General features: G+C 44.0%; 1 pseudogene; it reads right to left on the bottom strand.

The window, feature by feature from the left end:
- Window positions 1-32866: 32866 nt before the first annotated feature.
- Window positions 32867-61379, bottom strand: LOC141107737 (olfactomedin-4-like; annotated as a pseudogene).
- Between the last annotated feature and the right edge of the window lie 10710 nt (window positions 61380-72089).

The following is a 72089-nucleotide window of genomic DNA, read 5'->3' as shown; positions in this document are numbered from 1 at the left end:
CCTTGAACCCGTTCAAACATGCGGGGAAGCCCCAGGAATATTTAACTTCGTGCGCTTGAAGCTGGGCCAACAGCGGTTTCAACACTCTTCTCCTGGTCAGCGTCTCCACGGCCAGGTCCGCAAAGATTTGTAAGTTCGTCTTGCCGTATCGCGCAGCTTGGTTCTTCTTTATGCACGTCCTCACCTGTTCTTTATCCTGAAAGTTGTGAAATCTCGCGATCACGTCTCTTGGGATGTCCCCTTTGATCTGGGGGTTTGCGAATCCTGTGCACTCTGTCAAATTTTATTTTACCATTCATGTTAGGTGGAGTGATCATTCCCCCGAAGATTGCATCCATTTTTCCTTCAAGGTCCTCTTTTTCTCCCTGGGCCTCTGGGAGACCTCTTATTCGCAAGTTCCTTCTTCTACTCCTATTCTCCTGATCTTCCAATCTTTACAGGATACTTCTCTGTACTTTTATGACCTCCTCTATCTGTTTTTTAACATCTTCCAGCGCTTCTCCATGTTGATCTAACCTTGTTTCTGCCTCTTCCACCCTTTTTAGTGTTTGATTCTTGTCTTCTCGTAAGGAGTCAATTTTTCCATTTATAGAGGTTTCCAGCTTTGCGAACATCTCCGCCATTTCGCTTTTGGTTGGTAGTTGTTTTTCTCGGGAATCTTCTCTTTCTATCTCCTGAATCTCGTCACTTACTGCATGGATCTCTATCTCTGCTATTTGTTTTCTTGTACCCATCTTTGGCAGGCTCTCCGGGACTTTGCTTTTAGCTCCTGTTTGTTTACCTGGGCTTTCTCTATTACTCTCCTGTACCATGTACTTCCTGATGGTTCCCGGGCTTGCACTTGTTCTGGGTGGGTTAGCTGTCATCCCTTTTGTTGATTTTCCTCTCATTCCTCACTTTTGGTCACTAATATTGGTGAAGGGATGGTACTACCGGGTGTATTTATGAATATTGGTTTACGCGTATACGTTTTTCTATGTAGTTGCGATTTTGTACCGGGTGCCGTCGGTTACTCCAAACCCCCCTCGTTCCTTATGCCCTTTGAGTGTTTTGGCTATTCGGGTATACTAGTTCAATTCAGAGCACAGTTTAGAGCAAAACCGTACAAGATTTCTACAAGCAGCAGCATAAACCATTTACATGAAACTTAATGGTAGACGAATGGTAGATGATTATGACTGGTAGACGAAAACGGAATGAGTCCCAGTCACTCCACCGCTGCCAACACCGGCCAGATACCTTTAGATTATACTAGATACGCAATCACTTGCTTATAGTTGCTTGTAGTTGCTATTGCATGTTTGCAGGTTTGTACAGCCGTAGGCTAAAATATATGTATATTGCTATGTGGAGGTGCTGCTCCTCTATAGATAGTAGGAATAGTATAATATATGATTGTATAATATATAACAATATATATACGTGTATTGTTAAGGGTGGTGCTGGGTGAATACTTGCTAAGATTTGCCAGGGGAGAGGCAAAAAAAAAAAAAAATGACAGAAAAAAAAAAAAAAAGGCAAAAACCCCAGGACTTTGTGTCTATACCTCGGACGTTTCAATTGCAAAAGTCCAGGTCACTCATTCCATATTGCAGGTTTTCACAGCCATGGGGTAAAATGCACTGCTTCAAACAACACTTCGGGCAACGTTTTTTTGAGATTTGTGTATATATATATTTTTTTTCCTTCACTTACCCCACTGGCTGCTCTTGACGGCTCTTGACGGCTCCCGTCTCTTCCTTGTGTGTATATATCTCTCTTTTTTTTTTTTTTACCTCTGGTACTTCAGAATCCTTCCGTGTCTCTGTAACTGCATGTCCTTCTGCTCACTGGATCTCTTCTCACCGTAGTGACAGGCTGTCCCACTGCTTCCTCTAGGGGACCGAAAACCTCCCTGCTCGCTGCGTGTAATATTGACTGGAGGCTGGTGACAGTCTCCTTGGCTCCAAGGCTCCTCCACATCCCCTTGTCACGCTCCTGCACTCGATCTGGCTTCCCACCCACAGCCCTCTTGAACGGGAGAAGCAGAGACCCAGGCGGTGCGGGGGGGTGCGGGGGGGGAGGTTGTCGCCAGTCGGAGTAAGCAGGAGTGAGATTCAATCAGTGAGTGAGGTACAATTTACACGCCGCTATGGGGCTTGCGGAGGCACTCACACTGACACAGAAGCTCGCCGCTGCTATCCGTGTTTGACAGCAACGGGTTGCGAGATGCCACAGAGCGCCGGGAGCCGGAAACACCGCTAAGCTAGACTCGTGCTAGGCTCGTGCTGTCCGTGGGGGGGGGACACCGGCAGGCGAGGGGGCAAAGGGGCTGACGCCTAGTCTCGCATCACTGGGGAGATACGGCCGACCTCACGGGCTTAGCCTCGGTATCCGCCTAACGCCCACATCCGGCTCCTCCCTCTCATGGTTTTGTTCTGATTTATGTACCCTTTCCAAAAGTTTGAATACGAGTTGTCAGTTTAGTAATGTAGGACTGTCTTTCTCTTTTACGTTTTATGGAGATAGTGATTAAGTATCCTCTAATTGTGCATTTGTGCGCTTCCCAACACGTCATTGGTGATATGTCTGGTGAAGCATTTTCAATGAAGTATTGGCTTAATCGCTTGTTAATTTCGGGTACTATATTGTTATCCGTAAGAAGGGAAGGATCTAAGCGCCATATTGAGGAGCATGGTGTGACGTCAGGAAATGTAAGGGAAATAGAGATAGGATGATGATCCAACAAAAACATGAGATCTGTGGTAGCGGAATTGAGAAAAATCAGGTGTCTTTGTGAAATAAAAAGGTAATCAAGTCCGGAGTAACGTTTATGTGGGGCAGAATAGAATGTATAATCTTTCATTGTGGGGTAAAGTGTACGCCAGGTATCATGTAGTGATAAGTTCTGAAGTTGAATTTTAATAGAGTGTAATGCTTTGTATTGTATAGAAGAGGTACCCGTAGAAGTATCTTAAAGTGGATTAAGGGGAACGTTGAAATCACCACCTAAAATCAGGATACCTTCTTGAAAATTGGAGAGTATTTGTAATGTCGATCTAAAAAACTGATCTTGTTTAGAGATAGATTCATATATAGTATGCAAGAAATGTGTGGACAATATACACCGCCTCTACCTCACTGTCAGGGTACCATTGGCACCGAACCAGGGCGTCGGCGTATGCCTATGCGCCGGCGCGCTCCGTTGCGTGCTGTTCAGCAAAGCCCTGTTGTTCTCGGGCGTCGGCGTGGCGCTAGGGCGCGCGCGGGTTCGCGGCGCTTGGGCGCGCGCGCGTGTGCACGTGGGCGCGTACGGGCGTGCGCGCGTTCGCGATAGCGCCAGTTTGGCGCCAAAGTACACATAAAAGTCCCCCTGTGCCTCTGACACATTGCTGCTTCGTCTCAGCTTCGTGATTCTTGTATTTGAAACCTGATTGCTTGCTACCTATCTGACCCGGCTTGTTTGACCATCCGTCCTGCTCCAATCCGACCCGGCCTGTCCGACTATTCTTATACTACCTGCCTGATACCGTTGCCGATCTCTGCCTGCCCACCGACTCTGCCTCTGCCTGCTGTTTTTGCCTGTCTCATATCCTTGCTGACCCGGACCGTCTGACCCTGCTTGTTCCTTTTTGTCCTTGCTGCTGCACCTTCAGCTTCAGCTCCAGAGACCTCTGCATATCCAAGTGTTCCAGTTTGCTGCTTCCAGTCTCACCTGATCTGCAGTCCAGCCATCCCTGCGGAATCTCTCATCTCTTCAGCATCAGAGACTCAGCTCAACAGGCACTCCTACCCCACTGCGCTCAGGAGACCACTGTCCCCACTCCAGTGGCTCCTGAACCAGCGTTGTATGAGAGGTCTTCTCCTACAAGTCAGGCTCTCCTACCAGGTACCTAACAGTACGAAGCAGCCATGTCTGAGCCTGCAGGAGATACCTCTCCATTGAAGGAGATATGCACACACCTGGCAGCTCTCACCCAAGCAGTGCAAGCCCTTCAGGACAATTATAACAGACTGGAGGGACAAGTTCAGAACCTTGCAGGGGCTAACCCTTCAACCTCCTCTTCACCGGCCGCCCCAACACAGACTGTTCCAGGGCCTTCAGTGGTAATGCTTCCGCCTGAACCACGGGTCCCCATTCCTGAAAGGTTCTCCGGAGACCGGGCTAAGTTTCGGGGTTTCCGCAATGCCTGCCAGCTCTTTTTTGCCTTACAGCCCAGAACCTTTTCACTGGAAGCCACTAAAGTTGGATTTGTCATTTCCCTCCTTCAAGGGGAACCACAGACCTGGGCACACCGTTTACTTGAAGGGGACTCGGCTCCAACCCAATCCTTATCCGCCTTCTTCGAAGCCATGGCACAATTATATGAGGATCCTCAACAGACTGCCACAGCTGAATCTGCTCTGCTCGCGCTCCAACAAGGCCGCAAACCTGCGGAGGACTATGTTGCTGAATTCAGACGTTGGAGCGCGGACACCCAGTGGAATGACGCGGCTCTGCGTCATCAGTTCCGCATTGGACTGTCTGAAAATCTAAAAGATGAACTTGCTCGAGTTGGTATTCCAAACACCTTGGAGGCCTTGATCACCCTAACCATTCAGATCGATCGTCGCCTCCGAGAACGCCGATCTGAACGAGCAGTTCAACCTAACCGCCCGACCTGGATGACACCACTTGCCACGATTCCTGCATCCCGCTACTTACCTGTGCCCAGTCCAAATTCAGTCAATACCACACCAGATACCTCCGAACCAATGCAGCTAGGTCTGATGCGACCTGCCCTGTCCTCCGAAGAACGTGCCCGACGTCGACAATTGAATCTGTGCCTCTACTGTGGAGGAACCGGGCATTATGTCCATAATTGCCCAATCAGAATGAGTAAGTGTTCATCTCCTATACTTACCAGTCTCTCTGCTTTATCTACAAATTCTACCCATCTTGCCATTCCTCTCTCGTTACAGCTTCAAGAAAGGACACTACAAGTCAACGCAATTATTGACTCCGGGGCATGCAGCTGCTTTATAGACTTAAACTTTGCCAACCTGCACAACATCCCTTTACAGACTAAAGCCCATGGACTCTCTGTCTTCCTTGCTGATGGCTCCCGTATCAGATCCGGACAAGTGACACAAGAAACCCTGCCATTACCCGCTACAACTTCTTCTCAACACAAGGAATTGCTGATCCTTGACGCCATCACCTCCCCTATGTTTCCCATTATCCTGGGCATTCCCTGGCTACAGGCCCACAATCCACACATCCATTGGGCATCTGGAGAAGTAAAATTTCTGTCATCCTACTGCCAGGAACACTGTCTGGCGAAAGATTCGGATCCCCAAGCTACCCTGCTTTGCTTGGACTCCGACCAGACAAATCGTCAGGTCATTCCCAAACACTATCATGACTACATGGATGTCTTCAGCAAAAAGGGGGCAGATTCTCTTCCACCTCATCGTCCCTACGATTGCCCCATCGAATTGCTGCCAGGATCCGAAATTCCCTTTGGACGCATCTTTCCCCTATCTGAAAAGGAACAAGAAGTATTGAAAACATATATAGATGAAAACTTAGCCAAAGGATTTATTCGTCATTCTACTTCTCCAGCAGGTGCGGGAATATTCTTTGTTACTAAGAAGGACAAATCTCTCCGCCCGTGTATTGACTACCGAGAATTGAATAAAATCACGGTCAAAAATCGGTATCCCCTACCCTTGATACCCGAACTGTTCCAGAAATTAAGGACTGCCGTCATTTTTTCTAAGCTTGATCTAAGAGGGGCCTATAATCTGATCCGCATTCGGGCTGGGCATGAGTGGAAAACAGCTTTTCGGACCCGATTCGGGCATTATGAATATTTAGTCATGCCTTTTGGACTCTGCAATGCCCCTGCAACCTTTCAACACCTAATTAATGATGTGCTTAGAGACTTTTTAGACCTGTTTGTGATCGCATATCTAGACGATATTTTGATCTTTTCAGAATCCCTAGATCTCCATCGGAAACATGTTTGTCAAGTGTTGGGTCGTCTCCGCTTACACAGACTTTATGCAAAGGCGGAAAAATGCGAGTTTGAGCAACAGAGCATCCAATTCCTGGGCTTGATTATCTCCTTGACTGGCATCAAGATGGACCCACAGAAGGTTTCTGCCGTTCTGGACTGGCCGGTACCCCTGGACAAAAAAGGGGTTCAGCGATTCATCGGGTTCGCAAACTTTTACAGAAAGTTTATCAAGGGTTTCTCTGCAATAATCGCACCAATCACACAACTGACCAAACAGAATACCCGTTTCTCCTGGAACCACCTAGCCCAAGAGGCTTTTGTGAACCTTAAGAGACTTTTTACTTCAGCACCTATTCTCAGTCACCCTGAACCATCCTTGCCATTCATTTTAGAAGTGGACGCTTCAGAGATAGCGGTCGGTGCGATACTCTCGCAACGGAAGGGCACTAAGGATGTTATGCACCCCGTAGGATTCTTCTCCCGAAAACTCTCCTCTGCGGAGAGAAACTATGATGTCGGTGATCGGGAGCTTCTCGCCATCAAGACTGCATTAGAGGAGTGGAGGTACCTGTTGGAGGGGGCTGTGCATCCAGTGCTAATTTATACTGATCACAAAAATTTAGAATATTTACGATCTGCTAAAAGACTAAAACCCCATCAAGCCCGTTGGGCGCTGTTTTTCTCACGCTTTTCCTTCCACATTACGTATCGGCCGGGTTCAAGAAATGTCAAACCAGACGCATTATCACGAATGCATGACAACCCAAAGGATTTATCTGTTCCAGATACCATTTTACCTGCAAACAATTTTTTGCTCATTCAAACTGATCTTCTTTCTCAGATTAAGGAAGCATCTTCTGAAGCAGCCAGACCCTCAGGGTTTACCCTAAGTAGCGAGGACGGTCTGTTCTGGAAAGGTAGCCAAATTTTTGTTCCTGAGGAGGTTCGGGTCAAGGTCTTGGCACTCCTTCACGATCACCCACTGGCAGGTCACTTTGGGGTTCGTAAAACTCTGGAATTGGTACAGCGTACCTTCTGGTGGCCCAATTTAAAGGACTTTTGTGAGAAATATGTCAAATCTTGCCCTATCTGTACCCAGAATAAGACGTCCAGGAGTAGAGCTTGGGGTCTGTTAAAACCTTTGCCAGTACCCGATAGGCCCTGGAAGATGATATCCATGGACTTTATTGTGGAGCTTCCATGTTCAGAGGGGTGTTCTGCTATTTTCGTGGTAGTAGACCGTTTTACCAAGATGGCCCACTTTCTTCCATTAAAAGGAACTCCGTCAGCTATTGAAACGGCTCACATTTTCATTAAGGAAATCATTAGACTCCACGGAATCCCTGTAAACATAACCTCTGACAGAGGGGTACAATTTACCTCACGTTTTTGGAGAGCCCTGTGTGAGTCTTTAAAAATTAAACTGGCCTTGTCTTCGGCCTATCACCCTCAGACCAACGGTCAGACGGAGAGGACCAATCAGACTCTTGAGCAGTACATCAGATGTTTTACTTCTTTTTCACAAGATGATTGGGTATCCTTGCTGCCGTTGGCAGAATTTGCCTACAACAATGCCAAACATTCAGCCACCGGTCAATCCCCCTTTTTCGCTAATTATGGTTTCCATCTAACCTTTTTACCCGATTTCCTTCCAGAGTCCTCAGTCCCGGCAGTACAGAGTACGGTAGACTTCATCAACCATAACAACCAGATGTTGCAGGAAGCAGTATCCAAGGCTCAGGCGGACAGCAAGAGGATCTTTGACCGGAAGAGAAGAGGGGAGTTGAAGCTTCAGCTTGGCGATCAGGTATGGCTATCTACAAGTAATATCAAACTAGCATGTCCCTCTAAGAAGTTGGCACCTAGATTTATGGGACCGTTTCCGGTTAAAAGAAAGATCAATGAAGTTTCGTATGAACTGACTTTACCTGACTTTCTTAAAATACACCCCGTGTTTCATGTGTCATTGCTCAAGCCTGCTGTACCTGATCCCTTCCCCGGTAGAGGAACTAGACCTCCTGAACCTATTGTGATTGATGGCAACGAGGAATTTGAGGTCGAGGCTATCCTTGATTGCAGGAAAAGACAAGGGCAGATCCAGTTCCTAATTAAGTGGAGGGGCTACGGCCCAGAAAGTAATTCTTGGGAACCAGATAGTAATGTGCATGCCAGGCGTTTAGTGCGAGCCTATTTTTCTAACCATCCGGAAAAGAAAAGGCTTTTGGGCACCCGGAGGTTGCCCCTTGGGGGGGGCAATGTCAGGGTACCATTGGCACCGAACCAGGGCGTTGTCGTACGCCTATGCGCCGGCGCGCTCCGTTGTGCGCTGTTCAGTAAAGCCCTGTTGTTCTCAGGCGTCGGCGCGGCGCTAGGGCGCGCGCGGGTTCGCGGCGCTTGGGCGCGCGCGCGTGTGCACGTGGGCGCGTACGGGCGTGCGCGCGTTCGCGATAGCGCCAGTTTGGCGCCAAAGTACACATAAAAGTCCCCCTGTGCCTCTGACACATTGCTGCTTCGTCTCAGCTTCGTGATTCTTGTATTTGAAACCTGATTGCTTGCTACCTATCTGACCCGGCTTGTTTGACCATCCGTCCTGCTCCAATCCGACCCGGCCTGTCCGACTATTCTTATACTACCTGCCTGATACCGTTGCCGATCTCTGCCTGCCTACCGACTCTGCCTCTGCCTGCTGTTTTTGCCTGTCTCATATCCTTGCTGACCCGGACCGTCTGACCCTGCTTGTTCCTGTTTGTCCTTGCTGTTGCACCTTCAGCTTCAGCTCCAGAGACCTCTGCATATCCAAGTGTTCCAGTTTGCTGCTTCCAGTCTCACCTGATCTGCAGTCCAGCCATCCCTGCGGGATCTCTCATCTCTTCAGCATCAGAGACTCAGCTCAACAGGCACTCCTACCCCACTGCGCTCAGGAGACCACTGTCCCCACTCCAGTGGCTCCTGAACCAGCGTTGTATGAGAGGTCTTCTCCTACAAGTCAGGCTCTCCTACCAGGTACCTAACACTCACATTATCATATGTCCGTTTTATTTTACCTCATCAATGCGTAGAAAATGCACATAAACATTATATATGATATAGGTGTATTTATGTGAAAGGTAAAATGTCTATAAGATGTATTCTTGAATAAGACATATGAGTCACATTTTCCTTGTAAAGTCGGCAGTATTGGGTTTAAAACAGATTCAGCACATCATAGGCAATGGTGTCTTAGTCTTCCTTTGCTGACAGCTCTGGGAGCATTCATCATTGAGGGGGAGTGGCTGGCTGATCGTCCTCCCTCATTCGTTGCTCAAACCCATCACTGGTATTTAAGCCGGCCCAATGAATGGTAGATTACGCCCTCAGACGACGTCCGGAAGTGACGAAACGCGTCAGAGACGTAATCTACCGGAAGTGACGTGTGCGCTCCACGCACCGGAAGGTAACTAGGAAGCGAAAGACTAGCTGTACACATCGCGCATTCCGGAACACCTCCCAGGGGACGAAAAATACAGGCACAGTGCACTTTTTTCAAATGCTCAATTATATAGTACATCTGGTACGCATATTTTATGAAGGGGGGAGTGTTTTCTTAAATATTAAATAAACATCCTTAAGCAATATTACGCTATATGGTATTTTATTTTCTCCCTATGTCACACTAACCGAGAGTGTTTTGCGCCACCTGGTGGTTGAACTAAGGAGACAGAGAGTTTTAAAGATAACCATTCAAAGGCTTGTGGTTACTGGAATTGTGGTGAGTGCAATCTCATGGGGGGTGACCCCCTCACGCAGTGATCACTCTTGGTGGAAGGATTTCTACGTATTCCTACATACCCACAGACCACAGCTTCATTATGAACTTTCCTTTTTTCTCCAACATTGGTTCTATATATAGTGTTTTATGACATCGGACACTTAGCGCTGCTGCAATAAGTAAAAGAAATCAGAGACTTGGCACGTTTATTCATGATTTAAGATTTATTGCTTGATTACATAGATTCATATATATTTGCAAAAGTTATTGGTTTTCCATTAAGGGAACCTTTCAAAAAGAGGTAACAACCATTCAGATCCATACACGTGTCTGAAATTTGAAATGGGCATTGTTTCGAAAATAAGATTGATACTCCTTTAGATTTTGAGGTCAGGTTGGTGGCATGTATGGAGGTCGGGTATCGTGTATTAGAAAGTTTTGGGATGGAATCTGTTTTGAAGTGCGTTTCTTGTAAAAAGATTTTATCTGCCCTGTTTTTATGCATTGAGGAAAGTAGTTGTGAACGTTTTTCGGGGATGTTAAGACCTCTGATATTAAAGGAGATGATTTTTATAGTGGGTAAGATTGTCTTAGGACATGATAGGTCCATTTTGTGTAGTAATATTATGTCAAAAACCAGGTAATTTGTGTGTTAGAGTATTCAGGAGTCGATGGAGGGGAAGGATATGGAATAGGAAAAAAGGTAACTATATAAGGTATAAGGAAGGAGGTTTAATGAAAATAAAACAAAAGAATACAGGGTGAGACAAAAGGGACAGGGAGTCAATAAATGCACAGTTTATGGAATGGGAATAAAGGGTTACACAATGAGTGTATAACAATGTAAGTAAAAAACCTGTGATTAACAAGAACCTGATTGCCAATCCGTTAACTGTAGACACTAAGGGGTCATTTACTAAGATGAATGTGCTGTGCACAAACATTTTTTCCTTTCCCGATGAGCGAGCCAGCCCGGCGCTGCTATCCACAGCTGACACAGTGCGCTGTGATTACCTGCAGTTATGTGCGGATAGCTGCGCTAAATCACTCCTGGAGGCAGTCAATTCTATTTTTTCTATCCGCACCAAACCGCATGTAAGCAAAACACAGTGTGTGAATGGGGCCATAGAAAAGCATTGTGTGCATTTAACTGTGGTAGAAAACGCAGTTAAAAGCCCAATTCTATCCGTTCGTGTGAAAAGGGCCTAAGGCCCCTTTCACACTGGGGCATTTTACAGGCGATATAGCGCTAAAAATAGAGCCTGAAAAACGCCCTAAAGAAGTCTCTCCATTCACTCCAGTGTGAATCGGGCTTTCACACTGGAGTGATGCGCTAGCAGGACAGTAAGACCCCTTTCACACTGGGGTGGTGGGGACGTCTGCAGTAAAGCAGCGCTATTTTTAGCGCCACTTTACTGTCCTTTTAGTGGCGTTATTCGGCTGCTAGTGGGGCGGTTTTAACCCCCCTGCTAGCGGCCGAAAAGGGGTTAAATCCGCCCACAAAAAACCGCTGGAGCGGCATTTTGCCGGCAGTATCACAAAGCTGCCCCATTGATTTCAATTGGGAGGAGCAGAGAGTTCACCGCTCCAAAGAAGCTGCTGGCAGGACTTTTTATGATGCCCTGCCAGCACACCGCTCCAGTGTGAAAGCCCTCACTGGAGTGAATGGAGCCGCTTCTTTAGGGCGTTTTTCAGGCACTATTTTTAGCGCTGTAGCACCTAAAAACGCCCCAGTGTGAAAGGGGCCTACAAAAAGTCCTGCTAGCAACACCTTTGGAGTGGTGAAGGAGCGGTGCATAAACCGCTCCTGCCCAATAAAATCAATGGGACAGTGCGGCTATACTGCCGGCAAAACGCCGCTGCGGTGGCGTTTTTCGGGTGGATTTAACTCCTTTTCGCCCGCTAGCGGGGGGTTAAAACCGCTAGCGGCCGAATACCACCGGTAAAGCAGTGCTAAAAATAGCGTTGTTTTGCCGCTTCCACCCGCACCACCCCAGTGTGAAAGGGGCCTAAGGCCCCTTTCACACAGGGGCCGTGCGGGCCGGCCTGCGGGCCTAAGGACCCTTTCACACGGACGGACCGTTCAGGTCCGCCTCGGACCTGCGGACCTGAACATACACTCCATAGACCTCTATGGAGGGTCGGATGTCAGTGGTGACATGTCCGCTGGCATCCGACCCACTCCAATCCGAAAAAGTGTAACGGAGGAAAAACCATCCATTTTTCCATCCGTCTGCAAGTCGGATCGGGTGACGACGGACTCTACGGTCCATCATCATCCGATCCCCCATAGAGGAGAGCGGAACTCTGACAGCTCCGTCCCTGCACAGTGTGCAGAGACAGACCTGACATCTGCCTGCTCAGCGGGGATCCACGGAGCGATCTCCCGCTGAGCAGAGCAGGCTCCATACATGGACTCGTCCATGTGAAAGAACCGTAAAGGCAACGCCCTTTGTACAAAAATCCACGGGAAAGTTTGTACAAAGTCCCATCGTGTGTATGAGACTTAAGCACCAGAAATTCAAGTTTTCATATCTTTAAAGGTCACCATACACTGGCCAATCAATTAGATCTTCCATAAATTAGATTCAGTGCAAGAGCCTGTTTGATTTTCTACAATTAGAAATAATTCTTACAGTATATCTTCCTATTACCGCTTTAGCCTAATGCTCTGTTTCCACTATTTCAACCTCAAAGTTGCATGATTTACAGTGTGCTTTTTCGGCTTGTTTTCCACTATTGCGACTTGTCATGCCACTAGGGGCTGAAAAGTTGCATCACAAGTTCTACCCCGTGATTTACAATGAGTACTGCTCATATCTGTGCGACTTGCTTACACCCATGCGCACATGCCGTATACACAGTGGGCACACATCTTTATTACAGAAATCCATATTTGGCATGGAAATTAACCACTTGCTTACTGGGCACTTAAACCCCCCTGCTGTCCAGACCAATTTTCAGCGCTGATGCATTTTGAATGACAATTGCGCGGACATACTTAGCCAAATGATGTTTTTTTTTTTTTAAAGTTCCCACAAATAGAGCATTCTTTTGGTGGTATTTGATCACCTCTGTGTTTTTTTTCTTTTCTTTCTTTTTCGTTCAAAAAATAGAAAAGACAGATTTTTATAAATAATTTTGTATATTTTTGGATATTTTGATATTAAATTTTGCAAACAGGTAATTTTTCTCCTTCATTAATGTACGCTGATGAGGCGGCACTGATTGGTTACACTGATAGGCAGCACTGCTTGGGACCAATGGTGGGCATTGATAGGTTGCACTGGCAGGTGGTACTGGTGGGCACAGATGAGGCAGAATTGCCTCTTTGGGACCAATGTCCCTTGCACCTAAGCCGGTGATCAGCTTTTATTTTTATCCTCATGCTGTCAGCCTGAGGAGAAAAAATAAACAATTACCGAACTTTAGTTTACATCATGTGATCAGCTGTCATTGGCTGACAGCTAATCGCGTGGTAAGGGGCCGGGATCGGCCCTTACTTCGATCTGTGATCACCCAAATCTCAGTGACTCGGTGCACCCTGCAGGGAGCACACGGGGAGCCCGTCCTATGACAGCCTCCCAGAAATTCAGGTCCACGCTGTGGCCGTCGTTTGGCTATAGCACAGACACCAAGTGGTTAATAGAAAAAGAGATGCAGATTTCTAGGACTGCCCAAAAATAATGTTTAGAGTCAAAGGCAACTGATGACTTTCTATTAAAGGTCTAAATGGGCCATTGACATGCATCATAATTGAACTTAGGAATGTGTCTTTGCAAATTTAAACTAATTAAAATCCTTTCTTATTTTTGCTTGGGGATAGACTGGAGAGGGATTAGAAGTTTTGAGGGATGTCTACACCCCTGATAGGGTGAAGACACCTCCCAAATTTTGCCAATTTTTCATTCAAAATTATTCACTTCCTGTCACATAGCCAAACAGGAAGTGAGGGTAAAACCCCACCAATGTATATCCTTCTTGACACACAGGTCAATCTAAATAGTTTCCCCATTCGGGAAATTGCACTCTAGCATTTTGCCATGTACATCCCAAATTATTATTATGTTTCTTGGGGTTTATTTACTAAAAGGTAGATCCACTTTGCACTACAAGTGCACTTAGAAGTGCAGTTGCTGAAGATCCGAGGGGGACAAGCAAGGAAAAGAAAAAAAAACAGCATCTTTGCCTAAACATGATTGGATGATAAAATCACCAGTGCTTCCCCTCTGATTTTCATCAACTACACTTGTATTGCATACAGGATTTGCCTTTAATAAACCCCAAAATACCTAATAATTTGGGGTGTACACAACAAAGTGCTAGAGTGCAATTTGCATAATGGGGACACTAGTTAGATTGACCTGTGTGTCCCCAAGGAAAAATATTGTTAGGGTTTTACTCTCACTTCCTGTTTGGCTATGTGACAGGATGCAAAGTCAATTTTAAGAAAAGGGACACAAACACCAACCTTAAAATAAATAAATATCTTGATTTCCCTCAAATGTCCACAATTATAATAGGATTGTATTCAGCTTGATTTTAGTTCAGCTCTCTAAGGCCCCATTCACACTAGCGCGTTTTTTGATGCATTTTGCATTTTGCAGAAATGCACGGGAATTTTTTAACATGGGTTCCTATGGAACATGTTCACATCAATGCTTTTTTGTATCTCCGCGTTTTTGGAAAGGGTCGGGGACTTTTTCTCATGCAAAATGCAGCGTTTTGCATGTAATGGTTTTCAATGGACAAGCATCAAAAACGCAAGTGCACCTTTTTTGCAGCGTTTTTGATGCGTTTTTGGTGCGTTTTTGGTGCGTTTTTGCCGTTTTTTTTTTTTTTTTTTTTGTAATTTTTTTGTAAAACTGTAAAAAAAAATGAAAAAAAAAAAAAAAAAACGCAAAACGCGGCAAAAACGCGGCAAAAACGCGGCTCAAAAACGCGGCAAGCATGAAAAAAAACCCTCCAAAAACGCTCAAAAGCAACATGCATAGGTGTGAATCGAGCCTTAATCAGGCCATGTTTGCAGGTTTTCCTTCATCTTGCACAGGTGGTTAAAGTCAATGGCTTTGTATTTTGGATAGCTATTTTAGATAAAATACATTTCCTAAACATGTCCTGTCGGAAATTGAATTGAAAATTGAATTAACACTCTGAAATGTTACTTTCCTGGTCACTATCCATGGCAGCTTACACACAATCCATGCATGTGCTACCATGAAGGCACCAGGAAAGGAACTTAAAACAAAAAAAAAAAATAAATAAAAAAGGGATTTGTCGAAGACATGCCAATCAGTCTAGTTAAGCTGCAGCTGGGAAATCCGTTGCATGAAAAGAACACACATAAAACATAAAAAATTTGAAACAATTTTATTGGTCCAAAAAAAACAGGACTTGGAAAAGAAGCAAGGAAAGCAAAATGCACACATGTATGTTAATTTGAGACACTAACAGAATATGTTTGAGGTTTGACCCTTTTGCAGTGTAAATTAACAGGAGTTAAAAGGAGTACACCCACAAATGGACATCTAATAAAGATTAAAACAACATTAGGAACAACATCTTGAGAAAGAATTTTAAAAATAAGGCAGCACAGACAGTTAAATCAAAGTGAACAACGTAAAAACAAAAAAATTGCCAACATGAAAAAGATTTCATGGTAAAATAACCACCACCCAAAAAACAAAACAAAACAAAAAAAAACAACAAACCAAAGTAACAAATAAATTGCATAAAAACACATCTGTTTTACAACAACATAATAAACAAAATACAAATCGAAAATACATGTGTTAGACACTCGATAAGGACACCCAAATGTACTCTCTTGCCGGCCCCACACACACACAATCTTGGCTCTTTTCAGGGCAAAGTAAAGAATGCTATCTGCAAGCTTTATATAATATAGGTTTGTGTGCTAATGAGGCAATTGCAAACACATGGACAGTCCATGAAACACACAAAATGCAAGTTCACCCAATGTAGAGAGAACCTAAAAGTGGGTACACCTATTAAGGATGTCCTTAAATTACTAACCCAAAAAACACACTCTGAGCATGCCCAGAAACATCCAAGTAATGTTCACACACAAAAAGCACCACCAAAAAAAAAAACAAAGTCCCTGAGCATGCCCAGACCAACCCAAATGTGTTTCACACACCAAAAGGCACAGGAAAAAAAACAAAGTGCCTGAGCATGCCCAGAACAACCCAAATGCAGCTAGCACAAAATAAGCTACCCCCCTGTCCAAAATTAAGCACATCATCCAGCATGCACCAAAATTAGGGAACTGACTTGGCAATTTTACTAGTCCCCACTTCACTGGCTTATCTTCTAGTTATTGGCCTTAAAATGGGTTTGGGGCCCAGGTCCCACCCTAAGGGACATATATTAATGTCACCAATTGGACAACCCCAAAAACGAAACAAGGAGAAATGCCTTTAAATATGCCACATTGCTTAAGGGCCAGTTCACACCAATGCAGTACAGTGCATATTTTATGCATCAAAAATGGGTTATATGGTTTTCAATGGCATAGTTCACACCAGTGCTTGCAGTTACAGTGCATTCAAGAAAAAAAAGTAGAACATGCTGCATTTTTTCTGCACTGGACTGTACTGAAAAGCTGTAAAACGCGTCAAAAACGCACTTGAACGCACTTGTCCTTATTTAAGGTTAAGAAAAAAGAGGGGGGAAAAAAAGCACTGGACTGCATCAAAAATGCACCAAAAACGCACTGGAACGCATCAAAAACGTGCATGCAGAAAAGCATCTGGAACGCGTCCGGACTGCGTTTCTATGATGTGAACTAGCCCTAAGGGTCCTAAGGGCCAGATCACACTATAAAAACGCAGTCCGGATGCGTTCCAGGTGCTTTTCTGCATCCACGCTTTTGATGCGTTCTAGTGCGTTTTTGGTGCGTTTTTGATGCAGTCCAGTGCTTGTTTCCCCCCTCTTTTTTCTTAAGATTAAAAGTGTGTTGCAGTGCCTTTTTGGTGCATTTAGGTGCGTTACCGGGGTTTTTTTGATGCATTTTACAGCGTTCCAGTACAGTCCAGTACATAAAAAATGCAGCATGGAACTGGAAACACAGTGGAACTGCAAGCACTGGTGTGAACTATGCCATTGAAAACCATATAACCTACTTTCCGTGCATTTTGATGCAGGAAAAAAACGCACTGGACTGCATGTGGTGTGCAACTGGCCCTTAAGGAATAAAGGTTATTTAAAACTACTCGCGGCTATAATGAAATGTCGGTCCGACAATACACCTTATAATATTCCTTAAGGGCCAGTTGCACACCACATGCAGTCCAGTGCGTTTTTTTCTGCATCAAAACGCACGGAAAGTAGGTTAATAAAAAAAAATGGCTTGGGGGTCCCCCTCAAAATCAATACCAGGCCCTTCAGGTCTGGCATGGATTTTAAGGGGAATCCCGCACCAAAATGTAAAAAAAATGGCATGGGTCCCCCTAAAAATCCATACCAGACCCTTATCCGAGCACGCAGCATGGCAGGCCGCAGCAAAAGAGGGGGGACGAGAGAGCGCCCCCCCCTCCTGAACCGTACCAGGCCACATGCCCTCAACATTGGGAGGGTGCTTTGGAGTAGCCCCTCAAGGCACCTTGTCCCCATGTTGATGAGTACAAGGGCTTCATCCCCACAACCCTTGCCCGGTGGTTATGGGGGTCTGCGGGCAGGGGCTTATCGGAATCTGGAAGCCCCCTTTAACAAGGGGATACCCAGATCCCGCCCTCCCCCCTGTGTGAAATGGTAAGGGGGTACTTACCATTTCACAAAAAAAGTGTCAACAATGTAAAAATGACAAGAGACAGTTTTTTATAATTCCCTTATTTAAAGTCTTCTTCTTTCCATCTTCGGGTCTTCTTACTTCTTCCTTCTTCCTTCCTTCATCCTTCGGTTTCTTCCTCCATCTTCTTCTTCCTCAAATCCTCGGCTTCTTGCTCCGGTTTTCTCGTCCGGCATCTTCTTCCGCGGCGTCTTCTTCCCCGCTTCGTTCTTGGCATGCTCCGCATCCATGATGGGAGGCTCCCGCTGTGTAACGCTTCTCGTCTTCTGACACTTATATAGCAGAACCCTGCTTCCGAAGGGGCGGGCCAGCCCTCCATTGTTTAAAGTGGAGTTCCACCCACTTTTACAACTCTTCAGCATCCCTCACTAAACTGTGCACTGTAAACTAATTGGATATTTAAAAAAAAAAATTCTCAGCACCTACTGTATATCTGCTGTATTCATTTTTTACTTCCTCCTCCCTGGCCGTGGCCCATCGCATCATTTCCTGTTTGCAATGCCTTATGGGAAGGGGCGGCAACTTCCTCTGACACTGCCGTTGCTATGGAAACCTGACCTGAAACCTATTACACTGCTTGTGCTGCACTGAGCATGTGCGAGATCTGCAAGGATGAGATCCAGGAAGAAATACAGTCTGGCTTCAGATGCCCACACTTAAGATGGCCACGGCCTGCTGTAAGTTTATAAAATAACAAACTACTGCTATAAACTAACAAAACAGATCTTAGTTTACAGACAAACTTTACTAGAATACATTAAGCTTGTGTATTATAGGGGTATTTTTATTTAAAAAGTATAATTTCGGCTGAAACACCACTGGAAGTGTCAGAAGACGAGAAGCGTCACACAGCGGGAGCCTCCCATCATGGATGCGGAGCGGGCCGAGAACGAAGCAGGGAAGAAGATGCAGTGGAGGAAGATGCCGGACGAAAACACCGGAGCAAGAAGCCGAGGATCGAAGGAAAAAGCAGAGGAAGAAGAAGATGGAGGAAGAAACCGAAGAATGAAGGAAGGAAGAAGACCCAAAGACGATGGAAAAAAGAAGGGTTTAAATAAAGGAATTGTCAAAAACTGTCTCTTGTCATTTTTAACATTTTTGACATTTTATTTGTGAAATGGTAGGGGTACTTTTGTACCACCTTACCATTTCACACAGGGGGGTCGGGATCTGGGGGTCCCCTTGTTAAAGGGGGCTTCCAGATTCTGATAAGCCCCCGCCCGCAGACCCCCACAACCACCAGGTCCTTGTCCTCATCAACATGGGGACAAGGTGCTTTGGGGGGCTACCCCAAAGCACCCTTCCAATGTTGAGGGCATGTGGCCTGGTACGGTTCAGGAGGGGGGGCACTCTCTCATCCCCCTCTTTTCCTGTGGCCTGCCAGGTTGCATGCTCGGATAAGGGTCTGGTATGGATTTTTAGGGGGACCCCACGCCATTTATTTTTAAATTTTTGGCGCGGGGTTCCCCCTAAGATCCAGACCTGAAGGGCCTGGTATGGATTTTGAGGGGCACCCCACGCCTTTTTTTTTTGGCGTGGGGTTCACCTTAATATCCATACCAGACCTGAAGGGCTTGGTATTGAGTTTCGGGGGAACCCCACGCATTTTTTTTTCTTAATTTTGTTTTTTTTTCTTAATGCTGTTTTTATCAATGAACTTTTATGTGTATTGCCAGACCCACATTTCATTAAAGCCACGAAGTGAACCAGTGTTAGAAAAAAAAGTTTAGAGGTGCGCCTGTTCAACCTACGCAAATGCATTTACGTTGCTTGACATTTACTAAGATTTTGCACTGAACCAACGCATTTGAACAAGCGCAAGTGCCGTTTGAGCATGCGCAGTGCATAAATTCACCTCCTGCAGTTCTAAATGTATTTGCCGGCGCAGCCGGCTTGTGCAGAAAAAGTTACTTTCTAATTTTATTTTGGTCATATTTGTGACTTGGGCAGTTAGTACTATTCTTCCTCACATCACCCCACATCACCCCCATAATATTGGCACTTCCAGCTTGTTTAAATTTTAAGTTAAAGATGCTGTGCGCCATGTCTATAGTGGCATACTGATCGCCTTTTCCCGTGCTCGGGGAAGAGAATAGTAAATGGGGGATCGTGCTTTGTTACCGGCGCAAATATTTTGTAAATACGAAAATGTAATTTGCGTATCGGCGTGCGCCGCAACTCATGGCGCAAACGCTTCGTAAATCAGCCCAATTGTCTCACTCTCCATTCAGAAGGATAAGACATCCTCAGCATGGCCAGTAACATGGAATAAGTATTCTGTATGGCAAATGGGTCTAGAAGGATCTCAGACATCCAAGTGTCAAGCCATAAACTACCTTGTTGCTGAAATTATCAGGCAAAATGGCTCTAGTCTCTTCCAACACTATACAAAGGTTGGTGTCTTTGCAACCTGAGTTAGAACATCATCCTTCTGGCATATCCAAACTAAAGTGTTTGAAGTACCACAAACATTGAAAATAGATTGAAGGTTAGATAGACATAGAATTGGCCCTTCTTCAAGAAGCAAAATGATAGGCTCATCAGGCCTAACGATATCAGTAGACTAGCACTGTCCAAGGAAGACAATCGCAGGGGTGCAGATCAAGTCAGTCAAAGGGCTTAGATGGCTAGGACAAATCTATCACATAAGGGCAGAGACCGCTCTTCCAAACTAATTGCGCATCCATGGGCGGAACTCCAAAGGAGTCCCTCCAGAGTTAATATGTAAACTAAGACCTGGTCTACATTCAATACGCTGGGGATCCATTCTTGTGGACCAGCAGCCTTAACTATAATACATCTCAGTCGCTAGTGGGGATAGATCTAATCCTCAACTTAACCACTTCAGCCCCGGAAGGATTTACCCCCTTCCTGACCAGAGCACTATTTACAATTTGGCACTGCGTCGCTTTAAATGCTAATTGCGCGGTCATGCAATGCTGTACCCAAACGAAATTTGCGTCCTTTTCTTCCCACAAATAGTGCTTTCTTTTGATGTTATTTGATCACCTCTGCCGTTTTTATTTTTTGCGCTATAAAAGGAAAAAGACCGAATATTTTGAAAAAAAAATGACATTTTCTACTTTTTGTTATAAAAAAAATCCAATAAACTCAATTTTAGTCATACATTTAGGCCAAAATGTATTTGGCCACATGTCTTTGGAAAAAATGTCAATAAGCGTATATTTATTGGTTTGCGCAAAAGTTATAGCGTCTACAAACTAGGGTACATTTTCTGGAATTTACACAGCTTTTAGTTTATGACTGCCTATGTCATTTCTTGAGGTGCTAAAATGGCAGGGCAGTACAAACCCCCCTCAAATGACCCCATTTTGAAAAGTAGACACCCCAAGGAAATTGCTAAGAGGCATGTTGAGCCCATTGAATATTAATTTTTTTTGAATAATGACAAAAAAAAAAGAAATTACAAAAAGTTGTCACTAAATGATATATTGCTCACACAGGCCATGAACATATGTGGAATTGCACCCCAAAATACATTCAGCTGCTTCTCCTGAGTACGGGGATACCACATGTGTGGGACTTTTTGGTAGCCTAGCCGCGTACGGGGCCCCGAAAACCAATCACCGCCTTCAGGATTTCTAAGGGCGTAAATTTTTGATTTCACTCCTCACTACCTATCACAGTTTTGAAGGCCATAAAATGCCCAGATGGCACAAAACCCCCCCAAATGACCCCATTTTGGAAAGTAGACACCCCAAGCTATTTGCTGAGAGGCATGTTGAGTCCATGGAATATTTTATATTTTGACACAAGTTGCGGGAAAGTGACACTTTTTTTTTTTTTGCACAAAGTTGTCACTAAATGATATATTGCTCACACAGGCCATGGGCATATGTGGAATTGCACCCCAAAATACATTTAGCTGCTTCTCCTGAGTATGGGGATACCACATGTGTGGGACTTTTTGGGAGCCTAACTGCGTACGGGACCCCGAAAACCAATCACCGCCTTCAGGATTTCTAAGGGTGTAAATTTTTGATTTCACTCTTCACTGCCTATCACAGTTTCGGAGGCCATGGAATGCCCAGATGGCACAAACCCCCCCCAAATGACCCCATTTTGGAAAGTAGACACCCCAAGCTATTTGCGGAGAGGCATGGTGAGTATTTTGCAGCTCTCATTTGTTTTTGAAAATTAAGAAAGACAAGAAAAAAAAAATTTTTTTTCTTTTTTCAATTTTCAAAACTTTGTGACAAAAAGTGAGGTCTGCAAAATACTCACTATACCTCTCAGCAAAAAGATTGAAAGTACTAATAAATTAATTTCCAAAATAGGGTCATTTGGGGGGGGTTTGTGCCACCTGGGTATTCCATGGCCTCCGAAACTGTGATAGGCAGTGAAGAGTGAAATCAAAAATTTACGCCCTTAGAAAGCCTGAAGGCGGTGCTTGGTTTTCGGGGTCCCTTGCGTGGCCAGACTCCCAAAAAGTCTCACACATGTGGTATCCCCGTACTCAGGAGAAGCAACAGAATGTATTTTGGGGTGTAATTTCACATATTTCCATGGCATGTTTGAGCAATATACCATTTAGTGACAACTTTGTGCAAAAAAAAAATAAATTTGTCTTTTTCCCGCAACTTGTGTCACAATATAAAATATTCCATGCACTCAACATGCCTCTCAGCAAATAGCTTGGGGTGTCTACTTTCCATAATGGGGTCATTTGGGGGGGTTTGAACTGTCCTGGCATTTTATGCACAACATTTAGAAGCTTATGTCACACACCACCCACTCTTCTAACCACTTGAAGACAAAGCCCTTTCTGACACTTTTTGTTTACATGAAAAAATTTTTTTTTTTGCAAGAAAATTAATTTGAACCCCCAAACATTATATATTTTTTTAAAGCAAATGCCCTACAGATTAAAATGGTGGGTGTTTCATTTTTTTTTCACACAGTATTTGCGCAGCGATTTTTCAAACGCATTTTTTGGGGGAAAAAACACACTTTTTTAAATTTGAATGCACTAAAACACACTATATTGCCCAAATGTAATGATAATGAAATAAAAAATATGATCTTAGGCCGAGTACATGGATACCAAACATGACATGCTTTAAAATTACGCACAAACGTGCAGTGGCAACAAAATAGATACATTTTTTAAAGCCTTTAAAAGCCTTTACAGGTTACCACTTTAGATTTACGGAGGAGGTCTACTGCTAAAATTACTACCCTCGATCTGACCTTCGTGGTGATACCTCACATGCATGGTGCAATTGCTGTTTACATTTGACGCCAGACCGACGCTTGCGTTCGCCTTAGCGCGAGAGCAGGGGGGAACAGGGGTGCTTTTTTTTTTTTTCCTTTATTATTTTTTTGATTTTTTATCTTATTTTTAAATTGTTCCTTTCATTTTTTTTAATCATTTTTATTGTTATCTCAGGGAATGTAAATATCCCCTATGATAGCAATAGGTAGTGACAGGTACTCTTTTTTGAAAAAATTGGGGTCTATTAGACCCTAGATCTCTCCTCTGCCCTCAAAGCATCTGGCCACACCAAGATCGGTGTGATAAAATGCTTTCCTAATTTCCCAATGGCGCTGTTTACATCCGGCAAAATCTAAGTCATTAAATGCTCGTAGCTTCCGGTTTCTTAGGCCATAGAGATGTTTGGAGCCACTCTGGTCTCTGATCAGCTCTATGGTCAGCTGGCTGAATCACAGGTTCTTAGGTTCCCTGTTGAGACAGGAGAGCCAGAGAAAAACACGGAAGACGGTGGGGGGGGGCATTCCCTCCCACTGCTTGTAAAAGCAGTCTAGAGGCTAATTAGCCACTAGGATTGCTTTTACATGAAAGCCGAACGCTGGCTGAAAAGAATGATACCAAGATGATACCTAAACCTGCAGGCATCATTCTGGTATAACCACTCAAAGTCGTGAATTGCGTACCTGAAGACAAAAAAATGGTTAACAATAAAACACAGTAAACGGTAAAGTATAAAAAATTGCATACCTGAAAAGCAAACATGATAAAACATAATAACAATAACAATAAAACATTGCAGAATAGAATAGAGTAAAAAAGTGCAGAACAATAGAGAGAGAATAGAGAGAGAGAGAGAACAATGAAACGACAACTATTTTTTTTTATTTTATATATTTTTTTGTTTTGTTTTTTGTTTACACTTTTTTTTGTAGCTAACTTTTATAACTGTAACCGGTTCCAGGTTCGGGTCTCTCAAAATGCGATGGCATCTTGGGAGACCCTGTGTTAGTGTACCTAGTCTGTGCAATGCTGTACGCTACGCTAATACTCAACTAGTGAATGGTAGCGTTCAAAACATTCACCAATGCAAAGACCAGGATTGTCAGGACAGGAGGGACAATAATAGCGGGTGTCACGCCTATATCCGCGCTTGCTGCAGACACGACATCTTTTTGGGGGGGGTTCGTTGGGTAGGGGTACTCGGGAGGACATAAAAATGCCTCTCATGCAGCCGACTGCATTTGGTTGGGGATGTGAATGGGGGAAGTACAGGCGCTGCAGAAGCGGTGGGTTTCCAATTAGGATTGGCGAATGCAGCAGGAAGGGCACTATGGGCACAACGGTCTTCTTGGTGGCAGCGGGACACTACTTGTGCTTGCCACCTCACCAGCTTGAACTGCACTTATGAGACTCGCCACTTCACCAAGTGTTACTGCAGTGCTGGTTTGACTACGACCAGGGTGTACTAGGCCGCTGTTGCTTGCCAGTTCACCAAAACGCTACCAAAAAAACTGTTAGCGATCGCAGGGATCAGGCCTGACTCTGCCAATGCTGCAGTTATGCATTTAGTGTTTTGTAAGTGACAGTGATTGATAGATACTGCACTTGCGTGGGCTGGGCTGGGCCGGGCGGAGGGGCAAAACGCAGGTGCTAGCAGGTATCTGGGCTAATCCCACTAACACTGCGTTTTTGGGAACCCTAAACTGCTGGGGATGCTAGTATAGATCTGATCAGATATTAATCCGTTCAGATACTATACCACTAAGGGAGATGTACGGTGCGTGCGTGGGTGTTAGCGGTACTGGCACTAACCTGACGCTGCCTGGGGCTGGTGCTTGCCAGTTCACCAAAATGCTACCAAAAAAACTGTTAGCGATCGCAGGGATCAGGCCTGACTCTGCGAACGCTGCAGTTATGCGTTTAGTGTTTTGTAAGTGTCAGTGATCGATACTGCACTTGGGTGGGCTGGGCCGGGTGGAGGGGCAAAACGCAGGTGCTAGCAGATATCTGGGCTGATCCCGCTAACACTACGTTTTTGGGAACCCTAAACTGCTGGGGACGCTAGTATAGATCTGATCAGATATTGATCCGTTCAGATAATATACCACTAAGGGAGGCGTATGCTGCGTGCGTGGGTGTTAGCGGTACTGGCGCTAATCTGACGCTGCCTGGGGCGATGCATATCACCGCCGAGCGATCAGGGGGCTAAACCTTTATTAGGTAATAAACGGCGGGTACCCTGACACTGGTGAAAGGGTTAACTAGGGGGCAATCAAGGGGTTAAAACATTTATTAGGTAGTATATGGGGGCCCTGACGTTATAAAACGCTGACGGCGAACCTAAATATTTACCTCCCTAACTAGCGTCACCAGCGACACTAATACAGCGATCAGAAAAATGATCGCTTAGTGACACTGGCGACGGGGGGTGATCAAGGGGTTAAAACTTTATTAGGGGCGTTAGGGGGTTATCCTAGACCTAAAGGGGGCCAATACTAACTGCCCTACCACACTAACTGTCACAAACTGACACCAATGCAGTAATCAGAAAAAAAACAAAGAAAAAAAAAAAACTGCTTGGTGTCAGTGTGACAGCGGGGGGGTGATTGGGGGGTGATCGGGGGGGGGGATCGGGGGTGTATTGTGTGCCTGGCATGTTCTACTTTGTGTGTATGTGTTGTGCACTCACAGTGAAGTCTTCTCTCCTCCGCGCCAGAACGGAAAATACCGAGCCGAGGAGAGATGACATAATTTCCTTTGCTGCTGTTTAGCATACAGCAGCAGAGGAAGAACTTTATTGGCTGGGAGCGATCGCGGGGGGGGGGCCACAAATGGATGGTCTCCCCCTCGCCTCTCATCGCTCCCAGACACAAGCCGACGGCCTCGGGCACCGGTACGTGATTCTGACTGCCTGTGCCATTCTGCCGACGTATATCGTCGTGAGGCAACTGGTTAAACACTTCAACAGTACCCACCCTTATCGTCTGGTGAGTTGGTACAACCCATACATATATGCTGTCATGCTGTGTCAGGAATGAGGAAAATTTTATACTTACCTAACGGTAATTTTCCTTTCCTGATGCAAGAATGACAGCATATAGGTCCCTCCCATTAAAAAAAAATTTAAAAAAATGAAAGAAATAAAAACAAAAGGCCTCGCAGTGGTACTAAATTACGAGAATACTGCAGGTAGGGAGGAGACCTAATCTTATAGTATAACCGGTCCTGTGATGGGGCAGGGGGCGGAACCTACCCATACAGTACGTATATGCTGTCATGCGTGCATCAGGGAAGGAAAATTACCGTTAGGTAAGTATAACATTTTCTTCAAAACAAACGTAAGTGGCAGGCAAAAGGGTGAGAGGTGTTCAAAGAATGGTAAGAGGCTTTGCCCAGGAGCCCATGATGCTATTAAGATGGCACTGCCCTCCACAGGCAGCTCAACTCTCCAATGGAACATGGGAGTTTAATCTCATGTAGTTTTACTTCTTAACCACTTCAGCCCCGGAAGATTTGGCTGCTCAATGACCGGGCCATTCTTTGCAATACGCCACTGCGTCGCTTTAGCTGACAATTGCGAGGTCGTGCGATGTTGTACCCAAACAAAATTGACGTCCTTTTTTCCCACAAATAGAGCTTTCTTTTGGTGGTATTTGATCACCTCTGCGGTTTTTATTTTTTTGCGCTATAAACAAAAAAAGAGAGACAATTTTGAAAAAAACACAATAGGGGTTATTTAGGAAAGGCAAATCCAATTTGCACTACAAGTGCACTTAAAATTGCATTGAAAGTGCACTTGGAAGTGCAGTCACTGTAAATCTAAGGGGTAGATCTGAAATTAGGGGAAGCTCTGCCGATTTTATTATCCAATCAAGTGCAAGCTAAAATGCTGTTTTTTATTTTCCTTGCATGTCCCCCTCGGATCTACAGCGACTGCACTCCCAAGTGCACTTTCAGTGCAATTTCAAGTGCAGTTTGCACTTGTAGTGCAAAGTGGATTTGCCTTTTGTAAATGATCCCCAATATATATTTTTTTGCTATAGTAAATATCCCATTTAAAAAAAAACAAAAAACATTTTTTTTTCTCAGTTTAGGCCGATATGTATTCTACTACATATTTTGGTAAAAAAAAATTGCAATGAGCGGTATTGATGGGTTTGCACAAAAGTTATAGCACCTACAAATTATGGGAAAGATTTATGGCATTTAAATGGCGTTTTTATAATTTTTTTTTTTTTACTAGCAATGGCAGTGATCTGCGATTTTTTGCGGTATTGCAACATTGTGGCGGACAGGTCGGACACTTTTGACACATTTTTGGGACCATTCACATTTACAGAGCGATCAGTGCTATAAAAATGCACTGATTACTATGTAAATGTCACTAGCAGGGAAGGGGTTAACACTAGGGAGCGATCAAGGGGTTAACTGTGTTCCCTATTGTGTGTTCTATCTCGAGGCCCCTGATAGAGAAAACAGGAGGCGCAGGAGTGCAGAGTCGCACGAGTGCTTGGCAAGGTTGCTAGTAGACGAGCTGGATCGGAACTGAAACTGGAACGGACCCAGGAACAGCTGTCAGACAGAAAACTGGAGCTCAGGCAGGTAAAGGCAGATGGACTGGAAGCGTAGGCACACAAGTCCAGAGCAGGTGGACACTGGAGCAGAGTCAGGTGCAGGCAGATTCGACAACAGGCTGGCAGCGAGGTAGCAGAAGGAGCAGGCAGGTACGTGGTCAAAACAGGCTGAGGTCAGATGCAGGCAGAAAAGCAGGGATAGTCAGGAGCAAGCTGGGTAGGGTCAACTGGAGCAGGATACAGGCAAACGACAATCAGGGGTCTCAGGTAATGCTGTAGACCAGACAGCACTGATCCAAGGAAGTAAGGCAGTTTAAATAGTCTGTTAGCGCCACAAATGTCACTGGACATGCACGTGTGCGCCCGTGTGCGCCAATGTTGGAATTTTGCACGGCACTAGTGCTCGTGCGTGTGCGCAGGTGCACGCAAATGTGCCCGCTCAGCCCTTCTCAGTGGGACATGCAGAACAGGAGGACATCTATAGTCGCCATCTTGATTGCTGGCATGCCCTTCCTGACACCTCCCTTCAGAGACTGGGCTGCAGGACAGTATTCCAACATGATACCGACCCCAAACACACCTCAAAGATGACCACTGCCTAGCTAAAAAGCTGAGGGCACAGGTGATGGACTGGCCAAGCATGTCTCCAGACCTAAACTCTATTGAGCATCTGTGGGACATCCTCAAACAGAAGGTGGAGGAGCGCAAGGTCTCTAACATCCACCAGCTCCGTGATGTCATCATGGAGGAGTGGAAGTGGACTCCAGTGGCAACCTGTGAAGCTCTGGTGAACTCCATGCCCAAGAGGGTTAAGGCAGTGCTGGAAAATAATGGTGGCCACACAAAATATTGACACTTTGGACCCAATTTGGACTTTTTCACTTAGGGGGGTACTCACTTTTGTTGCCAGCGATTTAGACATTAATGGCTGTGTGTTGAGTTATTTTGAGGGGACAGCAAATTTACACTGTTATACAAGCTGTACACTCACTACTTTACATTGTAGCAAAGTGTCATTTCTTCAGTGTTGTCACATGAAAAGATATACAGTAAAACATTGGATTGCAAGCATAATTTGTTCCGGAAGCATGCTTGAAATTCAAAGCACTTATATATCAAAGTGAATTTCCCCATAAGAAATAATTGAAACTCAAATGATTTGTTCCACAACCGTTTATTCATAAGTCCTTTAAGTTTATAGTCCATATAAAAAGATTATTGCAATGTTATAGGTTGTGTAACCATAAAATGCCCATCCACAAATGGAAGCCTCCATAAGGGGATTAGAAGCAAAATCCAGCAGGAGCTACAGAGTATAAAAGAGAAGAGAGGCGCCTCTAAGTGTAGCAATATGGTAACAATTAATGAAGGTACAAAATTCAGCAACTTACATGGTTGATAATTAAAAAAGGCACATCTAAGTATGCAGGCATCCGGGGTAAAGCTGTCCACATGGACCAGCCTCCGCACCTCCAGCTCTTACCGCTGTCAGTCTGCAATCATGATCGGGAAGACTACTCTGCAGTAGGCTTGAACCGCTTGTGGAGCTCAGCGTGGAATGGATTATGTCAATGGCGGTGAGGAGAATGGTCTATGCGGAGCGCTTTACCGCGGATGCCTGCATACTTGGATGTGTCTGTCATCAACCATGTGAGTTTCTAAATGTTGTACCTTCATTAAAGATAACTGTATTGCTACACTTATGCCCCGTACACACGGTCGGATTTTCCGATGGAAAATGTCCGATCGGAGCGTGTTGTCGGAAATTCCGACTGTGTGTGGGCTCCATCGGACATTTTCCATCGGATTTTCCAACACACAAAGTTGGAGAGCAGGAGATAAAATTTTCCGACAACAAAATCCGTTGTCGGAAATTCCGATCGTGTGTACATAAATCCGACGGACAAAGTGCCACGCATGCTCAGAATAAATAAAGAGATGAAAGCTATTGGCTACTGCCCCGTTTATAGTCCCGACGTACATGTTTTACGTCACAGCGTTCAGAATGATCGGATTTTCCGACAACTTTGTGTGACCGTGTGTATGCAAGACAAGTTTGAGCCAACATCCGTCTGAAAAAATCCTAGGATTTAGTTGTCGGAATCAATGTCCGACCGTGTGTACGCCCTATATGAGTCGCCTCTCTTCTCTTTTATACTCCGTTGTGACATGACGCTATTTGTATATCAACACATTGCTTGTATATCAATTCAAAATGTATTTAAAAATTTTGCTTGTCTTGCAAAATGCTCTCAAACCAAGTTACTCTCAAACCAAGGTTTTACTGTAATAAAATATTTACAAAAATGTGAGGGGTGTACTCACTTTTGTGAGATACTGTATATACTAGACTGCCTGCACTGTATATATTAGTCTACACTGATTACAGAGTATATATAGTTATCTATATCTATCTATCTATCTATCTATCTATCTATCTATCTATCTATCTATCTATCTATCTATCTATCTATCTATCTATCTATCTATCTATCTATCTATCTATCTATCTATCTATCTCTATATATCTATATATATATATATATATATATATATACACTAAACTGCCTGCGTGACACTAATGCCGGAGTCCGTTGGATAATTCGATCGTGTGTGGGCTCCAGCTGACTTTTTTTCCCCAAAAGTTCGACGGACCTAGAAATAAAACATGTTTCAAATCTTTCCGACGGACTCGAGTCCGGTCGAAAAGTCCGCTCGTCTGTATGCTAGTCCGACGGACAAAAACCGACGCTAGGGCAGCTATTGGCTATGAACTTCCTTGTTTTAGTCCGGTCGTACGTCATCACGTACGAACCTGTCGGACTTTGGTTGATTGTGTGTAGGCAAGTCCGTTCATTCAGAAAGTCCGTCGAAAAGTCTGCCGTAAAGTCCGCTCGTGTGTACGCGGCATAACTGACCTGCCTCTAGCTAACCTTCTGTCATTCATTACGCTATATACAGCCGCCGTGTAAGCAGCGTTATATCGTGTGGGCCGTGGACTTGCCCCCTGAGTCATGATTGCCTAAAGGTACCCTGCCTCTGGCCAATCATGGCTCTCACAGCAGAGCGCACTATGATTGGCCAAAGCATGCAGGTCAGGTGCGTGCTTTGGCCAATCATCAGACATCAATACGCTGCGATCTCGCAGTGCATTATGGGGCGGTCCGCGGTGCTCAAATTTTCCTCGAATGCCCCATAATGTTCGGTGTTTGCCGAATGGACGACCACTTACATTCAACTCGAACATCGGCACATCCCTAGTTGTCACTGTAGTAAAATGCCAGCAAAATTTTATTTGATCATTTTGCTGTGGAGAAGTGTTATAACCATAAGCTTTATTGACATTCACTATATTACCAAAAGTATTGGGACACATGTTAATAATGAAAAGTAAAAGTGCGCTGTCTCATTATATACAAAGTGTATAGCTGCCAAGGGTGGGCCAACTCAATTGAAATAAAAAAAATGAATACAGAAAATCCCCAAACTGACAAGTACTTAAAAGACACCTACTGTCACCCTAAAGTGATCCCATTGAAACTTATATAAAGTGCAGATGCAATTAAATACAGTCTTTTAAGCACTTGTCACTTTGAGGATTTTAAATGTATTACGTTTTTTGGTTTAATATTTTTTTCACACATTTCATTATTAACGTGTATCCTGTTATTCAAGAAAATTTTGGTGCAGCAGTCTAAGTAATTGGCCAAGCGCAGTCCAGATAAATATCACCAAAAGTATTGGTACACCTGCCTTTACAAGCACATGAATTTTAGTGGCATCCGGTCTTAGTCCATAGGGTTCAATAATGAGTTGGCCCACCCTTGGCAGCTATAACAGCTTCAACACTTCTGGGAAGGCTGTCTACAAGGTTTAGGAGTGTGTCTATGGGAATGTTTTACCATTCTTCCAGAAGCGCATTTGTGAGGTCAGGTACTGATGTTGGAGGAGAAGGCCTGGCTCGCAGCCTCTGCTCTAATTCATCCCAAAGGTGTTCTATTGGGTTGAGGACAGGACTCTGTGCAGGCCAGTCAAGTTCATCAAACCCCAAACTCACTCATCCATGTCTTTCTGGACCTTGTTTGTGTACTGGTCCAAATCATTTGGTGGAGGGGGGATTATGGTGTGGGGTTGTTTTTCAGGTTAGGGCTTGGCCCCTTAGTTCCAGTCAAGGGAACCCTTAAGGTGTCAGCATACCAAGACATTTTGGACAATTGTCTGCTCCTAACTTTGCGTGAACAGTTTAGGGATGGCCCCCTCCTGTTCCAACATGACTGCGCACCAGTGCACAAAGCAAGGTCCATAAAGACATGGATGAGCGAGTTTGGGGTTTGAGGAACTTGACTGGCCTGCACAGAGTCCTGACCTCAACCCGACAGAACACCTTTGGGATGGATTAGAGCGGAGACTATGTGCCAGGCCTTCTCAACCAACATCAATGCCTGACCTCACAAATGCGCTTCTGGAAGAATGGTGAAATATTCCCATAGACACACTCCTAAACCTTGTGGACAGCCTTCCCACAAGAGTTGAAGCTGTTATAGTTGCAAGAGGGTTGGCCAACCCAATATTGAACCCTACAGACTAATGCCCCGTACACATGGTCGGATTTTCCGACGGAAAATGTGTGATAGGACCTTGTTGTCGGAAATTCCGACCGTGTGTGGGCTCCATCACACATTTTCCATCGGATTTTCCGACACACAAAGTTTGAGAGCAGGATATAAAATTTTCCGACAACAAAATCCGTTGTCAGCAATTCCGATCGTGTGTACACAAATCCGACGCACAAAGTGCCACGCATGCTCAGAATAAATAAAGAGATGAAAGCTATTGGCCACTGCCCCATTTATAGTCCCGACTTACGTGTTTTACGTCACCGCGTTCAGAATTATCAGATTTTCCGACAACTTTGTGTGACCGTGTGTATGCAAGACAAGTTTGAGCCAACATCCGTCGGAAACAATCCTAGGATTTTGTTTTCGGAATGTCCGATCCATGTCCGACCGTGTGTACAGGGCATAAGACTGGGATGCCATTAAAGTTAATGTGCGTGTAAAAGCAGGTGTCCTAATACTTTTAGTAATATACTTTATGTGAACTATTGAGATTAACTCCCACTTTCTGTCCTATAATTATTGTCACTGAGACAGAAAGTGAAGGGAAATCTAAAAACTGTCCCCAGAACATGGATAGAAAGAAACCCAATGGGGACACTTGTTCAGGTGTCAAATAATAAAGGTGGAATTTCCCTTCACTTTGGAGAGATTTCCTCTCACTCTAGGACAGGAAATCTCCTTAATGGGAACAGGGAAGCCATAACAATCTGACAGAGGTTCTATATATACAGTACTTTTCTCCGCTCTTTTTACAGTAGAAAAAAAGTCCCCCCTGAATTTCCACATTGAGGCCCAATCTCAGATCAGTTGAAACTCAAAGTTTTGATGAACAGATTAGGTTGAGGTAGCAAATTTCAGCATTTAAGAAGAAACAACAAAAATTCATTTACACCATATGCCATGCTAAAGTGTTTATTTATTTGCTTTTATTTAATGAGAAATTACATAGAATTCAGTTATCATTACATTTCATTCAGAACAAATGTTGACAGAGATTAAATATTCGCTTGCATAATAATCAGTGATATTCTCATGTGTTTTGATTTTCTAGGGACTGTCAGAATCTAGAAATCTTCACACATTGATAACTTTTTTTCTTATGATTGGTCTGGGGTGATCATAGTTAAAGAAAATGGATGTCCTAAAACATCTAACATATAACATGGAGTCGCTTGTATTCATTTTATTTTGGTTGATCTATTTGGTTTGGATCGGGTTTATTTTGGAATGTATAATTTTAGATTTTGGTTTGGATAGTGAAGTGAAAGAGAGGTCATAATGGAAAATGAAGGCATCATTATACATGTAGAGCCTGTGATCATTAGGATTGTAGGATAGACTTTGTATGTTCTCCTTTCGCTTAATGAATGGGACACTCAACTTCCCTTCCTCATTAGTTTTGGTATCATACATGTAGAAGATCTCCTCTTTGTTAATGCTGAGGGCTCGAGTGGCATACAAGACCCCGCACACCATGAAAGCATTGCTGACGCCAGGTTTGTACTGGTTGGTGTTCCAGGTCTGCAGTACTGCAAGAGTAGTATCATTAAGTTTACTGATAACAATATTTCCAACATTCTCCTCAGTTGAATAAATGACCCAAAGACCCTCTTCATCAGCTGAGAAGTCAATGTCCTGAAACGCAGTGTGTGAGTAGGAAAACCTGTTGTTGGATGTGGCACCAGGAAGAGCCGATCGGGTGATCACATTTTTAGTCAAGTCGTATTTACAGATGTTCGCGGTGTTATAGCAGTTATAGTACAACGCGCTATTGTACACGATCATTCCACCACCTTGACCATATTCAGATGATGAAAATGACTTTGGTGGTGGACCTATATGAAGTGTGAGATCATTATATGAAAAGTAGGGGGCCAGATAATCCATAGTCCTTCCATCAGTTTTTAGAGGAGCCACCCACTGGAAATTCTGATCAGCGCCTAGTAGTGAATCTCTCCCCCATCCTCCGTAGTAATAACTGCCCCCCCTCCAGTTTAGTCGAACTACAAATGGTTCACTGATGTTGTTGATGATTTGTCCATCTTCACAAGTACCTGCAAAAGGAACAGATGGATATAAATATTTAACAGGTAAACAAAATATAAATGCAGCAAAATGTAAAATCTGAGTCAGCTAGGACTTTGCTAAGAATGCTTTGTTATGTCAGACATTTGACAAGGTGTTGCTTCTGAGCAGTGGTGGCTGGTGCTTAATTTTTTTGGGGGGGCGCAAACATAGCCCCGACCAACCAACACCCCCCCGTCACTCGCCCTTGATAGGGCCTACAGACAGACAGATCGATAGACAGGAAGATAGGTACACAGACAGACAGATCGATAGACAGGCAGATAGGTACACAGACAGACAGACAGACAGATCGATAGGCAGGCAGATCTATAGGCAGACAGACAGACCGATAGGTACACAGACAGGCAGATCGATAGGTACACAGACAGACAGACAGATCGATAGGCAGACATATTGATAGGCAGATCGATAGACAGACAGGTCGATAGGCAAACAGACAGACGGACAGACATACAGACAGAGCGATAGGCAGGCAGATAGGTACACAGACAGACAGATCGATAGGCAGGCAGATCGATAGACAGACAGATCGATAGGCAGACAGATCAATAGACAGGCAGATAGGTACACAGACAGACAGATCAACAGGCAGACAGATCGGTACACAGACAGATCGATAAGCAGACAGACCGATAGGCAGGCAGATAGGTACACAGACAGACAGATCGATAGGCAGGCAGATAGGTACACAGACAGACAGATCGATAGTCAGGCAGATCGATAGGCAGGCAGACGGACAGACAGACAGATTGATAGGTAGATAGATAGATAGATAGATAGATAGATAGATAGATAGATAGATAGATAGATAGATAGATAGATAGATAGCAGGGGTGGACAGACAACTCATGGGACCCCCCGGGAATAGGAGATTATGGGGCCCCCGGGCAATAGGAGAAGATTATGTGGCCCCCCGGCAAATAGGAGATTATGGGTCCCCCCGGCAAATAGGAGATTATGGGGCCCCCCAGGCAATAGGAGATTATGGGGCCACACAGTATACACACACAGAATACACATACACACACTGAAAGAGGCGAAAGAGGTACTGGAGAGGCGAGGCAGCTATAATCTTGGGATTTTTTAAAAAACACAGATTTTTACATACCGCCCCTGGTTTTATTGAGGCTGGCAACCCTGATGGGGGCCCCTTAGTGGCATGGGGCCCTCGGGCAGTACTCGAGTGCCTGAATGGTCAGTCCGCCCCTGATAGATAGATAGATAGATAGATAGATAGATAGATAGATAGATAGATAGATAGATAGAGCGAGAAGAGAGAGATAGAGACCTGGTGAAGGTGAGGATACTATATACTATATATGATGGCTGTAGCTGGACACAGTACTGGGACCCCTCATGGTACACATATAAATGCTCCTGCAGATTGCTGGGTGAATGGAGGTTAATTCCCGGGCAAAGAAGAAGCAGGGCACCCCCCTCCCCCCTCCCTCTACCGTCCGATCACAGATCATCATCACAGGATGAGAACATTACAAGGTATTACAAGGTACATTACAAGGTATGTGGAGGGACAGACACTGACAGAGTGTCAGATCACATTACCTTGATTCTTGCTTCATGGAGTCAACTTCCCACTGGCATAGAAACCAAAAGTGACACGGCTGCCCAGGTTAAAGCACCACCCAAGTCCTACGGCGGTGCTAATGGTCAGATAGGCAGACAGACAGAAGACTGACCCAATGAGAGTGAAGAGGCGCTTAGCTTTGCGCCACAAAGCAACACAAAACCCCACAAATGTAGCGTCTCGCCTGCAATCACGGGATTGCATTGGCATGACGCTTCCATAGTGCAATATGGCTGGCACCCCAGCACAGTGAATTTAAAGAACTTTTTTAATTTTTTTTTTGTCACTAGTTTTGGGGGGCATTGCCCGGGCACCCCCTATGGACTGGCCACCACTGCTTCCGAGGCTTACAATATCTGTAGGTAAATCAGTCTGATAAAATACAAACATATTCTATTTATGGATTATATTGGTTAGCCATGAATGGTGATGCATATGGGTAAAAAAAAAGGTTGATTGAGTGTTATTGTAAGTCCTCTGTCACTTCTGTATGGTTTTTATAAATGTTATTTTGTGAAAGAGGGAAAATTTCAAATTGCTCTGCAAAAGCTTCTTAATACAGGATTTTAGACTCACACTGAAATGGGCTTTTGCAAGACCTACCCTACCTATATATATACATATACATATATATACATACATACATATATATATATATATATATTTTATTTATGTAGTGTACCCCTATAAGAACCACTGGTGAATTTGGTCCCATTTCACCCATAGAGCACACAAAGCCAGGCACACAGCATTTTCTTCATTCTTCCACTGGCTCCAACGCGAACAGTCTAGGAGTTACTTTTTGCGTTTTTATTGGGAATGTTGAACTTAGATTAGAGAGGGAGCTTGGGATACCCAGATAAACTGTAGAACTGTATACCTTGAGGACTCCTTAACTTTCTGGCAGCACTGTACACAAGGAATGAATGTCCCACAGCATCTCTAAGCTGATGGTGACTGGTACTCCTTCCAGAGTTTAAAAGCTATACACAGTCACTACTCTTCAGCACTGGGGTCATTTACTCACATAACCACAGGATCATCCGTTGCCTACTGCCGATATCCACCAGGCTCATTCTAGTGAGGGAGATGTAGACTCACACCACCATAGAACAGCTGGACTCTTTCCAACTTCCTCCTTGTAATGAGATTGGGAATGGTAAGCCAGTATTAGAAGAGGTAAAGGGTACAACAGAATTAGGCCCCCTACAGGTTCGGGAGGGTAATTCTGGGGAAGATTTCCTGAGGTTTGAGGAACTTCTAAGATCTATGAAGGACTGTGGTAAACAATGGTCGGAAGGAAATGGCCCAAAGCACAGCAAGGTGTCACAGGACTTAAAAACCTCAGAGTGGCAAGATAGTCAGGATGTCCTTCAGAGGGAGACTGGGATGAGGCTGCAGTCATATGAGGATGTTGGTGATGAAACAGAGAGTCCCAGAGCAGAAGGAGAGAAAAGGATTGGCTTAGGGACGGCATGACAGGTGTGGATAGCACAGTCATGCTTTCTGGGAGACAAATTTGTCCCCTTTAAGAAAGGGGGAGTGGCCGGAGCGGGGGAGGTGCTCAGGCTAGTATGCTAGGAGGAAGGAGGGGGAGTGACGTCACTGGTGAGCGGCGGAGGAGAAGATTCCACACGCTCTCACCGCTCTGTCCCCTGGCTATGAACACTGCAATGGCAGCGATGGATACTTCAGCGCAAAGCTACGAGCGGCGGCAGGACAAGGCACAGACTGGCTACAGGCCCAGGTAGTAGCCATTAAAAACAAGGTGAGAGCGGCACCGAACGGGGGGACCAGTGGCTCTACATGCTCAGCGGTCACTACCGCAGCAGCACTTCAGCCCTGACACCTCTCCTGGTGGTCAGGGGCAATATGCAGCATCATATGAGAGGGAGAGAACCTCCCACCACCCCCCAGTGACCAGATCCAGGAATGGGGTCTTAAGAAGGACACAGTGCAGAGGCAGGAGCGCAGGGATGGGGGAGCCCAGTACAGCACATGGCTCCGACCCCCCCCGCTCATCGCAGATGCCAGGAGGGGACAGCAAGGGCTGCGGGAGAAGGTCAGAGCAGCCAGTCGGCCCAGCGAAAGGGAGCAGTGTCTCGGGATGCTGGCCAGGCGGTCGGGGCGGCCTGAGGTCCCGCATTTATCAGAGGGAGGACCATGAGGAGCGCTGTGACGGCAGTGAGCGCGGACAGAGAGTGAGCAACGGATGCCTGGACCGGGAGAAGGACCAGGAGCCCATCAATTCGGGCAGCGAGCGGGGCTGGCGTGACAGGACGGAGAGAAGGACGGGAACAGCAACGCAGACCCCCGGCAACCAGAGCAGGACCCTCTGGGGTGCAGCCAGTGGTCGTTCGGCCGGAGGAGAACAGCGACAGATCGGAGGGAGAACTCCTTTATAGTCTTCTACCCAAGAGCAATTTCTTCTTACCCTGCAAAATTGGCCCTATTTACTATAAAAAAATTACTATATACTATAAAACTCAAGCCATTGTCCTGAGAGATCGGTTTCTCGACAAAGGATATGATCCCAAGTCGATTGAAGAAGATCTCCAGAATGTTACTACTATGGATAGAGAACAACTTCTGAGGCCTAAAAACAGTACAACTAAGAAGCAAGATAATTCCTTCTTTAAGTGGGCTTTTATTACTACGTTTTCTTCCCAACATTGGTGGGTGAATATAATAATGAAGAAACCAAATTCTGGGACCAGTACTTCCAGATAAACCTAATGTGATATACAGAAGAGGTTATACCCTGAAAGATAAATTGGCACCCAGTGCAATTGACTTACCCCCTAAAGTGAACATGTTTGGAAACCTGAAAGGTTTCTTTCCCTGTAAAAGATGTAAAGTGTTTAAGACTTCAGAAACCATTAGAACCACATCTTTCAAATCCAATGTTACAACAAAATCCTTCACTATACAAGAATTTATTACTTGTGGAACTGTAGGGGTTGTGTACCTACTGGCCTGCCCATGTGGGTTACAGTATGTAGGCAGGACCACTAGGGTCCTTAACATCAGAATAGGCGAACACATAGGCAATATTAAAAGAGGATTCATAGGTCATAGCGTGTCTAAACATTTTCGTCTATATCATAACCAAAATAGTTCACTTCTCCAAGTCATAGCTATAGAAAAATATGTTCCGCATAAAGACATATTAAAAGACATATTTCACGTCGTGAGACGAAATAGATATATGACCTCCAGTGTTACAGGCCTTGGGGCTTGAATATTGAATGGGATACAAACTGCTTCATAGATAATAGTTGAGCTTGTGTTGCATGAAATATCCCTCATTTATTTACGAGATCCCCTCTTTTATGTTAATTTACTAATGTGCTAATAGGTTTTTTAAAATAACCCAAAATCGAATATGTATCTCTTTCCTAATTTTAGATGTATTACAATCAGAGAGAAATATATATGTATATTTTTTATATATGTATGTACATATGTTTTTCTATATATTTATTTTTTATCATTTTAAAATTTGTTTTAGTTTTCTTCTATGTGCTTAAGGTTTAAAATACCTATCATTAGTCCTAAGAATAGTTTTTATATTATTTTATATTAAATCTGTTTAATTTTTAATGATTAAGCCAGTGACACAGGTTGTATCAGGCTAAATGCTTACTTCCTGTGTCTCTCCTGCCTGAACGGTATTTAAATGTGGTGTGCTGATGTCCAGGCATGATCTCCGTTCCTAGTGGATGCCTGTTAAGGGGAAACATGTCGGGTGGAGCATGAGCATGAGCATGAGCATGAGCATGAGCATGAGCCTGAGACATCACCACGCTGAACAGCTGACTGGTAGACACCGTGGCTGATTCAAACCTACTTTTCTTACCTGCTTGAATTTATGGACTTTTTTCTTGTATGATTTGTTTTTTAAATAACTTTTGCTGGAACATACTGCACCATGAAGCCCTTTTGTATTCCTCCTTTCATGAGAATACCCAGATCCTGGCTTTTATGAGAGTGTCCTGGAGAGTGAAGTTTTTTCCTTGCTGATTCCTGGATAAACAGGTGGATTCCTCTCTGCTTTCAATCACTATGAGTTTACCTGCCGGCAGGCTAATGCACAAGCGCTTCTGATCTCTATCATTTGAGATCCAACAGCTCTGGTAAGCAGTTTGTAATTGCATTTTATGCTCCGTATTCCAGATGATTCGAATGAATATGTGTCCTGCTTTCTGAGATTAAGTGAAGGACTTTTACATCTCCTAAATTTTGAAGAATCATTTTGGGATTTTCTGTTTTTGATGAATTCACTTTTAGTTTTATTCATTTATTTTTTATATCACATGGACTATTTGTTTTTGATGCACCATTCAATTTTTCACATTATTATGTTTTAGAGAATCTGTTCACAATATTTATCGTTATTTGTAGCGGTTTCTTTGCGCATCTTTTTCTTTCTTAATATTGGTTTTAGATTTTGGTATTTGACCTATAGAGGTACAGTATTTAATCACGCTTTATTTAGTCATATCACTTGTGCACATATATATTTTTGTATATATTTATTAATCTATAGCGGTTAGCGCAAATATCGCCTTCTTTTTTGTCCTAGGTTCAAATTGATTTACCATATTTCCTTTCCGAAGGGTGGGTCGGTTAATGATTCCATTGCTCCGGAGAAGTGTGCGGTAACATATACTTCTTTTGATGCAGCGAGATCATGGGTTCAGCGTTATGGGCAGGGGTCACTGATGTCGAAAGCAGATATTGAATCAGCTTTCCGGCTTTGCCAGTTCATCCAGACAGTTTCCGTCTGCTGGGCAGTACATGGAATGTGGCATACTAGGTGGAGCTTTGTCTCCAGATGGGATGCTCCATCTCATGCGCTTTCTTCGACACGTTCAGTTCCTTTTTGGAATGGGTAGTATGGGACGTCTATCTGGATGACTTCCTATGCATTGGCCCCTTGGAGTGCCAACATTTGCGCCGTCTTGGTGGGGACATTGCAACATATAGTGGAATTTCGGTTTCCCGCTAGCACTCGAAAACAGAGGGCCCCACGTATACCATTGTTTTCCTGGGAATTGAAGTGGGTTTGATGGGAATGGATTGCCGATTGCCGACGGACAAGCTGGAAAATCTCAAGACAGAAGTGCATGGGACCATTGGAAGGCGCAAGTTACAGTTGCGTCAGTTACAATCGCTGGGAAGCAAAATTTTGCTTGCGGGTGTGGCAGGACTTCCTGATTCGTTCACTGGGCAAGCTCCATGTAGGTCTGGGCCCATCATTATTGGCGAGTTAGAATTGTTCACGGAAGCTGCAGGCTCCACTGGCTATGGGGCTTTCTTTCGGGAAGAAATGGAGCGCTGCCTTTTGGCCCCCAGCATGGGGGGAGGCTGAGTTATGGAAGAACTCAGTCCTCCTGGAACTGTTTCCGATTGTAGTAGTAATGGAAAGGTGGGGGGAATCCTCCCGGAACTTAAAGGTGCGTCTCAATCGTGACGACCTAGGGGTGGTCCAGTTGGTTAACCGCTTGTCAGCAATGTCCATACCGGTGGTCCGGCTGTTGAGACATTTGGTTTTGCGATGTTTGCAATTGAACGCTTTCATTTACGCTGTACCATTACTAGGGGTTTACACCTTGGCTGATGCTTTGTCTCAGTTTAGTGGGACAGGTGCTGGTAATTGGCAACAGACACAGAGAAGCATGGGGTCACCTGTCCCAACTGGATGTGGAACATTGGCTTGGGATCGCAGCACGGGGGATTCAACGCTCTGAGTACGACAACTACTACTTCGGGCTACTCCAAGATATGGCAGGAATGGTTAGCATGCTTGCACAGGCCTGGGATCGCCTCCGAGGGTCGAGAGGTAGCTCACGCAGTTCTCTATTTTATCAACATAGGATTTGAGAGGGGTATCTCGGCAGCCGCCATCGATTGGAAATTGGCAGGCTTGGCCTTCCTTTTTTAAAAATTACAAGGCGCCCAGTTTCATTTGACATGGTACACGGCCTATTTTCGCAGCTGGGCAACATTTCCAGCTCAGAGTATGAATGTGCTCTATTCCACGCGGCCTTCGCACTGGCTTTCTTTGGGGCGTTACGGATAAGCGAGCTAGTCAGCCCTTCGAAACGGTCTCAAGGGGGGCTGCTGGTGGGGGATGTGGGTTATTTGCAAGATTCGGTCAGAATGTGGGTAAGAAGGTCAAAACCAATTAGACCGGTAAGGGTATGCGACTGGAAGTGTTCCGGATTATGAAGTCACACATTTTTTCGGTGAGAGCGGTGAAATCTTTCCAGGACATGCGTACTGGGTTCACAGGCTCATTTTGGATACATAGCGATGGGTCGTCCTTGTCAAGGTTCCAATTCATAGCCGTATTTCGAAAATGTTTGACAGCGGCCGGCTACGATCCAAAAAGTTACGCCTCCCATTCTTTCCGAAAAGGAACAGCCACAGAGGCTTGCATTGCCAACCTCAGTCATGAAGCAGTTAAGCGCATTGGTAGGTGGGCCTCGGACAGATTTGAGCTTTATATTCGCCCACATTTGTTGCAGAATTAAGTCTAAAGATGGGTTCTTGGGGCTTTTATTTTAGTGTTCAGTTATGGGGGAATTTACTGTTTTGTGCTGTCTTTTTCTTGTGTACAGGTGGAGAAGCTGGCCTAGTTTGGATCATGGGTCACTCATATGTTTACTGGGGGCCCAGAAGAGCTAATATTTGGCCGACTGGTAGGCAGTTGGGCATCCCCAGACAGGTAGCTCAGCTGGGATGGCCATTGTTTGGTCAGATATCGTGGGCAGGAAGTCTTGGCGGTGGGCTGGGTCAGCTAAAAAAAAGGTTGATAGGACCAGAGTGAAAGAAAACATAGGAAGTGGGTAGGTTTGTGATCAGGGGTGTGGCTATACGTCATAGAGAGCTGGAGGTGGATACATGGAGGTATCTTGGGAGTGATGGGGTGTAACTTAATGAAGTGGGAACCGATTTTTGGGCTCTAGGTTTGCAGGAAGACGTACAGCGAGCATTGAGGGTGTGGAGGTGCACGCAAGGGTAAGGTTTTACCCCTTTCGTGCTGTGGCAGTGGTTGGGTCTTTGGAGGAGGAGAATATGGATGTTATATGCACATATAACATGGTTGGTAAGCATCTGTGGTATGGGGTTAACATGGTTGGTACCCATCTGTGGTATGGAGTTAACATGGTTGGTACCCATCTGTGGTATGGGGTTATCAGGTACCTTACAGTTAACGAGGGGTTAACCAGGAAGGGGTAAAAGGTAGGCCACTGCGAAGTTGAGTACTGTCTCTGTGTCCGGGGGCTTGCGACTGGAGGCCTAAAGTTAAAAGAAGTTTGTCGCAGAGACCAGAGGTGTGTGTTCCCCTCGAAGACCCCAAAAGTACATAAAAGTTGGTTAAGAGTTATTATAAAATGTTATTTATTTAATTTTATGGTAATTGTTAATAAAAGGCCGTCAAGGCCATTTACTCCAAAATCTTGTCATGTCATTTGTGAGGGGATTTTGAGGGGTTAGATATTATGTTCAACAGGTGGCTCAAGTGACAGTGGATTAGGTCCTTCACATGTCATGACAAAATGAAGCATGCAGTGTACATGAAGAAACAAGTGACGCTAAGTTTGTACAGTAAGAGGGTGCCCGTATATAGAGTGCAGAGAGGGACCACTGTCACCCCAATAAAAGAGCCCTCGCTTATCACTAAACAAGTGTTTAAAAATCTGATTCCTTCCAAATAAATAAAGGGAAAAGGGGTGGTCTATCGGAAATTGAGGGAACCCTTGGTAACCTTAATGGTATCGGACCCTTAAATCTCAGAAATCAACCTCGGGTGCAAAAAGGTACCAAGAGTAGTAAACTCCCCACTGACAAGGTGGCTAGTGTAGGTCCAAGGGAAATAGAAAGACATCGCTTTTGGAAGCGTGCACGCAAAAAGGCATGGAAGTGTCTTTGTAGAGCCCGAGTAAATGTAGCAGGGGGACGTGGAGAAAGTCACCTGATGGGACAAGATTTGGCACATGTGGGTAGTAGCCTGCATGGTCATGCCAAAGTGAGGAGGTTGGACTGGTGTGTTACGCCCTCTGGGTCGAAACAGGGGGAGGGGGTATATGGTAGTGTGGTACCCCACCAGTGTATGTACCCAGAATTCTCAACCCGACCGGTTGAGGGACTCCAGGGAGCTTATAACATACAGAGAAAACTGGCGTTTCACTTTGGGACCTGGAGCCCGGGGATTTCTTAGAGATCCGGGTGGGATGAAATCCCTAGTCCGGGTGGGATGAAATCCCCAGTCCTGGGTCCGGGTTTTGAGACTCACTGGCACACTGATTGTTCAGGTGTGTGTGGGCCTGATAGTAGAGTCAGGACCATGGTTCTGGGCTCCACCCTCCCAAGGAGTCCAGGCTTGCAACGGAGAACCCAAAGAGTGCAGGTGTGCACTGGAGTAGCTAGAGAGTGCATGTGTGCACAGTGGAAGTCAGAGACCCAAGTCTGAGGGTCAGAGCCGTGAGGGGCTGCTATCTGTATGGACAGTATTGGCAAGGGAGACAGACTAGAGCCTGAAGTGGAAGGCCTGAGCAGCACTGCTGTATGTATAAGCCAGGAGGCTGAATTGATCATTATTTGTATGGACGGTGAAAACCCCCTGCGAGGAAAAACATTTGATTTTGTTTTTTTGAAGTCTCCTTAATAAAAGTGGGCCAAAAAGCCCTGAAATGGAATTTCTGGCATGGATTGTTCTCGCTAGCGCGTACCACACTTGAGCTAAACAACCCCGAAATATCACAGTGTATAAAGCAGATCGGAACCAAGGAGAGATATACTGTTCAGTATACAAGTGATGACTGCCAAAAGATTAAAAAAACTTGCAGCAGCGTCCATCCAAAAACCAGGGGGAGGCAAAATGACCAGTGGCGGCTGGTGCTCAACTTTCTTGGGAGGGGGGAGGCTCGCAGCCCCTACTCAACCAGCCATCCACCCAGGCAGTCGATCGATTGCAGCTTCCCCCTCACCCTGTCACTCGATTGATCGATCACTGCTTCGCTCGTCTGTTGCCTGCCAGGCCCCCCCCGCCAGTTACCCCAATCCAGGTCAGGGCTTCGGCGGCTTTCCCCCTGCATCTCCACCCGAGTCCAGGCGGTCACTTGTCCTCCCGGCCAATCAGGATTTAACTTGTGGCCAATCAGGTCTTAGGACTCCTGGCCAATTGGGTCTCAGGACTCACTTCCTGATTGGCCGTGAGGAGAAACAGGAAGACATTAGCGAGTATTAATTTGCTAATGTCACACAACTGAGTGGGCTTGGGGCGCAGTGCTCTGTGCCCCGAGCCCACCCTTTTTGAAGCCAAATAGAGCCTCAGGCTCTAATCATATGCTTAAAAAAATAAATAAATTTACATTCATGCATCCAGCGTCCTGCATTGAGATTAGGGGTCAGGCGCATGGATTAGGGGGGCAGCGCCCCTGCGCCCTTTATGAGCGTCCGCCACTGAAAATGACCCAATATCAGTGCCTGGGAAAAACCTGACAATGGCAACCCAGAATCGCAGGCCGGCATTGGGTCGGGAGTCCCGGAGATAATATCTGTAAAGATAGTCAGCACATAGCAGTGCTAGCCAGGGAGAGAGAGATGGTAATATGCCATGAACACAGGGTCTGGTTCCAGAAAGAAAGCTTTCTTTTCAGAAGCATACCCTGTATGTATGGTTTTTATGTATTGACAGTGTACAGTACTGTTCTTGTATACCTTGTTTTTACTGTTCATGCTGTATGAAGATTAGTCGTATTCTTCCTAACATTGTTTTCAATAAAATTTGTACTACTATTATTTTTAACATAAGAATCCTGTATTTTGGTATACTTAGGCCTTAAAAGCCCTGTAGTGGGGAATCCTCGTCCTTTTTTTCTGTCTAGAACTTGTACTTGAATTAGGCTCGTGCTGTGTCACTTTTAGAATGCACTCAAAACACTTTCACAAAATCTGTCACAGAGAGGTTTTCTCACTGTACACCAAAAGAGAGTTGGTCTTAATTAGCTCTACTTTTACATTTGGCGCATTCAATGAGACACAATGTAAAAGTGGCACATTTAAGAACTACCTGAGTTTGGTGCACAAGTCGCTGTCAAAACCAAAAGTGTCACAAATACTTCATAAATTTGGTGCAATACAGTAACAAGGGATTTATGCCAGAAAAGTGGTGCAGCAGCTTTATGGAATCCCCCCCCCCCATTATCCTTATAATTTTTGCAGGGCAGTGACTCAAAATATTGAAAGCAGAGCTTCTGCATGATAGCCAGGGTACCTAGATTTGTTTTATATGGAGAGAACAGCAAAGGCAGTTTCCCACATGGCAGGTTCGCAGACAGTGCACCAAAAATGCAAAAATGTGAGCAGTGCCCATGGATGCTGTATATTGTTTTAAATTTGGTAAATATTATTATTATACAAGATCGATATAGTGCCAACAGTTTGGGCAGCACTTTGCAAAATAGAGGCAGACAGTACAGTTAGTTACAACACAAATCAATACAAGAGGAATCAGAGGTACCTGCTTGTTAGAACTTACAATCTAAATAACTTTTGTGAACTTAAAGTAGAAGTCCACCCTAACACTAAAATCCCTACAGACACCCACAAGCTAAGACTAACCTATCTAGCCCTGTAAAGAAGAAATCAGTATACATACCTTTTTTGCCGATCCTACCCGATCCCACGCTGAGCTGTCAGCTGCGCCTTCTCTGTGTAGGCGGGTGCAGAGGACACATCCGACAGCGGAAGCCCCATAGTAAGTCTATGGGTGAAGTCCCTCCCCATTCATTTCACAGCTGTTGTCGGTTATGTCCTCTGCAGAGCTTCTGCCACTGAAGACCGGATCGGATCAGCTTCAAAAAAGGTATGTATACTGATTTCTTCTTTACAGGGCTAGGTAGGTTAGTGTTAGATTATTTGTGGATGTCTGTAGATGCAGGGATTTTAGTTTTAGGGTGGACTTATCCTTTCAGTTAGGTCTTTCTTTTAACCTACCAATATCAGGTGAAGGAAGGGAAGGATAGCTTGGTTTTGTATTGTTCTTCTCACAATCCTCCAGGCGTTTCTTCAGAGCCTCAATCTCCCGTCTGATCACCAGCACGTTGTTCTTATCATAGATTTCCAACTGGTTCACTATGATGGAAATGTTACGGATCTACAAAGAAAATACAGACAAGCTGGTAGAACAGTTCTGAAACTGAACATAGGGGGGGAACATGGGGAGGACACAGCCTGTAATTGACAGCCTCAGCTCTGTTCCTGTGAGCAGTGTGTAGGGGGTGTGTCCCTTTCCTCCAATCAGGTCTCAGAGCTCTCCTCACTGATGTAACGTCAGCTCCCCGCCCCCCTGTTTTTTGGAGCTGAGGGATCCTGTGTAAATTCTGCACTTTGATTGGATGTAGTGGACAAACAGCTGCAGATAAACATATACAACTTATGTAGGAGGATTTATTTAATCTCTGTGTATCACCTGAGGCCAGTCACTGGGTATATGGGTAACAGCTGTTATGATTCTGTTTTCATAAAAATCTCAATAACATCTTTGAACAAGAAAAAAATCTCAAACTTAGAACACCAAATTATTCAGCATATGATATAAACCATAGTAATTTTGTTAGAAAGGGGTGTGAGGATATAAGGAGGAAATAAAAGGGAGGAATAGGGAAAAAGGGGTGGGGGATCTCTTTATTCAAATTATCTTTTTTTTGGTTGGAATATATCCAGTATTTTCAGTGGAGGGCAGCACAGTGCTTCTGGCTTTTTCGAATGATGTTCCCTCATCTGAAACTTTCCAGAGATAGCCACATCCTGAATCCCAGGGTCTATGGGGCTATGTATAGCACAGGTCTCATGCATAATCATCATCAGCATCAGCAGAGAGCCAGATGTTAGGACCTGGAAGAGACAGCTAGCCTCACAAACAAGACGATGGTGCAGGACCCGGGTTGTAGCTGGACTGGGCTGGATTTGCTGGGTGGGTGAGTATGCTATTATAGTTCTGCCCAGCAAACCAGGTAAGAATGGGGTGAAAATTAACCCCGGGGGTAAAATTCGTTGGCACAGCCCCTCCCTCCTTGGTCATAGCACTCTCCTTCTCTGGGAATACGTTCTGTGCTGGTCCACCTCCTCTGCCCTTCACTGCTCCTCCCCTTACCTCCCTACATAAACTTGTATGTAGCAGTCAGGGAAGGAGCATAGGGGAATATAGAGTGTCACTTGATCAACAGTTCTGAGTCCAGGGATAGAAGGGTAGAGAGCTGGTCCTTCTGTATGTGGCCAGGCCCTATCAGTTCAGCAGGGGTCCTGGGGGCAGAGAGAGGACTCTTCAAATACATTTGAGCACATGCACAGTAACTCCTGGGTCTGTGGTTCCTAGCACTTAATTAAAAGTTCCTCTGGCCCAACCAGTTCAGCAGCAGGGGAAGGGGACAGAGAGGGCACTATATAGCCTGTCAGGCAGGCTGTATGGGGCCCAACAATTTCTAATAGTGGCCCTGTCTGAGTCAGCTGGGGTTGCTGACATCACATCCAAGATGGTGGCACTCAGCAGCAATCTTGGGGCTTTTGGATGTCTGCACAATTTATATTTGCACTTTAAAATAACAGGCATAAGATATGTTAAATGCACATATGTGGGATGAATGATTTTTGTTGAATTAAAAGATCTGAGAACAGGCTCTCTTTAAGCACTAAGGTAGCATTGCATTTCCTGAATTGCACAATTTAAGAAAAGTAAAAGGTCATTATTATACTACTACTACTACATTATACTACTGTGAGAATCAGTGGTGGGCAGTGCATTTCACATCTAGGTCTTCAGTGATGACCTATAAAATAGTTATAAAATAGGGCAGGAAATATGAAGACGCCCTTTCGGGAGAAACATGTCAGGTGGAGCTGATTAGGTGACATTATTGGGTATAAACACTGCCGGATGGCACTGATACAGCTTTGGATTGACGAGCTCGCCGCTCGTAGGATTTTTATGTGTTATGCATCTACTGCATGTGAGTACATGCTTTTAACTTTAATAAAAACAGCGATTGGTTTGAAATACTACACTATCTGGTACCCTTCTTATTCTCCCTTATGTTGACTCTGCTACTGTTGATGCTGGTACTGAGGGATTGAGACACAGGGACCACCGGCTCCGGTCCAGGGACCCCAAAGAGAGACCATCTCCTCCATATACCTTCTATGCGGTTGTCCTTTTGCCGCAAGGTAAGGGGCCACCCTTCACTTGTGTGTGTTTGAGCACGAAAAGGATATATACACCCTCTCCCTTTCGGCACCCCACCCGATTTTTTAGCTGCACAATTGGATTGCCAAAGGGATCACAAAACATTGCATTTGAAGCTTGCACCGGCATTTTTATTATATCCTAAAAGACTTGGTTCTGGACTACATGTTGCAATAATTATTTGGATTATTACTAATTATCTGTGTGTTATAGAGAAACACCCCCCACCTGTTTGTCACATTTATAAGTTTTTGCACATTATCTTATACAGGCTGCACAAAGTCTTTTACGAATCATGGTTTCTGCATAAGTTTGCACTTTTATATCGCCCACAGAGTGAAGTTTGCACATGTTATGTGGATATTATTTATTATCCTGATTGCTGTTACTATATGTATATGATTATTCTATCTCTATGGGCTGCAGAGATATAACAGCACCTTAAGGTTTTTTCATTTGTTTTGCACCTACTGTGCTGTCACAACCCTTATAGAGAAAAAATCTGACATAAAGAATCGTGTTATATATTTATATACTTTTTCCACAGGATACTGTGCATACAAACACAGTACCCGCATACCTTTTTTTTTTTTTTTTTTTTTTTTTTCGTTTTCATCCGGAATTTTCTCCTTGCACAGGCACGACAGCACTTTAAGAGTGTATTTGCACAAGTTATTAGGTGTGTATGAGAACCATTTGCATTGGTTCCCCACACACAGTGCACTGTCGCATCCTTTTCATAGGTTCAACGTAATATAGGATTTGTTTTTTGTCTTCTGTTCTTTCCACTCAGATTTAGTGTATATACAGGATACTGTGCACACAGACGTAGCACTCGTACACTCCATTTCATAAGGAATTGTGTTATATATCTATATACTTTCTTCACAGGATACTGTGCATACAAACACAGTACCCGCATACCTTTTTTCACTTTTCTATTCTAATACCCCTTTTTGCACAGGCACGACAGCACTTTAAGGGTTTATTTGCACAAGTTACTAGATGTGTATGAGAACTATTCGCATTGGTTCCCTACACACAGAGCACTTTTGCATCCCTTCTACAGGTTCAACAGCATATAGGATTGGGTTTTTTTCACTCAGATTTAGTGTATAAATACAGGATACTGTGCACACAGACATAGCACCTGTACACCCCATTTTTTCATTTGTTGATTTAATTTTCTTAAATAAACACTGTTACACAAACATATCACACTGGATTAGCGCAGCACTTTCCACTTTTGTTTTGCATTATTATACTATTACTACTACATTATACTACTGTGAGAATCAGTGGTGGGCAGTGCATTTCACATCTAGGTCTTCAGTGATGACCTATAAAATAGTTATAAAAAAGGGCAGGAAATATGAAGACGCCCTTTCGGGAGAAACATGTCAGGTGGAGCTCATTAGGTGACATTATAGGGTATAAACACTGCCGGGACCCGCAGCGGTGCTGGAAGCCTGTATTGTGTTTGATACATTGTTACATTCCTACTGCTGAACTGTTAGTGCAATTGTCCAACTAATAAATGTTATAGAGGTTTACTGCACCATGAAGCTTCACTTTTTTCTATCTCCATAATTGATAACTGTGGCTGTGAACTGATTTTGATATGGAGCTCTGGGGTTTGATCCATAGTGGATGGATGGTAGTCTAACCTGGCTGGAGGACACATTTTTGCAAGCGCTTTTATAGCTTCAGTGTTGAGATCTATGAGTTCAGTAAACTGCCTTTAATGATTGCCCTATCTCAGCATCGTAGCACCTGAGTCGTTTTCCTGCACTGGGCAATAAACTTTTTCACTATATTTGTTACTAGAGGGATTCCTTGGGTTATTTCCCTATTGCTTCACAATTTTTGGACTTTAATACTGGGACTGGTTCTTAATCACTTAATCTTTGCAATCGAATTATTGAATTATTTATGCACAGATTATTTATGCACAATCACTATGGTTTTATTGTAATTGGTGATATTTGGTGTTTTTATTGTGCCATTTAATCACACATTTTTTTTTAGTTCTTTATTTCTTTAAAGGGACAAGCACCCTTAAAAATTCAGCACAAAAAAAAAACGGGAGACAGAAAAGCAGGGCCTGCATTAGGTAGGGTTGACTATATTAAAAAAATGTAAATAAAATGCATTATACTCACCAAAACTACTTATTATTTGTACACAAAATCCATCTTTCTTTTTTTCGTTCCCTCAAAAAGAGTTCAATGTGCGTTTTGTGTGTTTAATTTACTCTAATAACTTTTCTATTTCCATGGAGGCTAAAGATGAATGTTAAATCTGTCCATTCATATTTCTGGCATAAGTTATTGTACACCTGCTAGATGGTCCCAAAGTCGCCAACTAAAAATCTGATTGGTTAAAGCTAATGTTTCATTGTCATTTACTGTAAGCTACAGGCACCAGTACTGTACCTCAAGGCAGATTTATTTGACCCTGGCAACACATGATGGCTATCATGGCTGAAATATAATTGTATAAAAGCTCTAACATAAACATACACTACTAATAGCAGTGCAACCAAGAGAAAAGTAATGAAGAGAATAGACTATTGGGAATGATTGAATACACATTCATGGAAAAAATATATTATAATATAATATATTACATAGATCAATGATTCTGGTAGTTTAGGCCTGCTCTGATGGCCCACCACTGGTGAGAATACATAGTTTTGTCTTACCTCCTGGTAGAGAGTCTCTATGATGACACTGGAGCCATTAAATGACTCTTTCAGCTGCACTATGAGGATCTCCATCTCTTTGCTCTCCAACTTGATGAGCTCAAACTCCAGCTCAGTATAGGAAAGACCTCCGTTCTCCATGATCTCCACACGTTTGGTCAGGTTCTTCAGCTGCTCTATGTACACAGTCAATGTACTCTGATAGATGTAGATCTGTACAGAGATATCACACCTGTATGTATTACTGTCAGTATACCTTATGGTCTGCTGAAAATATATCTGAAAACAAACTTTTCTTAATTGTTGATAACGTAGGAAATAATTAATACCTAACAATAACTATTTAATAAGATTTGGATAGAGTGGGGAAGGGTGGAAATTTCTCATTAGGTTGTTTTCTATGGCCCCCTTTAACAGGAAGTGAGAATAAATCTCCCACAAAACACACATCAATAAAAATCTAACATATTTAAACCTTTCTCACTTTTACTAGAACAAAATTAAAGGAGAAGTCCAGCCTTAGTTTGTTTAGCTGGGCTTCTCCTATAGGTCACAGGAGTGCAATTCATCTTACACTCCTGTGACCCGTTTTCAGCAGAGAGCGGGCTGAAGTCTGCTCTAGGTTGATGTCACCAAGATCAGTCCAGGCACCGCGCCATCCCGTGTTAGGAAGTCTGGATCCGCCAGCTGCCTGGACTGATGGCAGTCTCAGCCTCTTAGCTTAGCAACAAAAAAAACATACTTCTTCTTTAAGGGCTCTTGTACACTGCAGCCCAAAAATGCTTCTTTTACAGGTGTTTGAGCTTTTTATTTTCTGTGTCTTTAAACTCCCCTCTATGTTAGCCTATGTATCCATGCACACAATATGCATTTTTAGGATTTAGTGGCAGAAATTTAAAGGCAGAAAACCCTATCACTTGTGCATTCAGGGTAGGAGCTTTTGAGCATAAAAAAACACTCAAAAGTACCTTAACGTGTGTTAAATCCAGTCACATTCCTGCATTAATGCATTGGAATGGCCAGGATTCTTGCCAATAGAATGTATTAATGCCAGACATAGGAAGGCACATTAACGCACATGCAAAAAACAGCTTTTTGACACTTTTTTGCGGCTGCTAAACCCCTGTAGGAGAAAAAAGCATCAATATCATACAGTGTGCATGAAGCCTAAAAGTTTTGGCTGATGCACTTTACACTTCATTCCTGGAATTAGTATGTGGTCTGCAAGTTGGAGAATGCAACTCTCTATGGTCCTCCTGCAGTCTCGTCAATAACATTATGAATTGGTTGATGTGATTTTTTTTTTAGGTGCTAAAGTCTGAATTCACCTTACTGCAGCCATGATGATAATCAATCTCCTGTGGTATTTTCAAAGAGTAGTTTGGGATTTAAAAAAAAAAATTACTGTATACTTATCTAGGTGGATGCAGCATTGGTACGATGCTGCATATGTTCCTTGCCACTTCTAAGACTGAGAACTGAGCAATAAAAAGACCGCTAATGGCTCAGTTCTTAGCCTTCAGTGAGCAGAAAGCAATGACTGTCAGTCAAGTCTTTCTGCTCTGCCCCTCCAAGGCTCACTGGAGCACCAGGCTGTGGAGGGGCAAGAGCAGCTGGGTCAAGCTATCGATGGCATGCTGAGAAGCTGAGCCAGTTGCCGATCAGGCATCTGGGCAGATCCTGACAATATGGTTGGAATCTTTCCAGAGTTCAGGCTTTAGCTCGTTGTCAGCTGAAAATGGGTAACAGGAGAAGTAAGCCAAAAAAGCTTTGTACCTACTTTTCTTTAAGGGAGGACTGAGAACCTTTGGCCTGGGAGGCAACTTTAACTGGGTGGCAGTGATGAGCACTGGTAGGTGACACTGATAGGCAGCACTGCTAGGTGGCACTGATGAGGCATTTATTGGCACCACTGATGAGCATTGGTAGGTGACATTCCTGGGCATTGATAGTTGGCACTGATTGATGGCACTGATTTACACTGGTGGGCACTGATATGCACTGTGTGGGCACTGGCAGGTGGCACTGGCAGGTGGTACTGGGTGGCACAGATGAGGCAGCTGTGCCTCTTCCTTTTCGGGACCGATGTCCCTTACACAGAAGCAGGGGATCGGCTTTTTCTTCTCCTCATGCTGTTTACAAATCTTCTGTTTATATCAGGTGATCAGCTGTCATTGGCTGACAGTTGATCACATGGTAAGGGGCCGGGATCTCAATGACTCGGTGATCACAGCGTGCAAAGGGGAGGACATCTAATAACGGCTTCCTGGCATTGTAGGTCCGCGCTATAGCCATCATTTGGCTATAGCGCGGATGGGAAAAAGTTAATAAATTGCAAGCCTCTGAAAATTTGAACTTCCAAAGCGTAAGTCCCACTGATATCATTAGGAACCAGGTTTCAAAAAGGGTGCAATACAGAGCAACAAATGACGTTGAATTGTGCAAATTGGTCTGGGAAGTCCCTGACAGCTGCCTCACAAGATGATGTTGTAAAAAAATTTAAAAATTGGCAAAAAGCAGATCATAGCATCCCTGGAAATAATGTATACCAATGTTTTTTTGGCTGCTTAGAAGCTTTGGCAAGCTCTGACAACAGACAGTGGGAATATGGCCAGAAGCAGTATAATAAATAGTTTCAGCCACTTTCAATGTCAGAAATTTTACCAGAGATAATAAGATATCACTCACAGTCTAGGCCTAGCAGGGGGCAGTAAAGTAACTAGCAAATAAGGTATAGGCACACAAACAGCATGAGCCACTCATTCCAAGAACTGTACCAGAAATAGTAATGCCACGTACACACGATCGGACTTTCCGATAACAAATGTTGGATGTGAGCTTATAGCCGGAAAGTCCGACCATGTGTATGCTACATAGAACATTTGCTGTCAGACTTTCCACCAACAAATGTTTGAGAGCAGGTTCTCAAATTTCCAGAAGTGTGTACACAAGTCCATAGCACAAAAGTTCACGCATGTTCTGAATCAAGCAGAAGGCGCCGCACTGGCTATTGAACTTCCTTTTTCTCGGCTCGTGGTACGTGTTGTACCTTACCGCGTTCTCACGTTCGGAATTTTGGGCCAACATTTGTGTGACCGTGTGTATGCAAGACAAGTTTGAGCCAACATCCTTCGGAAAAAATCCACGGTTTTGTTGTCTGAAAGTCCGATCGTGTGTACGGGGCATAAGAATTTGCTCAAAGTTTGGCCCTGGCAGGCGGCAACAGCCTTGACAACCTGCAATGTTGCTCATTGCAGTTCACCACTTTAAATTGCTGATGCTATACCTCCCACACTCTATTTTTACTACACTTTTCCTTTAAGCAACAATCTATTTCTATATAAGAGGAGATTTTTTCTATAGTCTCTGACTGGTCCTTTGGAGGTCACTAGCACCTATATTGGCAAACCAAAAAATAACACTGACATTTTAATTTTGTTCTGGATATCCAAATGTATGAGATTCAGTCAAAATGCCACACCACCTAAATCTAGGGATCACCTCTTCTAGGAAGCTAAGTTTACGTATTTCAGGTTTCGCCCTGTATAATAAGAGTGCTTTGGAGGAGGAAATATTGATGAGTAAATGTCATAGGAGGATAGGAGGGACCTTGTAGTATCTGCTCCTAGATGGGACTTCTATATTTAGGTGACTAAAAAAGGTAAAGCTTTAGGAATTTATCAGGACTGAAGATATTTGAGATAAAAGTAGAATTGTGAGGAGTCACAATTTCTTTCCTAGAGCCAGGATCCTGCTCAGTGATCAGATGGAAAAATAACACTGCCTCTTGTAATGTGAGCATTATGGAGGTATTATGGAGCCTGCCATTGCTGAACTTTTCTCAAAATCCTTATTGTCTGGCTGCCTCTTCATTACTTTAAATCACCTAAGTGGAGCAAGTATGCAGATAAGGAAAGGCAGTGGCTGTAAGAGATGGCCGGCAGGGGCTGACCTCAAAGAGCCTTAGATGCAGTGAATGGAATCATCACAAACATTTTAAGTGGTTGTAAAGTCTCATAGTTTTTCACCTTAATGCATTCTATGCATGCTCCAGTTGCTGTCGCTCTCCTCATTGGAAAGATTGATAGCAGCAGGAACCATTGGCTCCTGCTACGGTCAATAAAAAGCTGTGACATGGGAGCTGGGGGCAGTGGACACAGCAGCGGGGACTCAGAGGCAAGCACGCATGGGTGCCCCCATGGAAGGTCGAGGAGGAGCCTTAAGCACCCGTGGGGGACTCCAGAAGAAGAGGATTGGGGCTGCACTGTGCAAAAACCATTGCACAGAGCTGGTAAGTCTAGACATGTTTGTTATTTTTATAAAAATAAAATCAAAGCTTTAAGCTTCAGTATATTCACAACTTTGTCTGATCACTTCAGAGTCCAAACCAGAAGCTTCAGAGTCACAAATAGCCAGTGCCCCTCTTCCTTTACACATTGGTCTCAGCATCTCACTGGAGGTCTCTTGCCTTCTTTTTCCCATTCATTACTACTTTCTCGGGTGCCAGAGATGAGAGAGACATCATCCACTTAATGCAGCCACCTTAGAATTTATGGTGGCAATCTGACACTGTACTCTGGTCCTCTTCCAATTCCCTGACCACGCTCACTTACACTTCACATCCTACCTGCACAAGTACTTTTATGGCTCTGCTGAATTAAAAACAAAGTCATCTCTTTGCTTTATTTTAAACTGTACTAATACCCAATCAAGGCAGAGTAACAAGACATTAACTTATACCATACTGGCATTGACCCTGGTCAGGGTGCTGCAACGTCTCCCAGGTAGTCTTGGTATAGTACATGGATAAGTTATGTCATCAGCACACCCACAATATTGAGATAAAGTGCAAAGTTATTTACTGGGCGCTTGTAGTGTGTGCTGTTAACATATCTTACTGGATCAGGCACAAGCTTGTCACATCAGCTGGTGTCTAGTTGGTCTTGCAATCTACTATTGATGCTAAATAAAATCTTTGAAGATCTCTCTCTTCAGATGTCAAGAGTACCTGTCCAACAGCTGGGTTCTCCCCAGAAAGAGGAGACCAGTTCATGGTCACATGGTGGCCTCAAGGTCTCTCCACACCTTAGAATAAGTTTCTTTTCAGTCTCTGCACAATGCCACCTTCACCCAACAGCTGGCACCCTTTATCCAGATTGTAGGAAGAATTACCCAGAAATATGTATACGCACCTTACATCCGTAATGATCTTGATCAGTGACTAAGAATACTGAAGAAACGAATTTCAAACCAAGATCATGACAATAAGTAGAACATTGATTTTACCTATGTTCAATTTAGCTTCCTTTATGTCTTTGAAAAAATAATTGTACCCCCCTCCTGCATAGTCTAGGCAGAAAGCCTCATGGCCACCAATTACATTCAAACCTTCCATGAAATTTTGAACCTGATTGGTGATGCTGTATTGGTTGAACTTACTGGATGGACTAATATCTTTTTTCAGCCTGACTAACTATGTAACTATGCATAGAGAGAGATTCTGTGAGGCATCTATTGAAGAGAGCGAAGACTAGAGCCATTTTAGAAGGAGCTAAAACAATGCTTAAAGAAATAGAACGCTGATACACAACAAATAAATAATTTTTTCATGCAAAAAATCCTATGCATTCTTTTGGTATGTGAATTAAATGTTTTAAATATGAGTTTCTGTTCTTGCGAAAAGTATTGTGTGATTATTGTTAAGATGTCTCATGTAGCTTCATGAATTTTGGAAAATGTTTTATTGTCTACGTAGCTTATTCTGTAAGTCACTTTTCACCCAGCAGTTATTTAGCATGAAACTCCTACATGGAGAATCTATAAGCTTGTATATGATGTACTGAATGTAAAAGAAAAACATGTTAAATTCTCATCAAAATTGTATTCGGACAAACAATAATATATGCTTTTTGAAAATTCTTTAAAGTTACATAAATAAGAATTAGGCTGAAAATGTCCTCTATGAATTCCTGTGGACTTTCTAGAGTTGCTAATCCATATCTCCCAACTGTCTCTGATTTTGGAGGGACTGTCCCACTTTTGGAACCACGTCCCCCTGTCCCTCTTTCCTCCTCATGTGTCCCTCCTTTTGGTCTGATGTATAGAGCTTTATAAATAAATGTGCTAGAAGTGTTATATTGTTGCAAACCTTACTGTATATCCAAATACTAAATTACTGCAAATTTTCATTTTAAATGCTGGCATAAAGAAAAATCAGTGGTGAAAATAATCACTTGTGGGTTAACCAATAATTTTTTGCATAACAATTCTTCAGGGCATGGTGCATTGTAGGGGTGTGTCGTTTCTCATCTCAGAAAGTTATGAGGTATGTGAGAAAAGGGGAGAGACACATACTGAGAAGATATAGAGTGCTGCACACCCCGATTAATGTCAAAAAGAAAAAGAAGATAAAGATAAACTCGTGCCAGCTTCATTTGTGTTATCTCCTGTAGCACAGCTCTTATTTTAACCATTACGGTTAAGTCCCACTAATTAAAAAACCCTTTCAAGTAACAACTTATTATTTTCATAATTTTTTGCTGCTTTAAAGCCCCACGGGGGATATCTTCTTTTTCTTTTTGTTATGAGGTATGTTAACCACTTCCCGCCCGCCGTCAAATGATGGCTGGGCGGTGCGGCTCTCGTTCTGGGTGGACGTCATATGATGGCCTTCCAGAGCGACCACACTCGCGCACCTCCGGGGGCGCGCATCGCGGTGATCGTGGCCGCGGCTCTTTAACCATGCGATCGGCTGTGTCCAATCACAGCCGGTCACATGTAAACACTGAGATGCCTTTAATCGGCGCTCCTCGCCTCACACTGACAGAGTCTGAGGAGAGCCGATCAGCAGCATCTCCTCACAGGGGACAGCTAGGGATGTAATCAGGGCACTGATCATCAGTGCCCTGATTACAATGAAGTGCCCATCAGTGCCAGAACTGTGTGCCCACCACTGCTAGCAATCAGTGCCAACCAGTGCCCACAATTGCCACCAATCTGTGCCCACAAGTGCCAGCAATCAGTGCCCACAAGTGCCAGCAATCAGTGGCCATTAGTGATGCCAGTCAGTACTGGCTATCAGTGCTGCCCATAAAAGCCCATCACTGCTGCCCATCAATGCTCATCACTGCTGCTCATCAATGCCACCCATAAATGCCACCCATCAATGCCCATCAGTGCCGCCCATCTGTGCCGCCCATCCATGCCACCCGTCCGTGCCGCCAATCCGTGCCCACCAGTGCCCCCTATCTGTGCGCATCAGTGCCGCCTATCTGTGCTCAGTGCCCACCAGTGCCACCCATCAGTGCCGCCTATCAGTGCTCATCAGTGCCACATATCAGTGCCACCTATCAGTGCCCATAAGTGCAGCATATTCGTGCCTCATCATCAGTGCCACCTAATCAGTGCCCATAAGTGCCACCTCATCAGTGCCCATCAGTGCAGCTTATCAGTGCCCATCAGTGCTGCCTCATCAGCGCCCATCGGTGAAGGAGAAAAATTACTTATTTACAAAATTTACTGACAGAAACTAAGAAAAACTTTTTTTTTCAAAATTTTTGGTCTTTTTTTTTTTTAGAAAAAATAAAAAACCCAGGAGTGATTAAATACCACCAAAAGAAAGCTCTATTTGTGAGAAGAAAATGATAAAAAATGTACATGGTTACAGTGTAGCATGACCGCGCAATTGTCATTCAAATTGTGACAGCGCTGAAAGCTGATAAATGGCCTGGGCAGGAAGGGGTTGTAAGTGCCCTGTATTGAGGTGTTTAATCTATAGTCTCTCCTTATATATAGCAGATATGGTATTCATACCTTAGTAATTTCCTTCTCCACAGTGATTGTCAGGTTACGGTTTGATATCTCCAGCTTCTCAAAGCGGTCAGCCGGGAAGGTGGTATCTGGGAGGTTGATGGTGCAGTAACAGACTCCATTCTCATCCAGGAATCCAGATCCAGATTCAGAGATCAAACTCTGCGTCTTGTAAAAGACAAACATACACATTACTAATCCATACATTGCTCTGACAGATAAACACAAAAAGTAATAAAATATTTCTATCTCAACTAACTACAACAATATATTAAATACACTGGTATTGCCTTTTAGTTCACACCAGATGCTTTGTCATGTATTTTCAGTGCAGTCAAAATGCATAGAGATGAGAGAATAAATGGTTTACAGTAGAACATGTTCCAACTAAATGTAAAGGTGAAATCCAGGGAAATTACAAGTACCAGTAAAAAGTACATCTACCTATATTAATCCTCGATCCTACGGGCTTCTCCTTCCATGCAACCGATCCCCCACAGCCTCTGCTCTTCAGCACTTTAGCTGGCGGTCACAGCTGAGCCATCATCACATACAATGCAGGACCATCAGTCTGGCATTGTAAGTGAAGACGTCGGGGGATCCTTCCACAAGCCATAGCAAAGAGGTGAGTGGTGGCTGTCGAGGGATCAAGAATAAAGCAGGCGCTTTTCACTGTTACCCTAGGCAGAAAAAGAGCACTTATGCCTTTTAGTGTGTGTTTGTAAGGAGACCAATTGAAAGGGGCAAGAAAAAATACCTGAAAAGGTTACATGAGCTCTGATACAGAATGTATCTAACCAGCTGAACACTATAGCCAGAGAATTATTTCATTCATCTTGAAATATTTTCTAATGCTGTCGATATACAGGAATTTTTAATTGCAATAATTAGTGGATGTACATGATAGTGTAAAGGCGCTTTAGGATTAGAAGTAAATCAAGCACAGACAAATGGTAACATTTCCGATAAATTAAAGGTACATTTGCCTTCAAATTATAATATGACTCTGAGATACCTTTGTATAGACTTTGTAGGAAGGAAAAAAAACAAAAGCAATATACTGCAATGAAAAATTCTGATATTGCCTTCCATAGCTATGAAAAAAGATTCACAAATTGATGTAAGAGAAAAGCACAAATGCCCGTGTATGCCAACTCCTAAAATATATCTAAAGGCTTTTGTGTGACAGCCCCATAAATTGAAAACAGATCTCTTGAGTCAATTAAATCTTCCTTCATTTTTGTCTCACATGCTTCCCCTCCCAGACACTGCAGCCCAAGTGGAAGGGATTCAGCAGCATAGTCAGTTCTGCCAATGCAGTAGTGCTTGGTATGGCCAGCTGCTGATTGACAAACTACAGGCTTGCCCTCTGCCGTTCTTCTCATCCCGCTATGATGAAATCAGCCACAGCCTACATGAGGGACAAGACCTGTAAGTGATCATAAACTTTAGGAGAGAAAAAGCAGGTCTTTTGCCTTGTCAGATAGAGCAGTGCTGTGTTTCAGAGCTGTGTAAATCTCAGGACTGAGTGGACAGAAATACAAATCCTTTGACAGGTAAAACTGTTCCTTTCTAAATATTTCATTTTTCCATTTAGCTGTTTGCCTGGAATTCAGCTTTAAGTTTTGCAGCACATAGTTTTATTAAATGCAAGGCTACAGTCCTTCCTTAAATATGTTTACTGAGAAAAAATTTAAGATGAAAATCGATTACATTGGCTGCACATTTTGCATATGAACTGCCGTTTGTGTTTCCTAAAGAATAAAGAAAATAATACAATGCTTTTGCAAAAAACCTTTCCCTAAAATTATGACAGTGGTTAATATAGTTTAATCTCTGTTAGGACTTACCAAAGTGACAGCTTGAGCCCGCCAGATGGTGAGCAGAAGAATGAAGAAGGTGTACATGGTGCCTCTCTGGTCTTCTGTACTGATGAGCTTCTGCTCTCCCACTATATATACCTAAAGGGACATGTTTTCCGCCTATTTCCCACTGTTATTCATTAACAAGAGTAGGATGTGAAAAACTGTAAATGATAACAAAGTTATAAAAATGTATCGATTTCGATTAGAAAATGGACAAATTGCAGGGTTATTGTCATCTACATATAACATTCTGATAATTGTGTAAAATACTGTCAAACCTTCAGAGATAAAGGAACATAACTATCTTTTTGTTAGATTTGCAAATTTACCTCCAGCAGACTCTTCTAGCACTCTCCTTATTTGGGTGGAATAGGAATTACTGAGTCCAGCTCCACCAGTCTATTCCCCCCCCTAGCATGTTAAGTTGCAGGTCTAAAGGCATCCCAATGGCCACCTAATGCCTACAGGCAATTTTAGTGGCTCTTTCGCTATCTTTAAAACATGAAATACAGGTCTCGATTCTAAGCAAACCTTTATTATTTACTTGCCCTGCTGCCTATACCACCAAACTTGGCTCGGGTGAAGCTTGCTCTAAGACTTTCTGTATTTGACACTGTTGGCAGTGTGGAATGTTGGTGTTCCCTGCTGTGCTATGTGGTTTCTTCTACCAGCCAATAAATTACTACAGGAAACATGGGCCAGCAGAAGGAACCAAACCACACAGCAGGGGACCATGCATCTGACACACCTTAAGTGTGCAGAATGTTGAAAGATATTTCAACAAAATCTTTTGAACGCAAAGTTCGGCAATGCAGGCAATTGGACAAGTAACCTGTGCAAGATCAGTTTTTTGGCCCCTTATTCAACTACTGCCCAAATACAAATACTTATTTAATGCATACAAATACGTATGACATTTTCCACATTTCGTCATGTTACAACCAAAAATGTAAATGTATTTTATTGGGATTTTATGTGATAGACCAACACAAAGTGGCACATAATTGTGAAGTGGAAGGAAAACGATAAATGTTTTTCAAAATTTTTTACAAATAAATATCTGAAAAGTGTGGCGTGCATTTGTATTCAGCCCTCTTTACTTTGATACCCCTAACTAAAATCTAGTGGATCCAATTGACTTCAGAAGTCACCTAATTAGTGAATAGAGTCCACCTGTGTGTAATTTAATCTCAGTATCAATACAGCCATTCTGTGAAGCCCTCAGAGGTTTGTTAGAGAACCTTAGTAAACAAACAGCATCATGAAGGCCAAGGAACACACCAGAAAAGTCAGGGATAAAGTTGTGGAGAAGTTTAAAGCAGGGTTATGTTATAAAAAATATCCCAAACTTTGAACATCTCATGGAGCACTGTTCAATGCATCATCAGTATGGCACAACTGCAAACCTACCAAGACATGGCCGTCCACCTAAACTGACAGGCCGGGCAAGGAGAGCATTCATCAGAGAAGCAGCCAAGAGCCCCATGGTAACTCTGGAGGAGCTGCAGAGATCCACAGCTCAGGTGGGAGAATCTGTCCACAGGACAACTATTAGGCTAAACAAATCTGGCCTTTATGGAATATCAGCAAGAAGAAAGTCATTGTTGAAAGAAAGCCATAAGAAGTCCCGTTGGCAGTTTGCAAGAAGCCATGTGGGGGACACAGCAAACATGTGAAAGAATGTGCTCTGGTCAGATGAGACCAAAATTGAACTTTTTAGCCTAAAAGCAAAATGCTATATGTGTCAGAAAACTAACACTGCACAACACTCTAAACACACCAACCCCACCATAAAACATGGTGGTGGCAGCATCATGTTTAGGGTGCTTTTCTTCAGCAGGGATCGAGAAGCTGGTCAGAGTTGATGGGAAGATGGATGGAGCCAAATACAGGGTAATCTTAGAAGAAAACCTGTTAGAGTCTGCAAAAGACTTGAGACTGGGGAGGAGGTTCACCTTTCAACAGGACAACGACCCTAAACATACAGCCAGAGCTACAATGGAATGGTTTATATCAAAGCGTATTCGTGTCTCAGAATGGCCCAGTCAAAGTCCAGACCTAAATCCAATTGAGAATCTGTGGCAAGACTTGAAAATTGCTGTTCACAAACGCTCTCCATCCAATTTGACAGAGCTTGAGTTATTTTGCAAAGAAAAATGGGCAAAAATGTCACTCTCCAGATGTGCAAAGCTGGTAGAGACATACACGAAAAGAACTTGCAGCTGTAATTGCAGCTAAAGGTGGTTCTACAAGGTATTGACTCAGAGGGGCTGAATACAAATGCATGCCACACTTTTCAGATATTTATTTGTAAAAAATGTTGAACCATTTATCATTTTCCTTCCATGTCACAATTATGTGCCACTTTGTGTTGGTCTATCAGATAAAATCCCAATAAAATACATTTACGTTTTTAGTTGGAACATAAAAAATGTGGAAAATGTCAAGGGGTGTGAATACTTTTTCAAGGCACTGTATACTACATTTTTTATGAAATTTTTATTGTTATAATCCATCTGCTTGGGTAATTGGAGCCAGTATCCCAGATAGCAAGTAATTGTGCTGCAAGTTTGAATATGACTTGCTAAGCTCTTGCTAGACTTTCCAAGCTTCACAAGTTTGTTGCACAATTGCAGCAAGTCTGCATTGCATGACTCCAGATCAACTTTCTGTGCAAACATTCTGCAAGTTTGCTGTAAGTTCTGGTTCAGTTAAATATTAAAGCCTTGTCAGACCAGCTGTGGATTTGGATGCAGACAAGGAGAGGAGAGTGGAAGTGAACTGCCATTAAGGATTTGTATACCAAAGTGCCACTAGACCTGTTTTGGTCTTTGTTTAAGGTGAGCTGCTAGGGCACACTCCTGGTTGATGCATGGATTGTGCTAACAATTGTGTTCACAATTTTCAAGAACTGTTTTTTGAGCATGTGATCTTCACATCTCATCACTTTTTGATGCACATGCACTTTATTATTTGGGACTTATTTTAAATTATATATTTGATTCAAGCACTTTTATCACTGTTTCACATATTATCACATATTATTGTATTTTTTTTTAATTAGGGATAGTCATTTATGCATATTTGTCTTTTTGCTGTTTAGCTTCTTGAATTAGTGCACTTCATCACTGTTTCACATAGTATTGCATATTATCACTTATTACTGCAATGTTTGTTCTGTGTTTTTTTTTTACTGTATCATTTTTATTGTTTTGAGAATGTTCTTTTTCCAGGGGCGTAGATAAGTGGGGGGGTCAGGGGTGTTCAAACCCCCCCCCCCCAGAGCATCCTGGGGAAATGCCCAGGCAGTGTCCCTGCTGTTTAGCCTCAGCTTTAGCTCAGTAGAAGCAATCAGAGATTCGGAGTCCCCCTTCTATTGTGCCCCATCCCCTAAGTTTAATAAGGGGTTCCCCTGAAAAGCATGAAATTACTGCGAGGTCTCAGATGCAGGCAATTGACAGTGCACAGTTGAGGGAACTCCTAGACACATCCTTGAGGTATCATATGACACAGCCGAAAGGAGACTGGGGATGCAGAAGTTTTCCTGCTTCTGTGCTGTGCTGATTCTGAGGTCTGGTAAGTGGGGAGACTTCAATTGTCTATTTTAAAAAGGAAAAAGTGAGAATACCAGCCTGGGGGAGTTTCTTTTGGTGGGGGGGCGGGTTTACTTTTGGAGAAGGGGGGAGTTTCTTGTAGAGAAGTTTACAGGAGGATACATAGTTACATAGTTAGTAAGGTTGAATAAAGACACCAGTCCATCCAGTTCAACCTGAGTGAGTGTGGGTGCGTGTCTACAATTATCCCTATTTATTTAAGGTACCCATATAGTGCTGTCAATTTACGCTGCGCTCCCACATACATCGCACACTCACATCGGTCCCTACCCTCAAGGAGCCCACAATCCAAGGTCCCCAACTCACATTCATATACTAGGGAAAATTTTGGACAGAAGCCAATTAACCTACCAGCATGTCTTTGGTGTGTGGGAGGAAACCGGAATACCCCGAGGAAACCCACGCAGGGACAGGGAAAACATGCAAACTCCAGGCAGGTAGTGTCGTGGTTGGGATTTGAACCAGCGACCCTTTTTACTGCTAGGTGAGAGTGCTACCCACAACACCACTGTGCCACCCCATTTTTATGGTGGAGGTGGTTAATGGCAGAGATTTGCTTCTGGGAGGGAAGTTTGATTGGATGACGGGAGATTTTACTCATAATTAGGAATCTTTGCTGGGGGAGAGGGTGTTGACTGAGGGAGATATTGTTGCTTTGGGGGGTCGGTTTAGAGACAGGGGGGTTTAATTTTTGGGGGGGATATTTGAGGGAGGGAGATATTTTACAGTGGGAATCTTTGCTTTGGGAGGGTTCTTAGGGAGGATTTTTTTTCATTTAAAAGAGATTTTATTTTTAGAATTATACTTACCTAGATGGATGGAGCATCGATCCAATGTTGCATCTGTCCCCAGCTGCTTCTAAGACCAACAACAGAGCAATCAAAGACCACTGATCACTCAGTTCTCAGCCTTCATTGAGCAAAGAGTGGTGGCTGTCAGTCCCTGGCTCTGCCTCCACCCTCCCCCCTCCCCCACGCTCACTGGAATGCCAGGATGTGAAGGGGGCAGGAGTGGCTGGCTCAGAGTCTCAGTGGCTCACTGAGAGGCTGAGCGAGCTGCTGGTCCAGGCATCTGGGCGAATCCTGACTTTAAAGTGAGGATCTTTCCACAGCCTGGACCTGCTGAGCGATGTCAGCTGACAGCCGGCTATAGCTGGCTGTCAGCTAAAAATTGGTCCCCAAAGTGCAGAACAAATTGCGCTCCTCCCCAGGAGAAGTACAACCAAGCGGTATGCTGTCCCTTCAGAGCGCATGCACTGGTGACATCACCGGCTGCTTTCCATGTGAATATCTCCTAAACTCCACATGTTTATGAGATATTCACTGTACCTACAGATAAGCGTTATTATAGGCTTACTTGTAAGTACAAGTTCAAAAGCTGGGTTTACTACAGTTTAAGACTGAATAAAAGCCAACCATATTAACCAGGTGCAAAGGGCACCATCCTGTGGTAGGCATTGCACAATATACAGTATATATATTTTTAATCTCTTAAAACATTTCATAAAATTTCTTAGGTTTTTAAGGATTAAATTAATCACTGAATTTACTGCCTACCACAATATGTTGCCCCTTGCACCTGCTCAACTTGCACAGTAAGGTTAGCTAAAATCCAGTCTTGGGTCTCATTCATACATCCTACATGACCATGGTGCAGCAAGTCTACTGCAAATATTTGCACCCGGGATCTCAGATGTTCCAATATCTGCTCATCCTGTACACAAGAGTAATGGGCTGAAAAGAGCCAAGGCTGTCTGCTGCTGTAAACATGTATCCACCTGTATCTGCACATCCAGTGGTTACCTGCAGGTAGGGATACATTTTTGCGCTTGGATAAAATCTCCAGGGTCAGAAATTTGTCCCCAACAGCAGGTAACTACTGTGACCCACAGTTTGTTAGTGTGTCGCTCAGGCTTAATCGATGTGGGGAGTGATGTAGATGATACCGAATGTGCTACAGGAGTGTCGGCAAGGGATGGAGCTCATCCCAGCTCTTGTAGTCACTGAAGGGAATAGAGAAATAAAATCTCTGTTGCCGCACATCCATTGAGTCCTATGGTAATGTAGTAGTGATGGGAGAGACTTCCTCAGCTCGGATTCCCGCCAGGCCACACCCCAGTGTGTTTTGCTTTGTCCCCGGAAGCTTGAACATGGGGACCTCTGGATGTGCAGATACATGTTAACAGCAGTGGCTCTTTTCAGCCCATCACTCAGGTGAACAGGCTGAGCAGCTGACAAAAATTGGAACATCTGGGATCCTGGCTGTAGGTATTCATGGTATATTTGCCATTCCATTGCCATTTAGAACATATGAATGAGATCTAAAGCCTAGTTCACACAGTAAATGTTTTTTAGTTCAACCCAGCAGGCTGAACAAAAAAAAAACTAGGGAGCTTAAGAGGAGCTTGCTGTACTAATGACCACAACTGCCTGCATTGCGTTCTATTCAGTTGAATGGGGATAATTTTTACTGCGTTGCATTGCAAAGCCTCATGGCCCCACTCTGCTGTCACATGTTTTTACCGTTCCTCCCCCAACAAAAAAGTGTAACTTATGCCTTTGAGTTTGAACGACCTGAACCCCCCAGAAAAAAATATCTACAGCCCTGTCTTTTTGATATTATAAATGTTGTTTTTTATGTTTTGTTAAATGTTCACCCTTTTAAAAAAAATAACTAAAGCCGCGTACACACGATCGGACTTTCAGACGGGAAATGTTCGATGACAGGCTGTTGGCGGTAAATCCGACCATATGTATGCTCGATCGGACAATTGTTGTCGGACTGTCCGCCAAACAAATGTTGGCTAGCAGGTTTTAAAATTTTCCGCGGACAAATGTTTGTTGTCAGATTTTCCGAGCGTGTGTACACAAGTCAGTCGGACAAAAGTCCACAGTACAAACATGCATGCTCGGAAGCAAGGATGAGCCAGAAGCAGTCGATCTTGTAAACTAGCGTTCGTAATGGAGAATTAACATTCGTGATGTGGCAAATTATGAAATCACCAAATGCAGCGCACATTCTCTTCTTCTTTAATGGGATGATAATGAAACTGCTTGGCTGGTGATATTGATGGAGCTATTGCAAACAAATTTTCAAAGGCTTTTTTTTTCTAGTGATATCAAGAATAATATTATTATGCTATTTTTTATTTGGGCAAGTTACCACAACACCATTATCCCGTAGTTTTTAAGATCAAAGATACAACTATGTTGGTGTCCCTTGTCAATTTTACATTGTATTTTTTAAAATGTAACTGCCTACTCCCAAACTGTCATTTGAAGTAAAACACACAGCCAAGTATTATTCTACACAATTTTTTTTATTGTACATTAAAAAAAGAAAACAAATAAAATTAGATATGCTATCTGCCAATAGAACTTAACCAAAAAGTGCATTCTATGCATCCAAAAATATAGAAAATATACCAAATCAAATCATTATTCAACCAAAAAAATGTCAAAGCAATAACTCCAAGGCCAATAATAAATAACACGTTATCTCCTCTGATTCCGCAACATGTCTGGTTGATGAACGGCCATTCAGAAACAAACTGAAAAGCACGAACTGAAAAGCGTGAACTGAAAAGCGCCAATCAACACTCACCAAACTTCAATTAACAAGAAATTAGCAGAAGGAGCCCAAAGGGTGGCGCTAAAGATCTGAAAAACCACGTAGTACGTCTAGTACTTCACTACGTTTGTAATTGTTGGCCAACAATTGTGTGACCGTGTGTATGCACCAAGTGCCAGGGGTGCAGAGCACCGCGCAAGCCTTAGTCCGAGATCGGAGCCGAGGTCAAGTCCAGTTGGGTAACGAAGCAAAAAAGGGTTAATCCGAAGAAGAATGGTCAAGATCCAAGCCGGAAACGGTTCCAATCTGGCAGCTGAGTACAAAAGGGGCAAAGAAGTAGAATGGTTAAGGTACAAATCTGAGGTCAATAGCAAGCAGCAATCAAGAGTAGTCAAATAGATTTCCAGGTCACAACAGGTTCAGACAGATCACACATTAGCACAGGAACAAGGGGGGACTGAAGATAATCCAGCAATTTGGCAGTGTCTGGGCTGGGCTTATATAGGGAAGTTTGAGGTAATTTCCTGTGCGCCTCCTGGGGATTTTCCTGCCTTTTTACATCAGGTTGATGTCATATCTTGTGCGCTTCCTGGGTATTTTTCCACCTTTTTCCATCAGGTTGAGGTCACTTCCTGTACATGTCCTGGGCATTTTCCTGCCCTTTTCCATCAAGTCTTCTGCGCAAGTGCGGGTTGGCGCCCTGAGGGGTCTTTGGCGCATGCTCAGTTTGCACGGATTTCGTCTTGCAGTAATGTGCCATTGGTGCATGCATAGTAAGCCCTGGACATTAACAGAGCCCCCCTCTGGACGCTTGTCTAGAATAAAGCTCGCTGAAAGAACTGCCGGAGAAGATCTGGAGCATGAATATGCGACTTGGGTTCCCAGGAATTCTCTTCAGGGCAGTAACCCCTCCACTGTACCAGAAATTGGTGTAAGCGGCCCCTTCTATGGCAATCCAGGATGGCCTCCACCTCCTCAATCCCTTTAATCATAGAGGGAGGCGGAGGACGGGCCCCACGTTTCCCAAAGGGGTTCGGGGCCACTGGCTTCAGGAGGGAGGCATGGAAGACAGGGTGGATCCGGTAATTTGAGGGCAGTTTGAGTTTGTAGACAACAGGGTTGAATCGGGACAGTGCAGGGAAGGGCCCAATGAACTTAGGGCCCAATTTCTTGTAGGGACGGGCCAACTTTAAATGCCTGGTAGAAAGCCAAGCCTTGTCTCCTTGTCTCCCGGTTGAAGATCTAGGTCCCCCCGTTGCCCTCGATCATAGATGGTCTTGTAATCCAGCTGTGCCTTGGCCATGGTATCCTTTAGGAACTCAAAGTTGTTGTGTAGAAACTTCACTCAGTTCCAGACAGCCGGGACCGAAGCGGAAGTGGGTAGGACAGGAGAAAAAGAAGGGTGGTACAGCAGGTTGGCGTAGAACGGTGATTGCTTAGTGGTAGAATGTATTGCGATGTTGTTCGCAAATTCTGCGCAAGGAAGTAGGAATGCCCAATTGTCATGGACAAAGGTGAAGAAGCAACAAAGAGTTCAAGAGTTTGGTTTGGGCGTTCTGTTTGTCCATTGGTCTGATGGTGGTAGGTCCAATGTCTAGAGCAAAACAGAGCTCCTTTCAGAAATAAGAGGTGAATTGGACCCCACGATCTGATACAATATTGCTGGGGACCCCATGGAGGTATATGATCTCCTTGATAAAAGCCTGAGCTGTTTCTGGGGCAGAAGGAGTGCCAATCATAGGAATAAAATGAGCCATTTTTGTAAGGCGGTCCACAACAACAAACATGGATGTAAACCAATCAGAGGGTGGTTGCTCCACTATGTAATCCATGCTGATCTGTTCCCAGGGTCTGGAGGGAATAGGCAGGGGGCTTAGGAGACCCCATGATTTATTCTTTTCCATTTTGCTGTGATTGCATACCGGGCAGGAATTGACGTAAGCGTGGCAGTCTGCCTTGAGGGTAGGCCACCAAAGGTTCCAAACGCAGATCGGTGGTTTTGGTCACCCCGAAATGCCCTACTAACTTGTTGTCATAGCAGAGTTTGAGCACAGGAACTCTCAGTTGAAGGGGCACAAACACAGCATGGTCGTGGAAGAAAAGTCCATCCTTTTCTTTCAGATGTTCTCCTGAGGGCAGTTGGTCGAGAGAGGAGGCCAGTTTTACCCTGGACAAGAGGTCATCTGTAAGTAGGAAGAAATTATTGGCAGGGAGTAGGGATGAGCTTCGAGTTCGAGTCGAACTCATGTTCGACTCGAACATCGGCTGTTCGCCAGTTCGCCGAACAGCGAACAATTTCGGGTGTTCACGGCAAATTCGAATGCCGCGGAACAACCTTTAAAAGGCTATGGAAGAAATCAAAAGTGCTAATTTTAAAGGCTTATATTCATGGTATTGTCATAAAAAGTGTTTGGGGACCTGGGTCCTGCCCCAGGGGACAGGGATTCAATGCAAAAAAAGTTTTAAAAACGGCTGCTTTTTCGGGAGCAGTGATTTTAATAATGCTTAAAGTGAAACAATAAATATCCCTTTAAATTTCGTACCTGGGGGGTGTCTATAGTAAAGGGGCGCATGTTTCCCGTGTTTAGAACAGTCTGACAGCAAAATGACATTTCAAAGGAAAAAAAGTCATTTAAACTACTCGCGACTATTAATGAATTGCCGGTCCAACAATACAATAATAAAAGTTCATTGATAAAAACGGCATGGGAATTCCCCACAGGGGAACCCCGTACCAAAATTTAAAAGAAAAATGACGTGGGGGTCCCCCTAAATTCCATACCAGGCCCTTCAGGTCTGGCATAGATATTAAAGGGAACCCCGGCCAAAATGTAAAAAAAAAAAATGGCGTGGGGTTCCCCTCAAAATCTATACCAGACCCTTCAGGTCTGGTATGGATTTTAAGGGGAACCCGCGCCAAAATAAAAAAAAACGGCGTGGGGTCCCCCCAAAAATCCATACCAGACCCTTATCCGAGCACGCAACCTGGCAGGCCGCAGGAAAAGAGGGGGGACGAGAGAGCGCCCCCCCTCCTGAACCATACCAGGCCACATGCCCTCAATATTGGGAGGGTGCTTTGGGGTAGCCCCCAAAACACCTTGTCCCCATGTTGATGAGGACAAGGGCCTCATCCCCACAACCCTGGCCGGTGGTTGTGGGGGTCTGCGGGCAGGGGGCTTATTGGAATCTGGAAGCCCCCTTCAACAAGGGCACCCCCAGATCCTGGCCCTCCCCCCTTTGTGAAATGGTACAAAAGTACCCCTACCATTTCACTAAAAAAGTGTCAAAAATTTTAAAAACGACAAGAGACAGTTTTTGACAATTCCTTTATTTAAATGCTTCTTCTTTCTTCTATCTTCTTTCTTCTTTCTTCTATCTTCTATGCTCCTTCGGTTTCTTCCTCCATCTTCTTCTTCTTCTGGTTCTTCTGGTTCTTCCTTCGGTGTTCTCGTCCAGCATCTTCCTCGCCGCGTCGGCGTCTTCTTCCCTACTTCTCCTCGGGCCGCTCCGCATCCATGATGGCATGCAGGGAGGCTCCCGCTGTGTGACGCTTCTCTCTTCATCTTCTTCTCTTCATCTTCTTCTCTTCATCTTCTTGTCTTCATCTTCTTTTCGGGCCGCTCCGCATCCATGA

This window comes from Aquarana catesbeiana, linkage group LG09 (genome assembly GCF_042186555.1).
Source record: "Aquarana catesbeiana isolate 2022-GZ linkage group LG09, ASM4218655v1, whole genome shotgun sequence".
Lineage (NCBI taxonomy): Eukaryota > Metazoa > Chordata > Amphibia > Anura > Ranidae > Aquarana > Aquarana catesbeiana.
Note: the sequence above shows the minus strand (reverse complement) of the source record. Positions and strands in the feature narration are given on the sequence as shown.